Source organism: Dermacentor andersoni, chromosome 9 (assembly GCF_023375885.2).
Source record: "Dermacentor andersoni chromosome 9, qqDerAnde1_hic_scaffold, whole genome shotgun sequence".
Lineage (NCBI taxonomy): Eukaryota > Metazoa > Arthropoda > Arachnida > Ixodida > Ixodidae > Dermacentor > Dermacentor andersoni.
In genome coordinates this window covers 39,277,486-39,349,574 of record NC_092822.1, presented here as the reverse complement: position 1 = coordinate 39,349,574, position 72,089 = coordinate 39,277,486, and the positions used below count along the sequence as shown (strand labels likewise).

Genomic DNA, 72,089 nt, shown 5'->3' with positions numbered 1-72,089 from the left:
TTGCACGGGAAGCCCCGGGGGAGGTTAGATTTTTTCTTCGCTGATAATGAAGTGTTTGTTACTAGTTAGTGGTCACCAGAGGAAAGGCGCAGTCGATCCGCATCGTCGCCATCAACGGCCAGGGTGACGTCACTTAGCGTTATAACGTGTTGCGTCCCCAATCGCCGAGTGAAATGAGGTTACTGCAGTACTGTACTTAAGAGCGGGAATCAACTATAAGAAAAAAAATAAGGACAACGATGATAATCTGGGATATAGGCTGACGCCTTCGAGTAGTACAAGCAGCTGTGCGGTGACTACACGATTACTGTACGCGTGTATTTCGCCATTTCTTTTCGGACAGCGAGGCTGCGCTGCAATATTACGGCGCGGTGCTCCCCCGCCTCTCCCCCCCCGCCCCCTACAAGTGCTTTCAGAGTGCATTACATGCCGTTAAAGAATTACACAAAGTTGGATTTACCATCATGTTCCAATGGGAGAGGAGGAGGAGGAGGGGGAGGAGGAGGAGAAATATAACAAAATACAGGGAAGTTAGCCAGTTCATAGCTCGGCTGGCTACCCTGTGCTGGGGAAAGGGGGTTAGTGGAATAAAAAAGGTAATAAAAATATAAGAAAATTTGGGTGCCTTCACACGTCCGCGTAGCAGGCAATGAGGTCACTGACAGTTTGGTGCGCAAAGCGCTGCAATCCAAGCCAATGACGAAGGCTCCCCAGGAACCAAAAAAGCGATTTCAGGAAGGTAATCTTAAGTCACTTCCGTTCATTGTGCTCTCCACCGCATCAACTTTGTGTGTTTAGAGGACTTAACAGAACCGGTGCCGCTCTCGTTCATCGCATCCGCTCAGGGCTAGCGCTAACTCCAGCTTGGCGGGCACACCACCGTTGTGTGTCCACTGTAACGCTCCTTCATGTGACATTGAACGTTATGTACTAAAGCATCCCGAATTTGAAGCAGAACATAAAGAAATCGATATATGGACCTAAGCGAAAGACGGCACCACACTCAAATGCAAGCGATATTGTGTTGCCGCGAGTACACTGAATATTTAGGAGGGAGGTCACTTCCTAACGTTCCTCCGTGGTACAGGTTCGGGAAGTGAATGGCGAGCCGTGCGGGTCGTCGAGGTTTGGAAAACGCGCGACATATTGGGCTCCATGTCAACTTGTTTTTGATACACGGTGCTGCGAGTTGTTTCAGGCCGTGTCGAGGTTGATAGGTGACGTTCAGGCGAAGCGATCAGCCGCAACTTTTGCAAGGCTAAGTCCGCCTGCAGCAAGCAGCAACCCCCCCCCCCCTCCTCCTTCTCCTATAGATAACTTGATAACAGTGATGATCTTGCGAAATATGGTCACCGGCAAAAGGCAAAAAAGTGTCTATGCGTGGCAGAATTCAGGAAATTTTGCACGAATGGAAATTTGCATCTGCCGTTGCTGTTTGCGCGCGTTGGTATTCTTCGACAGAGCGTACACCCTATGTTATAGCTGGAACAGATGGGAAAGTTCTAGGAAGAGGTTCTGAGTCTCTTTATTTTCTTTGGCAACATTTTCGTTCTGACGTCTTTTTTCCCCCCAAGACTTTCGTCGCAGTTCCCTGAACTGTGAACTTTTCGCCCTACACGCTCAGCGCAGCCGTTTTAGGTGTCCTTACTTAAAGTACGCGATTTTACAGCCACGTGTTCAAATACCTATGCTTTGTTTACACCTTCATTTTAGCAGGGTTATCGAAACGGGTGGTAGGAAAAAAATGGAAGCGCCGGTAAGTTGCCAACAGCCAATCGCCGCGTCATGACCTACGCATCTATACTTATTTAAACGAGGTATAGAGCTGTAAGCAGCTGGACACACTATGGCGACTTCCTCGTCTTCGTCTTGTCCTGCGTTACTGCACGTCTAATGAATTATTGCCAATTAACTTTGTCGTTAGTTCAACTGGACATGGCCAAGCTAGCTTCCACCGCAAATGAAGCCAGCGGCCCCAACGCATTTGCTTGCCCCTCTCATTGAGTCATCAAAGTAAAAATCTTCGTGGTATTGTGCTTTTCTGGAGCGTCGATATGGCAATTAGAGTTGAACACGCATTACAGCGAAATCGCAGGGAAAATGAACAATTCGTGATAACCGGTATTTCGATTCAAACGGGAATGCTTTGAATGCTGCTACAGCATCCTTAAAAATACCGGAAGAACATTGAGGTCTTCGAGGGATCGAATTGAAGTGAAGGTCATTTTTGGGCAGCATCTAAACATCCTAAACATCCTAAACAAAGGTAAAAAAAAATAAACACATCAGCAGCGTTTGCTTAAGAGGAAGCTTTAGCTCTGGTGCTCCTATCTAAATACATGTAAAAGGAGAATTCGTTTTTCTCGGCAACCACTGCACCAAATTTGACGGCGTTTGCTGCATTTAAAAGAAAAGCTTAAAATCTAGTGACTGTTGGTTTCGAATTTTCGATTTAGGTTGTCGAATTTTTATAAAAATTTGGCAAGAATAGCAAATTTTCAGAAAACGAAACTATCAAGTTTACAACTCCGTAACTCAGCAAGAAAAAATGATATCGCAATTCTGTGAATTGTACCTGATAGTACATCTAAAGCGGACAAAATTGATATGTTACACATGAACCTCAAAAAATGGAGTAATGTGTAATTACAACTTTTGCAGAACCTTCGTAAACAACGTAACAAATTCACGTAAGATGTAAACTGACATATCAAATTTGTCCGCTTTGAATGGTCTAATGGATGCCGTTTACAGAATCGCAATATCTGTTCTTGATGAAGAGCTATTAGCTTGTAAACTTCGTGCTTCTATTTTTTTCAAACGTCTGAATTTTTGAAAATCATTTTAACAAAATTCAAGCCCTAAATCAAAATTCCGCTTCCAACAGTCACTAGAATTTAACTTTCTCTCTCAAATGCAACAAATTTCATTAAAATCGGTCCATGGGTTATCTCAGAAAAACGTTTTTGCGTTTTTACATGTATTTGAATAGGCCGCGTCGGAGTTGGGCCCGAGCTAAAGCTTCCTCTTAAGACTCCTTCATGGAGCCGGCAAAGTCATCCACTTCCTTCGCGCGCCCCACCAGTAACTGTTCACCGTCACTGCATTTCACTTTTTCTTTTTTCTTTCGATTAAGCAAATAACACGTGTTTCTTGTCGATCCATGCACTCACTTTCACCCCAGCGCACGAGGTCAACGATCTCCTTGTCCGTGGTTGCAGCAACAGCAGGAACAATGACGACACTGTGACGTCGACGTCTTCGTCGGGCTCTTCAACGATGGCTTGTTGCCCCGGCTTCTCTAGATGTCCCTGCGTCTCCCCGAGTTGTACGCTGTGTCTATACAATGCGCGCACGACAAAAAACCAGCACTGCACAAGGCAGTTTGTCATCTCTCGGCTGCTTTTTTTGTGCGCCTCGTGTGGGTCTTTAAACCACGAATAATAAGTTGTAAACTACACGTGCTTCGGTCACGGACATGAGAAGCTTCGATTAGAATAACAATTTGAATAACGGCATGAAAACAAAAGAAGAGAAAAAAAGAGCTAAAAATGAGAGCTTTGTTTGCAGCGCGCTGCTCAACCTTAATTTCGTCAGCTACGCCCAATACACTTACACTGCGCGGCGCCAGGGCGGTAATACTGTATTTCCACATCGCGGCCGCCATGATTATTTACAGCTTGGCACGGTGAAAAGCTGTGCGTCATCTATGCACTGTTCGATATCTTATAACTACTCTGTGCTCTTGAATTTTGAGGGCATTATGTGTACCTAGGTGTAGGTCAGAATCATTGTGTTAAAAACAATTTTTTTTATCCCGTCTAGATGTGTTACTACAAAATTTATGATTGAGTTAGTACTTGTATACCAGTTGTGTGGTCCCGTGAATAGCAATCATGCAGCAGTCATGCTAGAGGCTCAGGTAGAATGTTAAATTATGTTGTATATATATTTTCTAATTGAATAAAACGTTCATTGAGGCGTATCGACCCGCCTAACAGAAACGGCACTGTGGAAGCTTTGAAGAGGACAACAAGCTGGCGACTATGACGTCATGTGAATAGTTCCTATTAGAAACCAGTCAGTATCATATACGTCATGGGAGCTAGTACCGTATTTCCATACTGGCGGTGCGAATGCAACGTTCTACATTTGCAATATTTTCTTCCATATATAAGAGAGGCACTGTTCTCATGTGAAGCCACGCTTTTGACATTTCGAAGCTCTGAGCTACAAATAAATTGAGCTAACATTTGCCTGTCCGTTTATTATTGCAACAGAGGCCAAAGTTATAGCTGTAGTGTCGCGAACGAGGCGCTTCCGTTTTCTTTCTTTTTTTCGTCTCGCTCGCTTGTTTTTCTGCACTGCTCTGCACATCTCTCCATGAAAAAAGGATGCGTACGCTGAATATTCTTCTGCCAATCAATGGTCTAAGTGCGAGCAGCTGCGATGCGTCGAAAGGTTAATCGAGTCCTCTCTCTCGATACATGCGTCGGCATTCAGTACATCGGCCGGGGAATGTTATTCTTGGAAATATTTGAAAAAGAAAAGTAAAAAAAAAGCCCTTACAGTGACGCAGAAAAATACCCTAAGTATTCTTTGCATGTTTCTTCTTTTGCACGCCAAAATATATCCTAAAGGTTCTGGCGATGGCGTCACTCTTCCGGGTAGGAAACCCGCGCGCGAAAGCTTATTTATTTGGGAATAGTCGAGATTGTTGGCACTCGACAGGGCATCCGCTTCTGACTACGCTTGTGGGATCGCCGCGTCTCCGACCGGAATGAATCTTGCAGTGCTTTTCGTTGTTGCCATGACTTTGTTTTTGGCCGACACCACCGTAAAGCGGGCCGTTGCGGAAGACGATGACGTAAGTTGGAATTTTGCAATAGGAAGTGAGAGACAGAGCGAGAGAGAGAAAGTTGGGGAGAATTAATTATGCGCATATAACGTGCGCATGCAGACACCTTGGAGTGCCGTACGGAAGGCAATATCTATTCATGAACGGCACGATTATACTTTTATCACGGAAAATTATACAATTAGTGCATCATATCACTAAAAGACTACTCAAGAAAATGAAGGCCAGACTTTCCTTTTATCCAAATTTGGGTCGAGGCGTGATCACCGGTAAGTCAGTGTGACGTCACACATACGTCAGGTGATTTATGGTATTTGGGCCCTTTTCGTACGAGGCAAGTTAATTGGCACTTGCTAGGTGGAGCTTTTGTTTCCTGTATAATACAGCACAACTCTTATTTATGAATAAACAGTTAACCAGACTGGACTACACGCAGCCAATACCCCTGACGTCACAGCCAGGCGATTAGTGAACGTCAGAGTGGCGTATGCCACCGACAGTATTCATTTTTGCGTTTTTTATGGCTACCAAGACGTCCTCCCTATGTAGGAGTGGCCGTTCAGGCACGACAGTAATGTCATATACTAATAAAGATAAGTTAACATTACTCTTTAGTATCCTTTCTAGCAGCTTGCAGTGTAGTAACTTTAGAAATTTTTTTCACTTCTCGGCCATCGCCTAAGTTACCACCTAAGGGGGATTGCTAGCACGGCCTGTTTCAAAAAATCAGTCCTGCGCGCAGTGGCACTTGACCGTATTTTTGGCAGACTTGGCAGACTTTGGTATCTTTGCAGCGAAGCTCCATTTGAGCAATGGCAGCGCGGTGAACAGTATGTGACGTACTTGTTCACGTGCCGGCGGAGGCGGGCGCTCCCGCCGATAAGATAGCGGTGGTTGCTGCGTCTGCGGATTCTCGAAGTCGGAACACGCGAAATAAAACCCTTCGCGACAGAAGAACGGCGCCGATATAGTCGGAGCGCTTTGCTCCGAAGAATCGTAGCACGGGACACAGCTCGTTTGCGTTGCCGCGGTGAGCCGCCGTGGTCTCCTTGAAGTCAAATTTTACTTCGAGTGCGAAAATATCAGCAGACGTCGACGAACCTTTTACCCCCGTATTCAGAAATGCATCTTAACTTGAAGCCTATCATTGACTTGATATAAATGACGCCTGGTGTGGACGTACCCAAGACACTCATTGCGTTTCTTTCAGCGCGTTCATGACAGGCGTCATATAAATCTAGTCAAGCGTGGGCTTCAATTTAAGATGCATTTATGAATACGAGGGTTATTCCCGACTCCGCACTCATTTACTGCGACGGCAGGGCACCTATTCTGTAAGTGTCCCCCTAGTGGACATGTCCATTTGGCCTGCTGCTGAAGTGCTGATTGGCTAAGGGGGGGGGGGGGGGGGGGGCTGTCTTTTTCTGACGCGTATCCCAGCTCAGCCAATCAAAAATCCTGCAGCAGACGAAACTGACACGCCCGCCAGGTGGACACTTACAGAATAGGCCCCCAGAATGCTCTTATACAGCATGCACCGACATTTGATTTATTTTATTTACACGTACTGGCGTCTCATTGCGAGACATTGCAGGAGTGGGTGCAATATACATACGTAATGGACGCCGACATAAAAACTAACATAATTCAGCTACCATTATAAAAGGACTATTATATAAGCGTCCTACACATATATAGAATGAAACAGGACATAACTAATGTTGTTCGCATAGCATCGAAAGTGTTATGCGATGTAAGATTGAAACATGGTGCAGAAACTAACGTAACTCGGTTAGCCCCATAAACATGCTATGTTAGCCCCATAACATGCTATGCAGCCCATGCAGCCCCATAAACATGCTATGCTAAACAAGATAACTAACGCATTTTGCATGGCTTCGCAGAACAACAAAACTAGTGGGTTACATGGTTAGGTAGTTGTTTTGTGAAGTTGATCCTTTAGAAACTGTCTCAAAGCACCATCACGGTTATTCCACAGTTCTGATGTTCCTGATAAAAAAAAGGAAAAGTTATGAAATGTTCAAACGAGATTTCAAAGAAACAATGTTCAGGGGGTGAGTACAGCGCACTATACGTGCAGGATCACATTGGTTTTGCGATAACTGTTGAAGAATGAACAATTGTATGCAAACTCATACTATGGCCCTCGCATGCGCGTCCGTTTAAGTGTCTACTACGATAAAGAGTGTGCGTGCAATGACGGGAAAAGCAGCGGTCGTACCCACTAAATACGATTTAATCCTATCGCTTCTTTTTCTTATAGATTCGTGTTTGTTAATATCATACGAATAGCCTGGTGATCAGACAACAGACACATGCCAGAGACGCCAACAGTCCGCTATCCAAGCGACCAGTTTGTTATTTATGAGAACTTCACGAAGCTTGACCAAGAAGCTTTATGTGACACACGGAATCAAATAATTTTGCATTGTCATCAAACATGACATGCATTTATTTGACCATGGCCGTTTAGTGCTGACGCGATGCCACAGGAAAACGCAATCAGCTGCGAGACCGTACTAAAGCCGTTGCGCAATCCGTGCTGCAACTCGCAGATAATGTTGTTTTCGGTCAAGTACTCAGCGATGGTGATGATGATGACGACGATGGTGATGATGGTAATTATAGCCTCACAGTAGCAAATTGTAGCCTCACATATAGTGGCAAATGCTATATAAATGGGGAGGGATCGGCCAGGAATAAAGCGGCGCAGGCAAAACGCATTATTGCAATAGAGCAAGAGCGAGAGCGAGTGAGAGATAGAGAACAACCTTATTGACTCATAAATATGAGTGGTGTATACGGGTGGAGCCCCTGTTCCAGAGACCCATTGGCTTCTGCGGCTCGCGGGGCCTGGTCGTAGGTCGCCTGCAGGCTTCCCAAGCCCAGTTGCAATAAATTACAAAATCTCAATAAATATATGCCGTAGTTGAGCGTGGTTAAACGAAGTTTGTAGAGCGATATCACACTTTTGCTTGCTTTGGGAAAGGGCACAGACGCTGCTCGGCGCCGTCAGCAACTATCGCATATATAATTGCACCACAAGGCAACACGTAGACGCTGCTCGGCGCTGCAGCAGCAGCGAGCGCATTGACCTTCATGCTGCGTCTCGCTTCAACGCGAGCTAAGCGTAGAAAGCACAGCGCATACGAAGCTACCAGCACTCGGCGCACTTTGTCCACATCGCAGATCGCTTTCAAGACATTGGTGGCCACGTGGCGTACGCAGCAGCTGCCGGTATAGTGGCAGGCTAAGTCGCAGTGTGACCTTGACTGAGCTTGAAGGTCAGATTTACGGAACCAGGTGCTTTCTAGGTTTGTACCTGGAGTAGTAGAGCTATCGCTCTAAAATAAAATCTAGACGATGACCTATCATTTGATCTACTTCTTTCTTATGCGAATACGAGCTTGGGGAAATAATGAGTGGGGGACCGTAACGCAGAACTATACATTTCGTCTAAATGCATTTTGCACGAATCACTATCCATCTAGAAGATTTCAATGCCGAATGTGACTTTAGACCGAAGTGATACCCGGTCTCGGCGGAATGCTAATTACCCTTGCCAACCTTCTTGTAGTTCCTCCAATGCGCTGCTTTTGTTTTTGTACATTGACTTTGACAACTCTAACTTTATGGCTTGTGTTACTATTCTGTATGTTCCCGACGTTACTGTACCTGGCCTGTACGAGCTCGTCTTATCCTTATCAACTTCGCCTTTGTAGATGATGTTCGCCTCGTTTTCACGCCACTCAATCAGGATTTTCTTGGTTTTAATCCCGTGGTCTATGGCACAAGTCAACTGAATCTCATGAAGAGCGCCATGGCACCAAGTCTTATGGAGAATTTCCAGGCGGAGTCACCGCGGAGGCTTTGCGGAAAGAAAAAAAAAAGTCCGCCTGCTGAGCGGCTCTGGGCCGGCCGAGAAGCCATCGCGATCCTAATCTGGCCCACGGGCCGTAGTTTGGAAGCCCTGTATCTAAAGAGTCGTATTTCTTTAGTGCCATTTACATAATTATCACATAAATACTTTTACGAAGCATTGCCAGAGACGAAGCTCAGGACAATACACAAGACGACGGCGCTCACTAATTTCGCACGGCCTGTCTTCCATCTCGCTGAACGAGCAGCGAATAGCCATTACAAATGCATTTTAAACCTCTCTTATCCCCGTAATGTTTCGGTGGACGTTGCGAGCTCTTCAAGACGCGAGAAGGATTTACACAGCGGGCGCTCCTTGGCTGCATCTGCAATTCCGTCTCCAGACGAAAATGCTTCGGGCACTTAGTCACCCGCAACCACCGTATTCCTGGCACAACCGCGCTACCCGCGAGCATTTTCCGGCACCGACAACACCGATGTTGGAGATTGGCTTCAACTTTACGAACGCTCGAACGCAAGCAACCACTATAGGATCACACCATCGTGCTCACTAACCGGACATTTTACCTTGCGGGAGCGGCACGCGTCTGGTTTGAGATGCAGGAGATGGAACTCACCCGCCAGAGGGGGAGGGGGGGTAAATAAGAGCTCAAGTATTTGTTCGGCAAGCCTGTTGGCCGCCGGCTGCCGCAGACGTTTCCTTTTAATGCGCAAGCATTCTTTGGGTGCTTCACATACTTTCCAGGGCTCTCTGTGTATGTGTCTGTGTTTCTATCTAACCATGTTCCCGCCAGCTGGGTCACTGGGTAGTCCGTGGGCGAATGGCTAGCGCATCGAGCTGCTGTGCTGAGTGAACAGGGTTGGAAACCAACCATCGCACCAACGTAAGTAGCCCAGTATGTGCCACTGTGTACATACGTGCCGCTCTTCAACGAACTTCTTTCACGCCGACATGGGTCATTCTAGACACGGGACCAATTGACACCGCTGGTCCAAGAAAAAGAAAATACTCTTTTACGTCGACTTGGAGTGCTGGGTGTGTACCACTCGGTATGTACTAATCTACAATGAACTTCATTGATGCCAACATGGGCTACCTTGTATGTACTGTACCAGTAGGTGTGTGCAGCTCTTCGATGAAAGTCTCTGACGCCAGTTGGGGTGACTAGGTGTGTGGCATCGGGAATTTGCCGCATTACAATGACGAAAAAGCCGTGCTAAAATTATCTGATGCTGTGCGGTATAGAACCCACACCACGAGGGTTTCTCAAGGACAGCGACTCGACGCATTAGCGTGCTGCACCACAAATGCGCTGGCTATGTGCTGCTTTTAATGACTGCCTTTCACGCCAACGCTTTAGCGAGCTGCACCATGAATGCACTAGACATGTGCCGCTCTACAACGAATATCTCGCTAACTTGGGTCACTGAGTACGCGCCACTGAGTGTGCGGCAAGCGAGGGAACATTTCTCAGAATTCGCAGGCACGTGCGCGCCACGCTTGTTGTCTCGGAGGCAACGCTCTGATTTTTCGGCAGGCCACTAGATGGCGATGCATTCTCCATAAAGAAGCGCTACAGAGAAGCCCGTCGGCCGCGTAACACATTTCTCAGCGTTCGCATGCAGCGGCCGCGCCGTGCATCTCGGAACCCACGCGCAGGCTTCGCAGCGGCGGCGCTAGATGGCACCGAGTGTTCTTAGGAAAGCGCGAAAGGGGAGTCCCGCTGCAGTAGACTCCTCATACATAACTCGTTTCGACTGTGGCGATACTTTGTGTCGCTATATTGATGCAATGCTAACGCATTGGCTTCTGCCGCACATCTTTTTTTCGAATACTTACTTTAAACAAAATCTTTCTTCGACCGCCCCGTCCCTCTTCCCCCTTCCTACCAACCCACCAAACGTATAACCATTGTTTTGGCTATTCTTCTGTAGTGGGTGAGCGCAACCGTCTGAGGAAAAAGTACTTAAGCAAAAGAACAAGATGGTGGGCTACGCTGCTGGAGAATGTTGCAGTCCCGTTAAACGAGAACTGAGCAGGATGAATTGCTGAAATCTGTTGCCTTTTCTTCAACTCTGTCTGCACTAGTAAAAACCTCTGAAGAAGATGAAGCTATATATATATATATATATATATATATATACATTTCTTTATTTATTCATTCAAGATGCCTTACAGGCCCCTTTGACAGGGCATTGAGTAAGGGGGTAATAAAGTGCAAAGTAACTCGTCAGTGTACAAACATACGGCTCAAATTTGCAATTTAACACAAAGAAATGGAGAGGAATGGATGATAATGTGGTATGATGTCAAACATAAGGTTGGGCAGGAAAAAGAATAACACGAAATACAAATAATATTGGCATGTATATATATATATATATATATATATATATATATATATATATATATATATATATATTGTAGTACAGTAGAATGTTTAGAACTGAATGTTTATTTCGACACAAATGAATTACGCAGGCAAATTCCAGCACTGAACTTAAGCGAAGTCGTTGTAGATTGCTGACACCTAAGTCTCGCAGAAGTCCAGTTCACAAGTTCGCGGTATATTCCACAACAGATCGATGCGGGATAGAGTTAATTCTAAAGTAACATACGTGCCATGAGACGCCCAGTACTAGAGGAGGCCGGATAAACTTTGGCCATCTGGGCATTTTCAATGGGCACGCTAAGCACAGTGCAGAAGCATTAAGCGTTTTTTTTTTCAGTCCGTCTCCCTTCTAAATGCGGCCACTGTAACCTGCAATCGCACTCTCAGCAGCGTAACGCCAGATACCATAGCATAAATGCCCAAGATGCGTATCGCTTTTTTTTCGCTTAGAACGTAAACTTATGGAGACGTTAACTTAATCAATACTTAATAAAAACGGAAAAAAAATTTTGCAGGCCTAAATTGTGAAGCATGCCCTAGCAGTCAGTAGATACTGACTTTCTCATTTAAACATAAGGCATAATTTGCCTGTCAAGCCAGCTTTAGTACCGGGCCTGTGTCCCCATAGAAAAGGCGGAGAGGTATGAGCATGCACTAGTGTGCTTCAGAGGCGATAGTCGGCTTCCTTTCATAGCCATAGCCTTTCATTTTTTTTTCCTTAGGGCGACATAGATTGGGGTGACGAAAGCGGGCACGAGTGCGACAGTTCACAGAACTGCAAGGAAAACGAGTGTTGCCTGAAGGAGCACGGGACGAAGACATGTCAACCGAAGGCTGACATTGGCCAACGATGCTCCAACTCAGAGACTGACAACCACGAGAAACATTGCTCCTGTAGAAGCCGTAAGTTTAGTGTGATTGCCCACTAGGGAACGTTCATATTTACAAATAACTAATACCTCACGTATCCATAATTACACATATTTCGTTCTTGGTAAAAAGCGCACCCTTTACTCTTTCATTCCGTTGCTCGTGTTCGACCAGCACTCGTGTTTGTCCTTCTTTCGCTAACCCTTCATTCCTTTTCTTTTCTTTCCGCACTTAAGTAGTTCGCCTGCAAAACCACGCCATTTCAGTGCCTAGTGTTTCTCTCTACATCACCTAGAGGGAAATCTGGCGCTGCTGCGCTGTTGTATGAATGGGAATGCCGGGATATGGTGTCTTGGGATTTGTCTTTGCTCTTGGAGGGGCAGGACACCTTGAAGTCGCGCCTGGCTAACACCCTCTGTCATTCCGTCTGTCACAATGGTTTATTTCCTATTAAAACAACACGCAAAGAGCGATTTTAGCTCTATTATTAGACGAAAACATGTTTTATTTGATCACGAGGACTTGTATTTGAACGTACGATTATATCAGACGTAAAAAGTATCGGCGGGCCGTTAAAGTTGAAGGACAGAGGACAAGGTCCGCGCTCGCCTTGCGATAGTTTGCCTTCTGTTCTTGCTTTTTCTTCGATTGATCATGCGCTGTGTGCGAGTAAATTTTATTGAAATATGTAATACAGGCGGACGGAAACGTTTTATGAAAGCTTTAGTTTAAGAACGCTTTATCTGTGCGGCCACATCCACGTTTCAGGCGAAGTCAACACAAGCCTGACGCCCCTGTGTGTCAACATTGCTGTAATTCTCGTGATGGCACAGAGCCCGTTAGGAAACTCGCATAGATGGTGGCGCCAGATTTACCTCTAGCATTTTGGGAGAAACTCAGTTATACCACAGATAGCAAACTGTCAGTTACACATTCATGCCAGTTTACCTCCTGATGCTTTCTCGATTGCTCGGCTGCGGGTCTTCTGTCTATATTCAATAAATAAATAAATAAATAAATAAATAAATAAATAAATAAATAAATAAATAAATAAAATGTTTATCAAAGTGTCCAGGAACAGCTACGGAGTCTTGGTACTGGTGCACTTAAAAAGTAACGTGCGAGAAAAAAAATGTCTAAGGACAAATGTGGTAGACGAAACAATGTGAGACAGAGAAACAAATAGGGAAACAGAAAACGAGGAGGAGGGCGTAAAGTGGAGTTAATCATACAGCATGACAACCTGCATTTATAAAAAACGCATGAAATGAACTCTGAAATATGTCAATATAGGCAGAATACCTATTAGAATTCTTAATGCAAGAAAGGACGGGCATAGAATGCGGAATGCTGCCTGGTATTCGTCTGCGGCACGGAAAATTGCACATAATTAAAAAGCTTTGGGCAATGTATAATGCCATGGACCACCTTATAGAAGAACAAAAGGTCTGAATATGTATTGATTCTAGGGTTATGAGTTGAGGTTTACTTGAGACGGCTGGACAATGGTCGCCAGAACGGTAATGCGGTACTTGAAAAGAGGTATCAATTTATTTTGGACACGTTCATATAGTATTATCGAACAACAACAACAACAACAACAACAACAACAACAACAACAACAACAACAACAACAACAACAACAACAACAACAACAACAACAACAACAACAACAACAACAACAACAACAACAACAACAACAACAACAACAATCATAATAACAAGAACAATAATAATAATCTTTATTACAGATGATCAATTTGTGCATATAATTTTGCTAGGTCTGCCTAAGCCTTTTGTGGGCTTGTATGGCAGAAACCTGGCAGTTTGGGCAATGCATTATGTAATCTGATTACAGACAAGCTAAATGTCAAACTAAAAGAATAATAATAAACAAGCGTATCACAAGTTCCTCAGGTAAACATGCCCAGTAAACAACACTTTATGTTCAAATGAAAACACGTAGCACACAACAACCATTAAAACTGACTAAACATGGCACAATATGTAAACAAAGTAAACAAATATGGAACCAAGCGGCTGCTTGGTTCCGCTTCTCAAACCTGGCAAATCACCGTTAGATTTGTCATCGTACCGCCCCATCACTCTGGCCAGTTGCATAGGAAAAATAATGGAAAGAATGATTTTGACTCGCCTGGAATGGTACCTGGAAAGTTACAACGTGTACCCAGATGCTATGACTGGCTTCCGGCGTGGGCGCTCATCCATAGATAATGTCATCGATTTGGTCACGTATGTTCAACATCAAAAACGGATGAAACGACTCACTGCGGCATTATTCCTTGACATAAAAGGTGCCTATGATAATATAGCACATTATGCCATTATAGAGGCTCTGATTAAAGCAGGAATCGGTGGCCGCACTTTTCAGTGGCTGTGTAGTTATTTGACCGACAGGCATTTCTTCGTCATGACCGAGGAAGGCGCCACGACTCAACACCGAACGTTCCGTGGAGTACCGCAAGGCGGAGTGTTGAGCCCGACGCTATTCAACCTAGTGCTCGTTGGCCTAGTCAGATGCTTGCCCAACACAGTTCAAGTATCAATCTATGCCGACGACATCTGCATTTGGGCGTCTGCTGTTACACGACTGCAGGTACGAGCACGGCTACAAAAGGCAGCTACCTTAACATCACTGTACTTGCGAAAACAGAACTTAGAGCTGTCTTCAGAGAAATGCTGCCTTGTTACTTTCACTCGGAAGGCAATGCAGCGTTATTCTGTAAGTGTTAACGGACAAGCAGTTGCAAATGCACGTAAACACCGCTTTTTAGGGGTAATTATCGACCGCGACTTATCATGGAGCCCGCACGTTTCGTACCTAAAGAAGAGGTTGCTTACAATAATACATCTCCTCAAATTTCTCGGCGGGAAGTCATGGGGCACATCGGTGCGATCAATGCTGCAGCTTTATAACGCATTGTTCCTCGGTTTCGCAAGATACAGCCTCCCTGTGCTTGGTAACACCTGCAAAACAAACCTGCGTGTACTCCAGGGACTACAAGCTCAAGCCCTAAGGATGTGTCTCGGTCTTCCGAGGTGTGCGTCTACAGCGGCAACGATTGTCATAGCTCGAGATCACCCAATATCAACGTAATTGGTAACCGACGCTCTCAGAGCGCATATTCGCCACGTTGCCCGACTACCTTCTCACCACCTTGCCGCTCTACCCGCAGAAAGGCCACACGCAACTATCAGTCGTATGATTGTTGCCAATCGCACCTCATTGCCATTGAACTACATGCCTGCAGCAAGACCATCCTCACCTTTATGGTGCCTGCACAGACCTGAAGTACGCCTCACCATCCCAGGAATCACTAAAAAGGCTAACATGCCGTCGTTTGCACTGAAGCAGGCCACATTAGAACTTTTACATGAGGTGCACAGTGGCCGCGTACACGTATACATCGATGGCTCAGTCACATCTGCAAGTTCAGCTGCTGCTGTGGTGATACCAACAAGATCCGTCGAAATACAGCTAAAAACGTCGCATGTATCATCAACGACAGCTGCTGAACTGGTAGCCTTGCGTGCGGCTCTTCATTTCATTCAGCAAGAACCACCCCATGCATGGTCAGTCTTCTGCGATTCCAAGGCAGCCCTACAGAGTGTACTCTCAGCACTGCGCCATGGATCACATGAACAGCTCGTCGCAGAGATCAGAGAAGTACACCATCGCATAGTTAACGAAGGACACGATATCATATATCAGTGGTTGCCTAGTCACTGTGGCATACACGGCAATGATCGAGCAGACGCAGCTGCCCGATCTGCCCATGACGGCGTCAGCTGCGTTGCCATTCCTCTTTCGAGAGCCGACGCAGCGAAAAAACTTGCCGTACTGGCAAACGACCTGACATTAGCTCAGTGGAATTCATCCGATTTCACAAGTGCACGACTTCATACCCTGGACCCTAATTTACAACTCCGTATTCCGCCCGAGCTTCCACGACGCGACTGTACCCTTCTAGTTCGTCTATGGCTTGGAGTAGCATTTTCAAATACGTACTCCTTTCTTATCGGAATGTCCAACAACCCACTTTGTGACTTCTGCGGGTGCAATGAAACAATCGCGCACCTTCTTTGTGAGTGCTCTCGTTTCAACCCGCAAAGAGCAGTCCTCTCAGCCACCCTAGACAAACTGGACAAGCGCCCACTGACAGAAAACAAGATCCTTGGATACTGGCCTACGCGAACATCAGCGCGATCGGCTATGAAGGCGCTGCTGCGGTATTTAAAGGACACTGAACTTTCTGACAGATTGTGACTTCACTGTGTGACGCAGGATTGTACGGTGCACTGCATAACACTAGGAACGCCCTTGCGGGCTACGTGACAGTGCCCGCAGAAACAGTTTGTGTGCACGTGCGTGTGTGTGTAGTTTTTTTTTTATTCCTTCTCTCTCTCACCTATCGCATCCCCTTGCCCTTCCCCCAGTACAGGGTAGCCAACCGGAGATAATCTCTGGTTAACCTCCCTGTCTTTCCTTTGCCTTTCTCTCTCTCTCTCTCTCTCTCTCTCTAAACAAAGTTACAACCTATCTTGAAAAAAAAAAAAAAAATAGAAAAATCGCGATAACAGCGGAAACAGTCTTGCATTCATTTTGGCAAAGATCACACTACAACAAAATAGACTTTGTAATGTGAAAACTATTCTATCATTGCCTTGAGGGCCTTTTGTTAATCCCGACACATTTGTCTGATCCAGTACAGCACTAGGAAGGTTATTAAACCGGTGGAGGATATAGCACCTTCTTTCCTGTTCCATAACGAGTTCTTGTCCGAGGAACTACATATCTGGGATGTCTACGCAAAGCAACACTTTTGCGTACAGGTTCGCGGAAAGCTTTTCTCCAAAAATAACGTATCACAATTGTCGAACGAAACAAAGACTCGAAATCGCGCATTTATAAATCTCGAAATAATTTATCCGTGGTTTGCTTGTACGCAACATGTTTTAGTATGCTTTTTAATAGGCTATCAATTGTATGTTTCCAAATCCACCGCAATAGAAAAAACACAGCAAATGCCGTACCTTATATGCGAGTAGCCTAAAGCATGCACTATCAATTTTTTAGTCTTGGTAGGTGCATAACTCCTTATACGGTAAAGGACACATGCAACATTACGTAATCGCGCACAAATTCGAGCCATTTGAATACTCCATGATAAGTCAGTCTCAAAGTATACTCGAATGTACTTTACACTATCCGCATATTGTACTGGGGCAAAAACACAGTCCAAGCAATCAAAACCGTGAAGGAAGACATGTTGACTTGTTACAAGAGCCTTTAACGGATTTCTGAAACATACTAATCGAGTTTTCCGAGCACTGTTTTATACGGTTTTCTTGAAACCAGTTCACCACATTTTTTATGTTGCTTTGAAGTAAAGCGACAGCTGCTTTGTACTGCATGTGCTTAGAAACAAGCAACGTATCATCTGCATACTGGAAAATCGTACATGAACTAGTTACCTGTGCCAAGTCACAAACGTACAAATTAAAAGGAAGCGCAGACAAAACGGAACCCTGTAGAAGCCCTGCGTTAAGAAACCGCAAATAACTCTTTTGCTCGCCAATACATACAATCTGAGACCGATTTAACAGGTGGTTTTGTATAAATGCATGAAAATGTCCCTGAAACCCGTAACTGTGTAGTTTTGCACATAGAATACTGTGACTTACCGAATCGAAAGCCTTAGATATATCTAAGAAAAGCCCACAGGCTACCTGGTTAAGTTCAAATGTTTGATATAGAAGATCCGACAGTTTTTCAAAAAGCGCATGCGTTTACCAGACACGAAGCCACACTGGGAAGATGATAAGATGTTATGTTTTAAAACAAACCCCTCCATCGTTTGAAGCGCGTGTCTTTCCAACAGTTGCGCTAAGAAAGGAAGAACGGAGATGGGGCGATAGTTCTCTGGCTTCGAAGCACCTGCGCCTTTAAATATCGGTATCACGCGAGCTCTCTTTAGTGCATCTGGTATTATGCAAGTATCAAGGATTCTATTAAAGATAAAAAGAAGCGGATCGGCCAGAACTCTGACGTTGCGACATATGTCTTCCGCTGATATGTCATCAAGTCCGACAGCACGGCTTTTTCTAGATTGATGTAACAATCGACATACGTCTTCTTTAGTTATTGGGGGAAGAAACGCCGAATCTAGCATTTAACCAAGACCCCCGTTGAGACCAACAGGATCAGTGGGTCCATCATTATCAACGCAAACCGAAGAAAAGCAATCATTGAAGCTGTCCGCCAGATCTTGATTGATGGATCCGAAACTTTTTGTTATCGGGTCCAAATACGTACCTGGATAAGAGCCTCTAAGCTCATTTACCAGTGACCACATTTTAGCGGGTTTATAACGCGAGGAAAAAAAATTTATTCCAATAGTAGTTCCTCTTAGAACAGCGCATCAGTGCTGTAACTTTGTTCCGGGCTTCTCGATAGAGACGTTTTAGTGTTTCGTCATAAGGGTGCTGTCGACACCACTTCCACAAGTTTTCCTTTTCTTCAGTAGCTTTTGTTATCCGATTGCTCAGCCAGTATAGGTGTGGTCTTCGCTTTCGGACCAAGACTGGTTTTCTACATGCCTTCTTTAAATTGGAAATCGCCGCTATAAAATTATATACACCGTTTGGACAGCTATTTGTTAACATTGCGTTCCAGTCATAGTGGGAAACTAGTCGGTCGAATTTAAAGCACTCAAATATTTCAATGTATTGGGATTCCTCACTTTGGGATTGCTGGGAACTTGGGAATGAAAGCTGGCATCCTGTAAAATAGTGGTCTGCCAGCTTTTTTGTCACTCGGACGGAATTGATATACGAAATCTATCGAATGGACCATCACGTGGTTAATACAGGAAGTCACAACACGAGACAAAAGAAGCTCCTCTCGTGTAGCCCCGTTAACAACTGACTCAATGCCATAGTCAGCTAAGATGTTCAAGTAATTGGTAACCGTGGCTTTCTCTCAGTTTAAAATGTCTATGTTAATGTCTCCAAAGAGACAAACGTTCGACTGAGCAGGTAGACAACTGAGATTTTGCTTTAGTTCATTCAAAAATGTTTGCACATGTTCGGAGGGGGGACGATAAATCGCAGCTAACAACATAGCCACGTTAGAATTTTACAAGCGGAAGCTAGGCGAGGCTTTCCGTCCGCGTGAAAGTAAACGTCGTAATTTTAGTTACCCATTTAGACTTGATGAATACTGCTATTCCACCACTTCTACTGGCCGTTCTCGTAAAAAAAGTGTTCTTGGTAATTCGGTAGACGAAACAGCGACAACATATCATCTTGAACATTTATCTACGACAGTATAAATACATCCACTAAGGCCATGACGTCAGCAACATCGACAAGGAACTGACCCCAGTATTTTCTTATGCTTCTTATGTTTATGTGAACGACTGAAAAAGAACGCTTATCACAGTTTTCGAAACTAGATCCCAATGAACCGAAGTCCGGGAGAGAAATACAGTTTAACGCATGAGTTTAAAGCATCTTATCAATGTCAGTGACGGAGGCAATCCTGATGACAGGGCCTCCGTTTTCCTTTCGTGCAAAAATCTTTGCATTCCTTACCCAGACAAACTTATAGCTGTTTTCTTTGCCTTTAGATTGAGTTTTCTAAAAACGTTCCTTAGTAGCTTGGGTCAGGTTTTCATTGAGATACATAGCAGGTACGATTTTTTTTCTGTGCCAAGGCACGAAGCTTGCCACGAGCCGCCAGCCAAGTGTCCCGCGAAAACGGGGACGAAAATCTAATGAACACGATAGGCGTGTCATCTTTTCTGGCAGGCAGACGGTGGGTCGCAAACATGTAACGGGGTACAAAATCTATTATTTCTAGCTTCTGTGCGAGATCCTCAATAGCAGTTCGCAAGTTTTCTCCCGGTGAAAATGGAAGCCCGTGTAGCTTAAGGTTCGATAGTCTGATATACTGCTCACAGCCATTAATATCAGCCCGCAAGTGAACAATCTCAGTGGATTGGGTATTCACCGTATCCGTCAGCGACACCACTTTAGTTTCTAGGCTTTTCAACGCCGAGTCAGGCTCTTTTGTCTGTATCACAACAGTGTCATAGACTGAAGACAGAAACTGTACAGAGTTTTGCAGTTCAACTACAGTCTCTTTCACTGATAGCACTTCATCTATTTTTGATTTCAGAGCTAGGAGCTCGTCGAGATTTTCTCGGAGAGGCAAAGAAACAACCATCATGTCCTTAATACCCCTTAGTTCTACTCTGAGAACATTTAATTCCTTTGCGAAAGAGCCAGGATCACCAGCCACCGCAGTTCCTTCACGGTTATGGGCTGTCAATAAGCTGTTATCGCTTGCAGGTGTTCTGCATTGCTTACATTTCCAGGCCTCTTTTTTGCCACGCCCATTGGTGCAAACGTATTTTCAGCCACACCCGAACAGTTTTTGCCAAGGTGATAGCCTAGTTTGCAATCGCAATCACACACACACACACACACACACACACACACACACACACACACACACACACACACACACACACACACACACACACACACACACACACACACACACACACACACACACACACACACACACACACACACACACACACACACACACACACACACACACACACACACACACACACACACACACACACACACACACACACACACACACACACACACACACACACACACACACACACACACACACACACACACACACACACACACACACACACACACACACACACACACACACACACACACACACACACACACACACACACACACACACACACACACACACACACACACACACACACACACACACACACACACACACACACACACACACACACACACACACACACACACACACACACACACACACACACACACACACACACACACACACACACACACACACACACACACACACACACACACACACACACACACACACACACACACACACACACACACACACACACACACACACACACACACACACACACACACACACACACACACACACACACACACACACACACACACACACACACACACACACACACACACACACACACACACACACACACACACACACACACACACACACACACACACACACACACACACACACACACACACACACACACACACACACACACACACACACACACACACACACACACACACACACACACACACACACACACACACACACACACACACACACACACACACACACACACACACACACACACACACACACACACACACACACACACACACACACACACACACACACACACACACACACACACACACACACACACACACACACACACACACACACACACACACACACACACACACACACACACACACACACACACACACACACGCACGCACGCACGCACGCACGCACGCACGCACGCACGCACGCACGCACGCACGCACGCACGCACGCACGCACGCACGCACGCACGCACGCACGCACGCACGCACGCACGCACGCACGCACGCACACGCACACGCACGCACGCACGCACGCACGCACGCACGCACGCACGCACGCACGCACGCACGCACGCACGCACACGCACGCACGCACGCACGCACGCACGCACAAAGACTAGGCTGAATATACTGTTCGCTAAATACCTATCACATCAGTACAATGTTCAACACATTATACTTATAGCATCAGCACAAGGTTCAACATAACAAGACAGCAGTCGGCAGCACTGGCAAACAACTATTCTCTTAAAATTAATGGCCCACCAGCCAAGACAAACGCTGTGATGAGTATTCGGTGACAGCTTCGCCACCGACTGTGCAGCACTGTCGATTCGGGAGCGTGTTTTATGGTCCTATGAAAGATCCAGGCGCCACGGTTCGGTGCGATGTCGAAGCTAGCAGAGGCTTCTTTGGACAGCAGCTTAGCGGGCTATCAGAAACATCGCCCATACTTTCCAGCTGAACGCTTGGGCCGTGCCTGGGACGAAGAATTGTGCAGACGCGGAAGCTTGCTCCAGGTTATTTTACAGCGACCAAAACAGCACCTGCCTAGACAAACGCGGTGATGAGTATTCGGTGACAGCTTCGCCACTGACTGCCAATAATAATAATAATAATAATAATAATAATAATAATAATAATAATAGGTAAGCAAAACAAAGTAAATGGGGCTATATAGAGCGTGCGCACTAGAACTGGGGGAAAGAAACCGAAGGACAATCAACGAGCAACAAGTAATCTGATTCACTGTTAAGCATTTCCGGAAGCGTTTTCGGTATCAGAAGATGTTTTCTACGAAAAACGCAGGCATAATGTCGTTTTCAGGCAATCAATAATTCAAGAGAAAGATAACTGGTGTTTTCGGTGACTGCGCGCATTCGCATAGAAATGCTTCTGTTCTTTTCTTTTTTGGAAAGGCGCATGATAGCTACAATGAAGCGAGAAACACGAAACAAAAATTATCGGGTAAGGTGTATCGGGTAAGGTGTATCGGTGACACAGCCGCAGCGGGATACGTGAAAGGTCTTGCGCGTGCTGCTGAAGATATATGGGCACCAGAGAGGCGGAGTGGCAACTCTGCAGTTCACTTGATTTCGGAATGATACCGCATTATTAAACAGTCTGAGTGTAATGGAAATGTAACGATGGAACCAGTCGGACAGACGGAGTGGGAATGGAAGGGGAGTCCAAGATTCCGGATTGGAGTTGGAATGGAACGGGTGCACAGTCCTGGAACAACGCTAAATGAATTTGAGCGAGGCGACCAAACCGGCAGACATGCCATTTAGATTGAACTAGGTTGGCCAATACATTGATTCTGCGTACAACGGCTTTTTTAGTATCTTTCAATCGGTGACGACCTCTGCCGGGAGAATTATAAACAAGACTATATTCTGCTCATTCTACGCTTCTGAAGGCACGGAAACCTTGCGTGATACTTTAAAAAACTAACTTTATGGGCGGCAACTTCTAGTTGTCAAGTAACTCTCGCTAAGGTGAAATATAATTAACGTTAGCGAGAGCACACTTGACATACGACACTGAGATGGAGGCCAAAAAACGACATTGCTAACGGCTCCATTCCTGCGATAGTCCACGGTGATTCATAACGGGCGCCATATTGTTTGGCACTCTGTTGAGTATCCGGAAGGAGCGATAACAGGAAGTGAAAGCGGTGTCCTGGAAAAATTGGTGCCCGTTAACGTGCCAGCAGATGCGAAGCACGAAAGATCGCGTTGGAAAACGTATCAACGCATTCCATGCACGTTTATGTAAGCCCTCAAAGTTACAAAATAAACTATAGCTGGACGCATGGCATACACAATGGTGTGAGCTTATTTTTTGCTCTGCCTTACGCGATTTAGTTTCGAACGAAGCACAAGTTTTCTTTGGAAATAGCGGATCTTACTTAGAAGGCAACCCTGGCTTGTGTCGCAGCGTGCGTTATGCTCACGAAACGCCCAGCGCACGTGAAGCTAAAATGAAGCTAACTTCAGCGGTCACAAGAGAGAGAGAGAGAGAGAGAGAGGAAAGGCAGGGAGGTCAACCAGATGAGAGTCCGGTTTGCTACCCTACACTGGGGGAAGGGAAAGGGGGAACAGAAAGAGGAAAGCGGGATAGAGGGAACACTGTCTGTGCACGCAGCAAAGCGCATGCACAGCTGGCAGTCACAAGGTGGCAGCTCGTAGACTGGGCGGAAGGAGTGCTGTCTCCGCTCCGTATACTCCACGTCACAACTCTCACCAACTCCTTGCACTGCAGCTAGGGTTGTGACAGCGATCCAGAAAAGAGATAAATAAAATGAACAAGGGCTTCCAGGGAAAGGAGCGATGTATACGTGGTGACGTTAAATTAGATTAAATATATTCAGAACAGGTTGCATCAGTTCACGAAAACTTAATTGAGTCGCCGCTCGTAAACTGCGGACTGTCACCGTACAACATGGCAATCAAGAGAACGGCATGGATCGATGATTATTATGATTATGATGATGATTATGATGATGGCGACCTTCATCTCATTGGCCTTTACCCACTCTGCGGGATCGACCAACAGTCTGTCGGATTTTAGAGATGTATTAGGGGTAGAAATTTGGATGTATTTAATTATCGTGATTAAGTGAAGCCCAGTACAGCGCAGAGGTGGTTTGCATAAGCAGTCATTCCAACAGAACACACATAGAGCGCGCCCTCTGAATCGCTATTGTCATCTTCCCAGTTGCAGCCAACACGGCTAAATATAGACTCACGCTAAATACAGAGCGCTCCACCTTCCTCCACCTGCGTGCGCTTATTGCATAGAAGCTGTACGAAATGATTAATACCTCACGATGGGCGGGATCTGTGGCCTTCTCTGTGTCGGCTCTCGTTACTGATCGGCTAACGCGAAAACACTACGATTAATGTATTTGTAGTGTACGCGGTTTGGTCGTGCTCGTCTCTATTTCTTTCTATTTCTCCCTTCCGCTCTCTTTCTCTTTTTACCCTCCTTCACCCTTCCCCCCGTGCAGGGTAGCCAACCGGAACTGCCTCTGGTTAACATCCCTGCCTTTCTATGCATCCTTATCTCTCTCTCTCTCTCTCTAACACGAGCCGAGCTGTCGCTTCACAGAACTCCACGGTGTCATGGAATATATTTGTCGCCTGTCCTGACCTCCATCTTGGTCTTATTGTACTCTGTGCTGTCTCAGCACGGGTAATTATTACCGGTTGGCAGTAAACTATGTGTATTACTGCATGACATCAATTTTGCATGGTTTGCACACAGTTAACAAGAAACGCATTGTTCAAGAATCATTGCTGTGCCATCGTCTATTCTTTAATAGCGTGATATAATTGCCAGGAATTGGGAAAAAGCAATTTTTTTAATTGCGCACTTTGTTTTGTATTACTTTTTTTTGCAGCGCACAGATGCAAGGACATGGGAGAAGGGCTCAAAATCTGCGTAGCTCCAGGAGCAAAGAGAAAATAAACTTCAGTTTTCATCTAATGTTGTCAAGAGGACGTATTTGATAAGGCGTCTGCGTTTGAACAACGCGGGACGTGCTTTTCAAAGGAATAATAAAAAGAAATGTATTCGAACAGAAGCTCGGCGTAAAATTTTGCTTCTGATTTGTGATGATGGGGCGTGGGGGTAGCCCGATTTTATCTTGCGTAAAATGCTGCCGATAGTGCTCAACGTACTTTCCAAGCTATAATCGAACATAAGAATGAGAAAAATATCTGTCGGAAATTTCTGACTGTAAACTAGGTCTCTTTTTCTTTTTGCAGAGTACTTTTTTGAAGTTCTTGTTTTCATGGTTAATCATGTTGCGTGTCATATTCCGAAAGTCCCTAATCGTTTTGGAGAGAGGATCGAATGGGAGACTAAGGATTAATTTTTTGACCACGTTGTGTTCTTTAGAATACACATATTGCTCAGTGCTCAGCAAATTATTGCACTCCGCCTCTACGGGAATGCAGCCACCGCAATTGGGAATCATTGCAGACTCAGGACTTCACGTTCAAGAAAGCAGAACCCCATGTACCGTATACACTCGTGTAATGGCGCACCCAAAGCCGCACCCAGGACATTGGAAAAGAAAAAAAAAATCCTCCAACACACACACACACACACACACACACACTCGCACACACTCGCACACACTCGCACACACACACACACACACGCACGCACACACACACACACGCACACACACACACACACACACACACACACACACACACACACACACACACACACACACACACACACACACACACACACACACACACACACACACACACACTCGCACACACACACTCGCACACACACACTCGCACACACGCACACACGCACACACACACACACGCACACACACACACACTCGCGCACACTCGCACACACTCGCACACACACACACACACACGCACGCACACGGTTGTCAACAAAACTTGGCGGCGGATTGCTTTTACTGCGACGCCGCTCATTCTTTATCACAGGTTGGGCGTGACGTTTCGCTGCGTCTTGCTTGGTTACTACGTTTTGTTTTATCCTTGAATGAGATAACAGATAATCCAAGATTGTTATACAACACAGGTCCGATTTCCTGAAGTTTTGACCATGGATTCGCACCACCGGGGATATGATTTCCATACTTATGTGATGACCTGTGATGTATTCGTGAGCATTTCTGATGATATACATATATATATATATATATATATATATATATATATATATATATATATATCCCGGTGCCGCGCTATTCTCCACCGGAAAATACAAAAAAAAAAAACCGTGTGTTGAGAAAATTGCACAAACAGGCCTGGAGTGCGGCCTGATCCCGGTGACCAGAACCGGTAACGCACTCTCTCACCAGAGCAGGATTGGCCACCCTGGTGCAGTACTTGGCCACAACCTCCTATATGAATACAACAATCGAACCCCGGCCCTCAGTCCCCAGCAGCCGCGAAGCAACTGACCACGGCGGCGGTCAGATCTGTGACGCTGCAGAGGGTGCTAAGAATACCTGGCTCCGGACAGGCCGCCATTGGAACCTGAACCTGGCAACGTTTAACGTTAGAACGCTATCTAGTGAGGCGAGTCTAGCAGTGTTATTGGAGGAATTAGAGGGTAGTAAATGGGATATAATAGGACTCAGTGAGGTTAGGAGGACAAAAGAAGCATATACAGTGCTAAAAAGCGGGCATGTACTGTGTTACCGGGGCTTAGCGGAGAGACGAGAACTAGGAGTCGGATTCCTGATTAATAAGGAAATAGCTGGTAACATACAGGAATTCTATAGCATTAACGAGAGGGTGGCATGTCTTGTTGTGAAACTTAATAAGAGGTGCAAAATGAAGGTTGTACAGGTCTACGCTCCTACATCTAGTCATGATGACCAGGAAGTCGAAAGCTTTTATGAAGACGTAGAATCGGCGATGGGTAAAGTCAAAACAAAATACACTATACTGATGGGCGACTTCAATGCCAGGGTAGGCAAGAAGCAGGCTGGAGACAAGTCAGTGGGGGAATATGGCATAGGCTCTAGGAATAGCAGAGGAGAATTATTAGTAGAGTTTGCAGAACAGAATAATATGCGTATAATGAATACCTTTTTCCGCAAGCGGGTTAGCCGAAAGTGGACGTGGAGGAGCCCGAATGGTGAGACTAGAAATGAAATCGACTTCATACTCTGCGCGAACCCTGGCATCATTCAAGATGTAGACGTGCTCGGCAAGGTACGCTGCAGTGACCACAGGATGGTAAGAACTCGAATTAGCCTAGACTTGAGGAGGGAACGAAAGAAACTGGTACACAAGAAGCCAATCAATGAGTTAGCGGTAAGAGGGAAACTAGAGGAATTCCGGATCAAACTACAGAACAGGTATTCGGCTTTAACTCAGGAAGAGGACCTTAGTGTTGAAGCAATGAACGACAATCTCATGGGCATCATCAAGGAGTGCGCAATAGAAGTCGGTGGTAACGCCGTTAGACAGGAAACCAGTAAGCTATCGCAGGAGACGAAAGATCTGATCAAGAAACGCCAATGTATGAAAGCCTCTAATCCTACAGCTAGAATAGAACTGGCAGAACTTTCTAAGTTAATCAACAAGCGTAAGACAGCGGACATCAGGAACTATAATATGGATAGAATCGAACAGGCTCTCAGGAAAGGAGGAAGCCTAAAAACAGTGAAGAAGAAACTAGGAATAGGCAAGAATCAGATGTGTGCGTTAAGAGACAAAGCCGGCAATATCGTTACTAATATGGACGAGATAGTTCAAGTGGCTGAGGAGTTCTATAGAGATTTATACAGTACCAGTGGCACCCACGACGATAGTGGAAGAGAGAATAGCCTAGAGGAATTCGAAATCCCACAGGTAACGCCAGAAGAAGTAAAGAAAGCCTTAGGAGCTATGCAAAGGGGGAAGGCAGCTGGGGAGGATCAGGTAACAGCAGATTTGTTGAAGGATGGTGGTCAGATTGTTCTAGAGAAACTGGCCACCCTGTATACGCAATGCCTCATAACCTCGAGCGTACCGGAATCTTGGAAGAACGCTAACATAATCCTAATCCATAAGAAAGGGGACGCCAAAGACTTGAAAAATTATAGACCGATCAGCTTACTGTCCGTTGCCTACAAAGTATTTACTAAGGTAATCGCAAATAGAATCAGGAACACCTTAGACTTCTGTCAACCAAAGGACCAGGCAGGATTCCGTAAAGGCTACTCAACAATAGACCATATTCACACTATCAATCAAGTGATAGAGAAATGTGCAGAATATAACCAACCCTTATATATAGCTTTCATTGATTACGAGAAAGCGTTTGATTCAGTCGAAACCTCAGCAGTCATGGAGGCATTACGGAATCAGGGTGTAGATGAGCCATATGTAAAAATACTGGAAGATATCTATAGCGGCTCCACAGCCACCGTAGTCCTCCACAAAGAAAGCAACAAAATCCCTATAAAGAAAGGCGTCAGACAGGGAGATACGATATCTCCAATGCTATTCACAGCATGTTTACAGGAGGTATTCAGAGGCCTGGAGTGGGAAGAATTGGGGATAAAAGTTGATGGAGAATACCTTAGCAACTTGCGATTCGCTGATGATATTGCCTTGCTTAGTAACTCAGGAGACCAATTGCAATGCATGCTCACTGGCCTGGAGAGACAAAGCAGAAGGGTGGGTCTGAAAATTAATCTGCAGAAAACTAAAGTACTGTTTAACAGTCTCGGAAGAGAACAGCAGTTTACGATAGGTAGCGAAACACTGGAAGTCGTAAGGGAATACATCTACTTAGGGCAGGTAGTGACCACGGATCCGGATCATGAGACTGAAATAACCAGAAGAATAAGAATGGGTTGGGGTGCGTTTGGCAGGCATTCTCAAATCATGAACAGTAGGTTGCCACTATCCCTCAAAAGGAAAGTGTACAACAGCTGTGTGTTACCAGTACTCACATATGGGGCAGAAACCTGGAGGCTTACGAAAAGGGTTCTGCTGAAATTGAGAACGACGCAACGAGCTATGGAAAGAAGAATGATGGGTGTAACGTTAAGGGATAAGAAAAGAGCAGATTGGGTGAGGCAACAAACGCGGGTAAACGACATCTTAGTTGAAATCAAGAAAAAGAAATGGGCATGGGCCGGACATGTAATGAGGAGGGAAGATAACCGATGGTCACTAAGAGCTACGGACTGGATTCCAAGAGAAGGGAAGCGTAGCAGGGGGCGGCAGAAAGTTAGGTGGGCAGATGACATTAAGGCGTTTGCAGGGACAACATGGCCACAATTAGTACAGGACCGGGGCAGTTGGAGAAGTATGGGAGAGGCCTTTGCCCTGCAGTGGGCGTAACTAGGCTGATGATGATGATGATGATATATATATATATATATATGTATATATGCGCTTTCCTAGCGTGATTTGTGGCGCATTCCGGATTTTACCACATTTACTCGGCATGGTTCAGAAAACTGTAATTTTCGCTGTCGTTCTCAGCGTTTGTGAGACATTTGTTTAAGGCGATGTTCGGGTGTGTATATGAATCGTCTAATACAATTAACGCTGTTCTGATACACTCGAAAATTTACCCGGAACGCTCACGGTTATGCTTCTGGATTCTTCTATTTGGGGGTGCATTTCATCAATTGACGATACGCTAACGAAGTTACACTTAAAATGAATTACTGGTGGCAGCAGTTCAAGCAAGATTTAGATTCACGGCAAAATGGATGCTTGAAGTGATGAACAGTGGTCGAGCAAGCACTATCACGGTGACAGTGTCATGACGAGTAAACCTGTATTCGCCACAGCAGCATTTGCTTCCATGGCGAAGGCAAAATTTATGTGTCGAAACGTTAGTTCCTGTCAAATTGTTTGTTCAACTACTCACGAGATCTGATATTTGGGCTAGTTCGTATAAAGATGCATGTCTAGAGAAAAAAAAAGAAAAAACAGCGCACTTTTCACGAACGAACGAAGAATATGTGCACACCAGAGTGGGCTTAACTCGCAACCCTGGTGGGTTGAAAACCTTAGCAACTTTTGTTGAAAACCCCGCAGTATAGTTTGCTTGACAACTTTTTTTTTTAGTTGCGGTAAGTGTCAGATGTGCATGTATATTGGTAAGCTTTCAATAAATGTTTACTGTTGATACCAGGAGACATATTGTGACAGTGAGACCACGCGACCAGTGCATGTTTCCAGCTCTCCCCAGTTTGCATCAGCACCGCGTCCCTGGAGTTGGAAAAGCTCTCTATTGATCGCCAGAGAACCAGACAATAAAGCGAGGAAATAAGTAGCCGGCGCCATTGAGATTCGAGATGCGTGAACAACGTTTCATGTACTCTGTCGATATTCGAGTATAGTTCCTAGTGTTGCCTCGGACACTGACGTCAACCCCTTCCCCTCTCAGTCCCAGGCCGTGTCCACTGCAACCTAGAATTGTGCGGTCCCAAGCAATCTGTAAGTATGAGTGTTGTCTGAGAAAGGAACTGGAAGTCGTCTCGGTTGTTTCCTTGTGGTAACTGATGCCCGTATGCACTGCGGCTATAGCTTTATCGGAGACCAAAAAGCTCAGCCAGAAACGAAATGTTTAGGAGAGTATAAGGCGAGGGGGGAGGGATGGGGGGAGCAGATACGCTTCTTCATTTGACGGGCCCGATTACTTCTCTAACAGGAGAGAAAACGGACTGTAATTTGCCATTGCGCTGCCGGACAGCCTTCTTTATTTTGGCAAAACTGACAATGTTAAACCATAAGACAGCCATCCTCGCGGAAAGAAACTGGGAAGCTGACCTTGTCATTTTGCTGGTTCCAAATCGCCGTTTGCCGTTACGGTCCCTGCGAAGATCAAGCGACTCTCGAGAAGCGACTCTCTCGAGAAGCAAACTTGGTTCGGGACTGGAGTCTAGCCGCCCAAACCGTTCAGTTACCAGGGACGCGATGACAACAGTTACCTCCCACTCATCCCACGCACGAGCTTTTCTATAGGCAGGATGAGTTCCGCGGTCTCGCCTTTTGATTGAATGCTGGTTAGAGTGTACTAGGATATTCTGTTGGATTCAAATCGGCACTCAGTACTTTCCTAGTATGGTGTTCTTGTGCCATATTCCAGTACACTCTAATGCTGGCTTGCCGGAGGAGACAGTTGTGGTCAGGTTAGGATGCGCACAGTAGACACGCCCCTCGTTCTTCCGTTTTAATTCTGTGCTGCCGGACGGAGGGATGCCGTGTGACCATTGATGGCTGCCGTGCCGTAGGCTCAAATGCGGACATGCCCCTTTTCTCGCGAATAAAAACACTTGACCATTCCAAGCCCCCGCCACCTCGAATTCGGTGTTCTCAACGAAGGGGAACACCACGCCCGCCTTCTCAAAGACTAAGAAAGATGCATAGCAAGAGAAGAAGAAAAAGTGGAAATAAAATCATGAACAAACCAGCTTCAAGCATGAGTGAGTGAACAGGCTTCATTTCAGAGACCAAGCTGTTGATGCCCGGAGGTGGGTGGCCAGCCTATTCCAGGTAGCCGTGGCCCTGCGCTGATAGCCTAGTTCTGTTCACCAGCCGTAGCTGGTCCTCAGGACTTGGGCTTGTCAGCTGGGCCTCCCACTGGTCTTCTGTTGGTGCTTCAACGTAGCCTCTCCTTTAGCGCATGTACATTTGGCTTCAGCCAGAAGACATATATCTGCGAATTCCTTTGTCACCCAATGGGAATAACTGGCTCATTTACTGATTCAATAAATCGTGTTTCGCAACATCGCAAAGCTAGATTGAACTTCAATTTATTGCTTACAAATTTGCTACCCTTTCATAAAGCATACGTGTTCCCCTGAAAACTTAGTTAGCTTAGTTTATTATCTTCTTATATAATTTCCACTTTACCCTTCCTTATACTTGTTTCCGGTTTTATGTTTCTCCTCGGCATAATCTCCGGCTTCTTGTGCAATCTCATGTAGCGTCTAAACGCCAAGGTATAAAGGAAGCAAACAACCAAGCAAGCGGCAAAGTTCGGAACACATGAATTTCACGAATTAGAAACCAGCCTTCCACCTCGTGTCCCGTTTCACGTTCCTGCCTTCCCGCACTGTAATATTAAGCGAAGCTGCCGGTGGATCGAGTCTATGCAAATTAAGTCCCTGGCGATGGGCAGCGCTGTACTGATGGCAACACAAGAGAGGTGACACGGAGTGGCACAAGGCCCCGTGCAGACTGGCAACGATACCGGCGTCAAAGTTTTGCCCACGCCTGAAAAGTTGCCGAAGCAGCAACTGCGGCACCTTTCGTACGTAACGATCGTAACGTATTGGTTTTCATAGGGACAGGAAAACGTGCAGCATTGAACACTGTAACAGGTGCATTTATGTCGACTGTGCGACAGCCCGTACATACCGTACAGTATTCCTCATCGCAGTAGTGCGGCTGTCAGTCAGACTGAGCAATGCTTGAATGAGTGCCTCACGGAACACGAGAACAAAGTACGCAAAGGTGTTCAGGGGCACACGGTGGTGCACAGCCATAAATGCGTGTGCAGACCATGGGCCCTATAACGTAAAACTATTCCAATATGTTTCTATTCCAATCTCCTGACGTCAAATTTGGGTAATCACCAACGCAAGCACCGGGCGGTCACCCGCAGGGTTGTCTGAACAGACCAATCAAACGCTCTTCTCGTTCATAGGAGGTCACTTTTGTTTGCTTGAAAAACGAATAACATTGCCAACACTGAGCGGCTTGTCGTATCTAATTGGCTGACAAGAGGCGAGGAGAACACTCAAGTGGAGAGGGATTCGATGGGGCCGAGCCACTGCACTGAAAGTCGATAACCGGATGAAGAGGGTGGTGCCGGCGTCTACGATTGGTCGGCTTTCCCTTATTTAGCTTGCGGTGGCCGGTCGAAAATCACGGCGGCATGCAACGAAAGCTCAAGAATGACGCTAAAGCGGACCCTCAGCAAAGAAGAGTTGGCAGAATGAGGGGGTAAACGTGCCGAAAGTGCTCGAAAGCGTTACACGGCCACGCAAGAAGCTTTATTATACGCAAATACACCCATGCTCTCCGGCAAGTGCGAGTAGCCAGCGTCTGAGCGATCGGCGGCAGCCATCTTCTATTCCTTTCGGAACGGGGCAGCCTGCGGCTATTCCGAAGAAAATGCAGTTTTGTTCGGCATATTAATGCATCTTTATCGCGTGCACGTCACTTTGACGCGGTGAGTTCTTGCGGTTTTGTGACGTCGCGTGACAGGCAGGTGAAGTGGGTGCAGCCCGAAAACATTTTACCAATAGCCGAGGGCTAATGGCGAAAAGGGGTCGAATCAGAAATAACTGTTTTTCTTTTTTCTGTCAAATCATGCATAATCAGTGTGTACAAATCATATCAGATAGGGAGGTATCGCGGTTTTCGTGACGTCGTGTGACAGACAGGTGAAGTGAGGTGGTCGAAAAAAGTTTTTGACCAATCGTGGAGGGCTGATAGCAGAATTGGAATAGAAAAGTTTGGAATAGTTTTACGTTATAGCGCCCCATATGTCCATAACTGCCTTATTCGATATCGCCTTTCTTGAGGGAGCACGACGTGAGCAGTCTATGACTATGCCGCTGTGCGCTGGGACGCTTTCTCTCTGTCCCATCATTATTCCATCGCCGTTCCTATGTAGTCGTACATACGCACCAACTCTAGTCCGATCACAGCGTTTGTTATCCGCCTGGAAAATTGCTTGCTGGTGGAAAAGCAGAGAAAACACTGATCAATCAATCAATCAATCAATCAATCAATCAATCAATCAATCAATCAATCAATCAATCAATCAATCAATCAATCAATCAATCAATCAATCAATCAATCAATCAATCAATCAATCAATCAATCAATCATAACAAATGGAAACAGGCCGGAACTAAAATTAACCCACGAACGTGCTTTGAAAGTGTTCCAAGGCCCGACAACAGGCAAGGCAAGCGGTAGCATAGCGCGAGTATATCGGCACTCTTTAGAAAAGAAAGCGAAATAGAATCAGCTTCGCAGCTACCGCATAAACGAGATCACGATCGGCATGCTATGAACAGAGAACACTAACTATTCGAAGACAGAGTATACAGGTTAAGAGATACTTAAATATCTCAATGCTAAATGTTAGTTAATTGTTACAAGAAGAAACAACCACACTACGAGATCATACTGCTAGTACTAAGGAGATAATGATGACATACGAAATCGCACTACATAGCATTAGTTACGCTGCCCTCTGAAGAAAGTGAAATTTAAAGTGGTTCTTAGAGCTAAGGATTCAAACTTTAAACATATTTTTTTGTATTTCAAAGGATTTATGATATTAAGTCATTGCTTAAGGACAGGTTACTAACAAAGCCATCCTACAGTTCAACGCGCATTGATCAGCGTCCTAAAGTAGGTCTTCCATTTTCAAGCCCTAAATGTCACTATGACCCATTTATTCCCAGTACATGTTCATGCTGTAATTGCCTTCCATGTATACTGTAGTCACCATTAGAGATATAAATGCCTTTAAAAGTACTGCTATGAACCTGCTTTGTCAATATGGCCATCATTCGTGTTATGGTCATCAATTGTATTGTGTTGTTTCTATTGTTGCTGCTGTTCTGTTGCATTTATTAACATTGCATCCACGGCGCTGGCTAATGCCGTAATCCCTTGAGGGGAATTGAATAAATAAATAAATAAATAAATAAATAAATAAATAAATAAATAAATAAATACCATGGAGAAAAAAGGGATCTAGACATAAAGCCGGAAGCTCCACAGCTGCACAGATCAATGCGAAAAAGACGGCAACTTCTTCGCGATGGAAGCTCCACCTAAGTGTAGAGAGGTGTAATGTAACGTGCAAGACCTATGGACAAGTACCGATATCCTATGGCTCGCTGTACAACTACCTGAATCAGTGTGCACCGCGGACGACAGCAGTAGTACCGACCTAATCTCTGTCGACCAAGGCCAACGATTTCCTTTGTTCGCTTATCTGTAACATATCTGCTTCTGTAAAGAAGACACCGGACCAATCCGGCAAACAATCAAAAGGTGTGTTACCGTTCCTAGACTGTTCGAGAATGTTCTTTCTATCCGCAGCGATAAAAAGAAAGTATGGACGAAGCCACTGTTCTAATATGCCGGTTGAGTTTTGCGCCAGTATTCTCCGTGGGGTTAGAGAAGAATGCTGCGTCCCAAACAGGGTTCACACATGAGAAAAACAAGACCAATGTAATCTAAGCGGTTTATTGAAAACAGAAAGGTATCTTTTTTTTTCTCAGAAAATATTTTCTTTTCCTTCTTGGTTCCTTGCCCAGTCTTTTGTGGGGCTGGCGGTGGCAGTCTGAGGCTTCCCACCTGGTACGCACGCAAAGAGTCTCTTTAAAGGTTTCTCCAAATGGGTTTTCGCGTAGTAGGCGTAGTCAATGGGCAAGCCATGCTTGCTCACGTACTCCGGGTCTTCAGCCCTGCATGCGATTTTGCGCAAGTAGCGCTTCGTGCCCTTGACGAACTCTTGTGGACGTTCTTCATACTCCTTTCGAAGTTCCTCCTCGTCCTTCACGAGCTCTTTGCATACGACGTAGGGAATCAAATCACCCACGCTGGCAGGTTTCTCCCCCCTAGTTTTCTTCTTTTCGATAACATGCAAATGAGGCGAGTGGGTTTTGTAGTCCGCCTTGTCGTACTTCTTGCTCAAGGTCAGTTCCGCATTGTCCACGCGACCCGACAGCAGGTCGTCCTGTGCCTTTCTGGCTGTGTCCTGAGCAGCCGGTATGTCCACATTCACGATCATTTCGTGGATGCAAGCTTCCATGACGCGTGACAGGTAGGGCAAACAGTCTCTATGTACCATCTCTAAGCCTTTGACTTCGACCTTGTCGCGCTTGTTGGGGTTGGAAGAGTACACGGCGCCTGCGTACTTCTTCTTGTCGAGAAGCAGGTATGGCCTGAAGACTTTCTCAAACTCTAGCTGTATGGGGCGAGGAAAGTGCGACGAAATTAGCTCGGCCAGTGCTTTGCCCATCTCCATAGCTTCGGCCACCGTCTTGCCTCGGCAGATGATCATCACCGAGTCTGTGTCCCCGTAAATCACTTCGTGCTGGGTGTACTTTTTTTCTACGTAGTAAACCGTCTTGTCCATCAGAGTTCTGCCGTAGGCTGTCACAGATCGGGCAATTTCAGTGCAGGGCAGGATTGCATTGCGCACGGCACCCGTAAACCCGTACACTGAATTCGCACACTTCTTGATGGCCAATTGGCGCTCGTTAAGGAGCGACAGCGTGAACGGGTCGTGCTCGAATTTGGCCATCTCCTCCTTTACTTGCTTTCTCGCTCTCAGAAGGTCGACCAAAATCGTCGGCAAGATTCCCTTCCTGACACTCTCGGACACGAACTCATCCCCCTCCGGGGAAGGTTTTCCTTGTTCATATTCATAACAATCTTCGTCTTGTTTTTCTTTACTTTCCGTATTCTCAGTCTGCCGCTTCGAGTTCAGGCGAAGAGTCGAGTAGCACAGGTTCATAGCGATGATGATACTCGGGTACAGGGAAGCAAAGTCCAATGTGCACACCGGATCATGATAGAATCCAACCTTTGGTTCGAGCACCTTGGCTCCTTGATATCCCGTGTTGTTTAGATCACTACTTTCTGCCTTTCTCTTTCTAGGAAAGGCCGGTTTCTTAGCACTGGCTTCCTCTTCATCATCAGAGTCATTAAAGTCACAACGGTAGTCACTGCAGTACCCTTGTTGGCCCGAATTCTTCATTGTTGGAAATAACATTCGGCGGGCGTGCGCCTCCCTGGCGATGAGGGTCATGACACGCACTTGCTGACCCCTGCTATATACGTAACGCATCGGGACGCCCGTTATGTTGGCTATTTCGATTACAGAAGTCATTGTGTTGAACTTGATCATGAGCTTCAGTGGCATGAGAGCGCGCTGCACGCAGCATCCGGCGATCCTGGATCTCGTGGTAGAAGTGCCCTCGTGAGACTCTTTCACCTGCTCATACGTGACATCTTCCAACTGCACCTCACCTGGTATAAACTCTCTGACGACGCAGTCCAAGCTGTACGACCTGAGTTTCTGTTCGGCCGTGAATACATCACGCATGTCAACCAGAATCCGATCGTGCGACGAAACGAGCTCCTTATTGCCGAGTACTTAGTGGGACCAGATCCCGCCGTAACGGCGTCGTGAAAACGAGGGCCACAACTTGAAACGTTTGAATCTTTCCAGAATGTAGGGCCAATGAAAACTGCGCCCTTCATAACCCGTGATGACGTCCGGGTCCATCGACACAACGTGACTCATAAACCCCTCGAGCATGTCGGACTCGCTGTCGTAATGCCTCACTTCGGTATTATCCACGGACTCACAGGAGCCGACAACGAAGGCGTACTTCCGAAAGTCGTCGCTGTCGTGGGTGGCTCGCAACACATCCGTAGTGACGACTGAAGCGATCTGGATAATTTGGTCGTCCTTGTTTTCGGCCTTGGGAAAGCTACCGGACTGAGAGATGCACTTGATGTCGATGCTCATGGCTTTCAACACGGGAGTCTCCTTATCGACGTTGTCCACTGTCTTGAGGTTGCGCACCGACGTTACAAAGCGCGAACTCCGTTCGTCGTACTCGAAGTCAGGCCCCAAGACGAGGAGTTTGTTGGGATACGCCAGCCCCACGTCGACCTTAAATTGGCACACATGGTCCACCTGCGCCATGTACACTTCGTATGGCACGATCTCGGCAAATCTTTTATACACACTTGGATCACCAAGAGATACCTTGATGAATCGTTCCTCGACGTCGTCTGGGCGGTAGCCATAGCCGTCGATGAACGTCAAGTCACTTGACGTGTCAATTCTGTAGTCGCACCTTATCTCCCGACCCACGTAGTCTCGCTTGCTTTGTCCAATGCAATCCCTAATGGTACGCACCATATTACCGATGTCGCCGTCCTTCACCTTGAGGTACATGTATGGCATCCATCCCGTGACTTCGAGAACAACAAGCCTCTGCCGGTAGCACGGGTCCGGGCACGCGACCTGCTTAGCGAAGACATAGACGCGACATTCGCCACGGTGGCGGTCACTATGATAAACTATGTCAACCGGATACAGCGGGTACTCGCAACGTCTTTTAGACCTGCGCTCGCGTTCGTCGGCCATCGCGTAACGCTCCTGGCACACTGCGCGCCAGCGAGCAACTGAGCTTCTTTTTTCTCCCGGAGAGCAGATAACACACCCTCTCTACGAGGAGAGCCTTAGATGGCAGACTTGCAACGACGGTGGCAGACCCGACCGAAAGGAGACGCATTCCTCGCAGTCGAAGCCACCGCCACCACCACTATCGCCACATCTGTCGCAACTCTTTGCAGGAAGCACGCCGTCTGCTAGCACTCTCACGCTCTCTCTGCACATCGCTCACTCTCCCGAGCATCTGCAATCTGCATACGACTGTCTAACGGCGCTCGGCCGCTTTCCCGCAACGAGTTTTTTTTTTTTTTTTATGAGGCGAAGAAACCGGCGGTACGAGGGTAAGTGGCCTCCATATCGCGAGAGCCCGGCAGACTGCCAGCGTGCGAGGCGCGTTGGAGAGTTTATGTTGTCTCTGGATAAGAGAAACAGATCTCAAAGGCTGTGCTTCTGCTGACCGCATGCGTCGGAATCAATTAGAGAACGCGAAATACGTCATAGATTCCATGTTTTAGATGGGAAATTCGATGGGAAAAGTATTTTGTCAGCGGTTTTCTCTGCCCACAATAAATGGATGAATGAGTAAACGATCGATACACAGGTCGATATGAGAGCATTCCGGCGACGTAGCAAGCATACGCGGAAAGTCATTTGAACAATGCAACAATACAGCACGTTTTGCAATTTCACCGTGTAGTCGTATTGGGAGCGGTCTACAGCTCTTCCTTTCCCGAGTCTGCAGTCTCAGAGAGGAATTGCTCGTGCAACAATTATTTGCCTTTTTATCCCTATGGACTCCAGTCTTTTGCTTTCATGCGTATCGGTATTGGTTGGCATCGCTTCACACTTCTGAAATACCGACTGGCTGCCGTAACTCAGACGTGGATCGACGAGCGATCTCCTTTGTCTGTACTCGCATTTGTAGGCGAGCTGTATGAGTCAGTCGTTCAAACTTCGCCCGGTCTTTTCGATCTGTAAGATAGGGTTATGTAGCAGTCAACGCATTTCTGACAAGGTACGGACGTGTGCGCTTAGTGTAACTCTTGTCTCTGTTCTGTTGTCTATTTTACATGAGTGTATAATCCAGTAATACGTAACCCCACACATTATCGTAATATTCGATGGTATACTTGAGGACATAATTTTATTCTGTGCAATGTTCTTTCTAGCACACAAGTGTCGGTACTTGATTTGGCACGGTAGCTTGAAATCTGGCAGACTGGAGCAATGTATACTTCATGAGGGAACGCAGAATTTTGTCAAGCTCTATAAGATTGCTATCAGGTCAGTGAATGCAATCTCACCAAAAAAAAAAAAAAAAAAAGACGTACACGGTCCAGCACAGCAAGATGTTAGCAACGGAGAAATACCGCGGAGATGAAATCAGTCAAACGTTGTTCATTCATCTGGAATTGAGATTGCTGCTCTTGGTCCGAAAGACATCCGAGGAAGCCGCCTTCTATAGCTGGCCTCAAGTGGTTGAGCTAGCTGACGGTGATTACTCTTACTGTGGTGTTGAGTGGGCTCCTGTTAGATACGTTGATGATGCGCCAGCCGGTACTTACACTGGCTAACCTCCCTGTCTTTCCTCACCTTTTGTTTCTCTCTCTCTCTCTCTCTGTTTTCTTGCACACTTGCTACCTATGAGTGGTATAGTACAATATTGCAGCTAATGGTATTGTAGTCTAGTATTGGTGTGTTTCTTGGTCCCGTCATTTAGCGCTTCTCCAAAAGGTTCAATGAACCAACAAACTCAATGTTCAACCCTTCTGCAACGTATAGCAGATTCATTTGCCGCCTTTCGCACGCGCTTAGTCATATAGGCGTAGACGACTGGAGTGCATCGGACCTCTTGCCCACTCCCCCCACCTGTTCCATGATCCTGACTAACTTGTGCGCTTAACTTGTACTTGTAAGCCTGTACTCGACAGCTTGAAAGCTGGGTCATCACGACTACATACAAGTGTTACGAATGAGCCGTCGTGATGTGCTTCAGTTACGTGCCGCCAAATGGCGCGCAAAGCAGCAACTGACTGTTGCCCAGCGACGAACCGAGCCACGTTGGCCGCGGCTATGTTTTCTCTACTGCGGCGAACGTGTAGCGAAGCGGACAAGTCAGACAGGCTGCGACACGTTTCCTCACGCCGGGGCCTGCAGAGACGTCGGCGCGCCCCCGGCAGTACCTCCTACACACTCGTGCCAGCCTGCGCCGGCGTCGCCGCTTGGGCAATTCCTGCGCTCATCGGACGTTGGCGCTCCTCGTCTTTCAAACGGAGGCAGCGCTCGCACAGCAAGAAGCTCGACAGTCACGCTGCCTCGACTCACAGTGGCAAACAAAGCCTTTAGCGAAATTAAAAAAAAGAAAACAGGGACGTGACAGAGACACAGGATAGCACTGTCCTGTGTCTCTGTCACGTCACTGTCTTATTTTTGAATTGCGCTAAAGGCCTTTGCCATTATGAGTAAACCGTACCAACTAGCCCAAGTATAAGCCTTGTTGACTCTCGACTCGGGCCGTCGTCGGGTGCCCTGTCGCAGTAACTGGAAGGAAGGCCTCGTTTCTCGCAAACATTTTCGGTCAGGATCTTATGCGTGTAGATGGTCTTCACGTGAAGGTCACGGACGCTGCTCTCATGCACTGCTCTAGTACCCAAACATGGCGGCCACGATGACGTCAGCGCATTGTATTATCACGCGCACACTGTTTTGCTTACTGGCGTTGACTGTTTTTCACCGGTTAATCAGTGTTACCGCTTTGTCGTTCGACACGAGACGGGGCCCATCGCGCTGTAACGCTGTCACGGTTCTTGATTGCGCTCCTTCTCGACGTGCTGGTACTTAAAGATGGCGGCCGCGGTGTCGTCTGTGCAAACTATATATAAGTTGCTCGTGCGAGTGCGGAAACTGCCTGAAAATACTTATTTTGCCAGGGTTCCTGTCACGACATGATTTAGTCACTCCGCGCGTTATGATGCATTCGGCAATTTCAGAACAGTGAGCCCAAGCGCTTCGGAGGCCTAACAGAAATGCCAGTGCCACACTCTGCAGCCGCAAATCCGACTAGGCTTGTGTTAATGATTCCATTTGTTCGTTTCAAGTGGGGGAAAAAAGCCAAGTGCTGCAATCAGCGCCGAAAACGACCACTTAGAGCTCGCGGCATGCATTTTGTGCAACCTTGCATCAACCTCCATCGTCTCCATCGTTGTGTGGTATGACATACCTTTTCAAGCTAATTTGAGCAAAAAGATGCAGTGCGAAAGAAGCGAAATTCTAGCAACCATAAAGCTGCTCAAGATATGCAGTGCTTAGATCATAAATTACCGCAATGACGCAATCACTGTGTGTCGCAGCTGTATATTTTTTTATGCGGAGGCGCTGCACATGTGGTCGTCATGTTATTTTTCTGTTTCATTTGGGGTCATACTTGTGAATGTATAAGAAAATGTAATTTGACATACGTTACAGTCGGGGTAATGATATAAAAATTGCAACAGCGCAAACACTTGCAACCACAAAGTAGCAAGGACGAGACACAAGCGCTGACTGTCAACTAAATTTTATTGACGGAAGACAGATACTTTAGATAAAGGGAAAGGCAGAAGTGAAGGGGGAAGGGAGTGATACAATCGGGGAAAATTACATTGCGCATCGATGAACGAACGTGCCGGCAGTCAACGGAATCAGGCGCAAAAAAACAAGAAAACTTGAAAAAAAAACTAGAAGAACGGGGAGGGATACTAACATACAATCAAATCAGTAAGCGGTCGCTTCCGAAAACTGAAGCTCCGCAGCAAGAAGCGATACAGAGGGGGTGCTTACGCACTTGCTGCCATATTTCTGTATGTGGAACGCTTCCAAACTGGCGCGCGCCGTCGCGTCGGCACTCTTACCGAGAATCTTTGTCTCTCCCAATCGAGCCTCACAACCCGTGCATTCAATTACGTGCGCGACCAAATGTGCGTACTTGTCCTTTAAGTTATATTCCGGGCATGTTTTGTGGTTACATGTGTTTGCGCTGTTACATTCTTTATGTCAAGTATGCACCAACTCGCCCAGTAAGAAGTTTTAATGAAGTCAGGGTCATATTTGTGAATATATAGGAAAGTGTGATTTGAGATACGTTACAGCTGTCGAGTCATGCCCCACCAAGTTGAATGTTGGGGAATAAAGGCGCTTTGAATCATTTCAGATGAAATCAATTTCAACACGGTGATCGACACGACGCACAATCGTGTCGGGCACTGCGTTGGCCAATGAAGATAGTCACGCAGACCACCATTAGTCAATTGCATCGTTGCCGTTTTAGGTTCCTGGCCTGCAGAGTGGACAAATATCTTCTGAAGAGACCACGTTTGCCTGCCGAAGCATCCGAAACTCCGTGAGCACACGGCACAGTTGCCGGAATTTGGCCTGACAAAGACCAAACCTGCACGACGTCTGCGGCTGACATCAACATCGCTGCGAGCCACTCAACACCAATTTCCGGGAACGTAGATTCGCCCCCACTTACCCTGAATGGGACCTGGCTCCCATGGTCCTCTTGGAGAGACCCGGCCGCCGCCAGTTTAAGGTAAAGCTGGATGAGACTACCGTAAGAGTTGGGTATCTGCCTACGGGTGGCTTTCCGACAATGTACAGACTGGTAAAGTGTACCGTACCACTTGCGTAATCTCTAGCGACAAACATTTTCCTCTTCCATGCAAATCCCGAGAGAAACATTCGCACACAATTTTTTTTAAAAGTGGCTTCCAGAACTGAAAATAAAAGCGCAGCAACGCTTCAAAAGCCATGGAAATTCGACGCTTCATCTCGCAGCTTCCGCGGTGTATAAAGCGACAACTGCAGGACGTCAGTAGTCTCGGTAGCCTCCGAGTAAAAGCTTTGCCAAATCAGAAAAAGTCGCCGAGCTCTGTTGGCAGTAGAGTCATATGTGCGTTTCTTTATTTTTCGGGGGGGGGGGGGGGAGTAGGGGGGGGGGGCGTTCTAAGGTGTCGCACTGCGTGGTCATGATGACGAGGAAAGCAACCTGAGGCAACTTTTATTGCCCCATGAACAAGATGTACAAGGGCTAGCCGCATGGCTAAACAGGACAGGCTATAAGGGGATTTCGCCGGACATCTACAATGAAACGCCGGAACTGTTTGCACATTGCGTGCTTCGCTCCTTAATGAACGAACTGCAGAATGCTGTGCTTTATGTGGTGATTGCTGACGAGACCTCTGACATAACCCCGCATGAACAGGTATCCTTCTATGTTAGATATGTTACAGAAAACCAGGAAGTGGAGGATGTGTTTGTTGGCTTTTGCGCGTACTCTTTTGTTCATCTTGAGAGATGTACTGTGCAGATTCAATCTGCGAATAGAAAACTGTCACGGGCAATGCAACGACGGAGCTATGAATGTACAGGATGCTAAACCTAGAGCGGTTCACGTGCATTGCCTCGAACACACTCTGAACCTGGCATTGCAAGAGTTGTGCGTAAAAATTGATTTGTGCCGAGATTTCGTGAGCTTGTTTACAGACTTGCTAAATTTTGTGAATTTCGCCTTTGCCCCGGAATGCAATAAATTAAATGCCCTACAGCGGTAATATGATGCCCTTAGCAAACGGATATCTGCAATAGCGTAGTTTCCGCCTCGCCAGCGGTACAGTATGGAACGAGGAAGACGCCGTGTTGATAAAGACGCTCGCTTAGTGCTTGCGCGATTTGGGACTCAAGCAAAACTCACGTCTGTCGTGGGTGTCTTCTTGGCGTGTGGCAGGTGAGCTTTCCGGCATTGCCGGATCACGTTCGTGTTCGCTCGAGGACCCTGATTTCTTTCTTTTTTTTTGAGGAATTTTTTTGCATCTTTATTTTCATTGTTTCTTTTTCCTTTTCTCCCGTTCTAAGCTGTTCAGTTTCAGTTCTACGAAACACATGCACATTGTTACGCTCCTCCCATTCGGGACTTGGAGCGTAGTGAGGCGACTTCTTCGTCGTATTAAGAGGTTATTTTAGAGGGGTTAGACCTCGCGTGTCTGGTTGCGAGAGTTAAATGTTTATTTGCAAAGTATTTACTAAGGTAATCGCAAATAGAATCAGGAACACCTTAGACTTCTGTCAACCAAAGGACCAGGCAGGATTCCGTAAAGGCTACTCAACAATAGACCATATTCACACTATCAATCAAGTGATAGAGAAATGTGCAGAATATAACCAACCCTTATATATAGCTTTCATTGATTACGAGAAAGCGTTTGATTCAGTCGAAACCTCAGCAGTCATGGAGGCATTACGGAATCAGGGTGTAGAGGAGCCATATGTAAAAATACTGGAAGATATCTATAGCGGCTCCACAGCCACCGTAGTCCTGCACAAAGAAAGCAACAAAATCCCTATAAAGAAAGGCGTCAGACAGGGAGATACGATATCTCCAATGCTATTCACAGCATGTTTACAGGAGGTATTCAGAGGCCTGGAGTGGGAAGAATTGGGGATAAAAGTTGATGGAGAATACCTTAGCAACTTGCGATTCGCTGATGATATTGCCTTGCTTAGTAACTCAGGAGACCAATTGCAATGCATGCTCACTGACCTGGAGAGGCAAAGCAGAAGGGTGGGTCTGAAAATTAATCTGCAGAAAACTAAAGTACTGTTTAACAGTCTCGGAAGAGAACAGCAGTTTACGATAGGTAGCGAAACACTGGAAGTGGTAAGGGAATACATCTACTTAGGGCAGGTAGTGACCACGGATCCGGATCATGAGACTGAAATAACCATAAGAATAAGAATGGGTTGGGGTGCGTTTGGCAGGCATTCTCAAATCATGAACAGTAGGTTGCCACTATCCCTCAAAAGGAAAGTGTACAACAGCTGTGTGTTACCAGTACTCACATATGGGGCAGAAACCTGGAGGCTTACGAAAAGGGTTCTGCTGAAATTGAGGACGACGCAACGAGCTATGGAAAGAAGAATGATGGGTGTAACGCTAAGGGATAAGAAAAGAGCAGATTGGGTGAGGCAACAAACGCGGGTAAACGACATCTTAGTTGAAATCAAGAAAAAGAAATGGGCATGGGCCGGACATGTAATGAGGAGGGAAGATAACCGATGGTCACTAAGAGCTACGGACTGGATTCCAAGGGAAGGGAAGCGTAGCAGGGGGCGGCAGAAAGTTAGGTGGGCAGATGACATTAAGACGTTTGCAGGGACAACATGGCCACAATTAGTACATGACCGGGGTAGTTGGAGAAGTATGGGAGAGGCCTTTGCCCTGCAGTGGGCGTAACTAGGCTGATGATGATGATGATGCCTTTGACCATTTTCTAGTACGTTCTGCTTGTGTGAGTTTTATGTCGTGGAATAACATTTCTTGATAAGACAGGGATATAGCAAAGTTCAGCTGGGCCACACGTGTCAATTTGGTTGACGGAGCACATGGGACGTTCGTTCGTTGCTGTCTGCTTAACTGTGCGGCGACTGCTCATCCTCCGCGGCTTGGTACAAAATATTTCCAGTAACAAACTGGCATGCCCTCCCTCCACCTCTCCCCTAACAAGTGCTCCACGGGTTTTACTATGGACGAAAACACTACTACAGTCTTTTTTTTCTCTTTGAAGTCTTATTGTGTTACGTTGTTCGCAAGATTTTTTTATATTTTTTGTGCTGCTCGCCAGTTCCTCTCGGTTGTTCACCTTGAAAGGTTTAGGCAATGAGCGCTGAGCTTCCACGAACTTCTGAAATGACAGAATTGTTTAATTCCACACAGTGACGGAAACATTGACCACTGGAGTGGTGTGGGAGGGCAACACTGATTTCGCCCGTGGCCTGTCATGTCTTCCGGCATCTGGCTCGCCTTGTGCTCTGTTCCCCCGGCGGTGAGCCGTGACACTGCAAAGCTGTGATAACCTGTGCGGACAGTTCATATTTTTCTCCACTTGGCTTCTTCAACTAAGCTTTTCTCGACGGGTTTTCTTCAAATGTACTTCTCGTATATCTTTAATATGGCTCGAAGCCTATACTGCGTCCCAGTGTCTACAGAGGGTGTGCATGCAAGTTCGTGTTTTGCTTTTTTTTTACTTTGATTTCCTTCGAAAGGGGGAAAACGAAATAAAGAAGTACAAGTGAAAAAATGCACAGTGTGTGAAATGGTCACCGAGTATTTATGCCGCGTCGACATGCTCGTATTTCTTTCTGTCGTTGGGGCCACTCGGCGATTCAGGAGGCGAGTCGTGCAAGTCGCGACCAGTGATTCAATTCTGTTGCGGCGTGCCAGCTGAATCTACTAGGGCAGTACGATGTGCCATCGGCGATGGGAGTTCACCTCCCTGAGCTCTCGGGAAGTTAGAGAAAGCAAAAATGTTATAGCATTCGAGCATAGTATGGAGCAGTGACAGTGGTGACTTTCCTTGTCCGCTCGTTCACCCAAACAGAACAGCTGCGTGGGGTTCAGCGCAGGGCTTAACTTGAGCATTGCAGCAATAACGCAGAAACAAGAATCGGTAAACTATTCCTTTTCAATTGGGAATTGCGATCGGGTCTTCGCGTCGTGTCTGAAAGAATTCAGGAAGGAGGAGGAAGAGGAGGATGTCGTACAGCTACGGGCGTATCTGGCCTTGCAAATGATTCCCGACGATCGCTCCACCCGAGCAGTACCATGGCATGAAATGTACTCAATTCTGCATTTTATTGTGTCAGATGAACGTCCTGGACCTGGGAACGCCAGAAAAAAGAATACTAGAGAGCAGCAGGGCAGCCTAAATCATTCGCCATGATGTATTTCCTTTGAACCAGTTCCGGTTTCGTTTCCCACGTGACCAACCGAAGATGTATCCCGCTTGGCCGCCATGACTTTCTCTATTCATTTCTATCTCTTATCAGATTTAATACTGCACGGCAGTCGTGGGTCACGTGGCCTGCCCCCCTCCGGTAGCACAAAACTAGAACGGATGAACGAGGGGCGGGTCTACTAGGCGCATCCTTGCCTGACCTCAATGTGCTCATTTGGTACGCCGGCATTCGAGCGTACTAGGATAGTGTGCTAGAAAAGAAATGAGTGCCGCTTTGAATCTAACAAAATGATCTAATACGCTCTAACCAGCATTCGATCACGAAATGCGAGACCGCGGAGTTTATCCTGCGCATAAAGGAGCTCGTGCGTGCGATGGGTGGGAAGTAACGGCTGTCATCGCGCCACTGGTGATTCAACGGCGTAGCGGCTTGACTCCGGTCCTGAAAAAAGTCTGCTTCTCGAGAGTCGCTTGATCGCCTCAGGAAGCGTAACGGCAAAGGGCGACTCCGAACCAACGGAATGACCAAGTCAGCTTCCCAATTTCTTTCCGCGAGAACTACTGCCCTACGGTTTCGCACTTTCAGTTTCGCCAAAGAAAGAAAACTATCCGGCAGATTAACGGCAAATTATAGTCCGTTTTCTCTTCTTCTAGAGAGATAATCATACAGGTAAAGCAAATATATATCCGAAATGCTTATGCCGATATTAAGGATCACCAAGTTAACGATGGAAATAACATCTCTGATGATGTGCAGAATACACGGTCAAAACTTTCGGAGGCCGGACCTAGTTATACACCAATCTTGGATTATTCGTTGTCTCAGTCAGGGCTAAAAATAAACTTGGTAACCCTGTTCTGCAAGAACGTCACGCGCAACCTATGAGAAGGAATGAGCAGCGTCACAATAAAAGCGACCCGCCGCCAAGTATCGATGACAATGTGGGGTTCTGATTTCCTAAGCCCGAAGTCGCAGCTCTGAAATGATTCCCATTAGCGGCAGCCGCATTTTCGTAGGGGCGGAGGGCAGTAATTTGCTGAGCACGGAGCTATATGCGTATTTCAGAGAACCTCGCATCGTCAACAATGTAAACCTTAGCCTCCCATTCGAGCCTCTTTTGAAAAGGAATGGTGACTCTCAGAACATTACACCACAACATGTTGTGAAAACAAGAACGAGAAAAGAAATAAGAAGACCTATCTTACTGTCTGAAATTCTTGCGTCGGAGGAGGGTGCGAGGTATCGGTGGCCGACTGAGCTTTTCGCTGTGCCCCGGTTGGTGAGGGCGCGCGTGTGGGAACGATCAAGGTAGCATATTAACGCGACAGCGTTAAGGAGCTCGTGTCGCAGAAAAGCCGGTGTCGTCGGCGTCAGCGGCGTTGGCCGTGAGTGATAAATCCCAGAAGGCACTTTATAAATAAAAGAACATCTTTCAAGATGGGCTGGTGGGAATCGAACCAGGGTCTCCGGAGTGTGAGACGGAGACGCTACCACTCAGCGACGAGTTCGTTCCTTCACAACGGGACAAAATCGCCTCTAGTGAATGCGGTGTTGCCTTAGAAACATGCCGTAGAAAGTTATACTGCGGTTTATATTGGTAATTATGACCATGTAACTTACAGAAGTCGCAGTTTCACGAGTAGCGAAGTATGTTTCCGCTAAATTTCTTCTGCGCTCTGCGCACACGCAGAGCCATCTTGCGGCAAACACACAAGACCCTCTCCTCGCAATGTGCGGCGCTGCCCCGACACGTGGCGCGCCACTCGCCCCATGACCGCGTCCGCCTTCATGGCGCGTCGGGGCCCGGCTATCTCTGCCGATCGCGACGTTTGGCTGGCGTAGCGCGTTTGAGTAGGCGGTGCGAACGGGATGCGATAACGCTATCGCGTTCCACTCTTGAAGGCGAAGCTTAAGCATCCTCAAATTTTTTTGCCTGTAAGTTTATCTCCTCTGCGCAGGTATGAAGCAGAAAGCTACGGAACACCGGCCACGAGCCATGTTCGCGTTATTAGAATACTCGGATATTAGGATACTCGGACGCCGCAACCCGAAGGTCTCTGTCGCTGCGTCAGAGACCTAGGTTGGCGTACCTCGTCTGGGACGCAAAGAATCGTCGGGCCATATATCCTACCGTCACGATTCTCCATGGTCTCAAGAGTTAGATGGACACACACGCATGAGTGTTGCCTTGGCAGTTCTGTGGAGGCAGGCATAAAGAATCGGGCAGCGTCGTTATTTGGCAGAGAGTTGAAAGAGTAGGCATATGTACACGACGTACGCAGAAAAGTAATTCTAGTCGTACATGAATGTCACAAATAAATGTATTCCTTCTCCTTTGAAAGTGCATCCGCAGTGATGCCAGTGCTGTGGTGTCAAAATATTGAGCACATTTGTTGAGACCCCAATAACCTATATATCTATACAAGCACGCCATAATGCGTTGTCCAATAATCGCATGAATCGCTAAACAGCACGTCCATGTTTTATTTCTCGACATTCTTAATTACATAGTTTTGGAGTTGACGTTTCTGCCTATAGCGCTAATAAATTTCATTTTGCGATAACAGTGCTTCTTTATTTTGTATATACTACTTTTGTTTCCAATATTCCTCTCTAACTTTTGTTTCCTATACAGTCACAGCTTGTGACACAACATTTACAAAGAAGACAGGATTTTTCTTAACTACGGCACACCGAAATTCGCGTACCATATACCACACTTCTTAAACCAACACCGTTCCGTAATTCCGTTAATTGATGAAAGTGCTTGGATTCTTGTTTTTAAAAAGAAAACGCAAGCGTATTTATTAACAACCAAAGCTAAGTTCACACCATTTATACTGCTTTGTCTATCACATTTATGTTGTGTTTGTATCCAAATTTTTTGTTTTATTTTCAGTCTACATGTTATGTGGGGTGTTTTTATTTCTATAATGTTTTCATATGCAAACCATTTGTACATATTTTTAAAACTCATGGATTTACTTCTGTTATCCCCTCGTGATGTATTTTTTTCCCGACCTCTCTGTAAATGTTGTCTTGGTTAGGACAATGTCGAGGTGTGTATAAGCGGCAAATGGGGCGAGGGGACAGGTACTATACGTCAGGCTTTCTGAGCCTTTACGCCAGTCCCCTTGGTAACTACTGAACACTGATCGCCTTAATAAAGATGAATGAACGAATGCTGTCATACTAGGAACCAACCAAATATGTTCTTTTCGTGGAAGCATTTACTCTTCCACACAGACACAGTGGTTGTGGCATCATACAGAATTTCCTGATCGATTCCAACTGACATTGCATAGATAAGTGTGAGCGTTTTTTTGGTTTAACTTTTCTTTTCAATCATTGATTGGGAGTATTCAAATCCACTTTTTTTTTCACTCGCTATTCTTCTTCGCACGTTAACACAACATCAAGCCTTTCTCGTGTGACTTACTTTTTTTTTTGTGAGCCGGTTGGCATCTGCAGCTCGGGACCCTCGTGAAACATCTCCATCCTCAGAACTCCAACCTGTCGCTAATCCCGGTTGGGTCATCGTCCCACTATGCCCGAAACAGGAGAACTAATCGCCGCGGTATCCAAGCCAAGAACTGCACCGCCGGCGAAAGGATCGAGGAATCTCTCTTCCCCGAAGAATATGATTGACGTATATTTGGACTGGGAAAAAAAGTATGTCACACGTGGACGACACGAATGAGACGCCCTAAATGCAACAAGCTGCTGCGCCGTCAGTGTTCATCACTTATGCGATTGTTTTCACAAAAGCCATTCAAGAGCGCTCCCTGATGTGCGACGCACCGTTCACGTGGGAACTGCTTGCCCAGAAGTTTGGCGAGTGAGAAGTGCCGATGTGGATTGGGAACCAATTTCTGCATCGTTTATTGTGGATGGATGGATGAAAAACATTATTAGGGTCCTTTAGGGCGCGCACTAGCGCGCAGCGGGCCGAGTCTCTCCGCCGCGTCGCGGGCCCGTTGGACAGCCCATAACTGATCTTCGAGGTTGGGGCTGTGTAGGACCGCATTTCAACGTGAAGAAGTGTTGTTTTCATCGCTGTGTAACGCGGGACATCGCCAGAGCATGTGAGGTAAATTCGCTAAATCATTGCATAGTGCGCATACATTTGTTGTCTGAATTTCGGGGTACACCTTGTGAAGAAGTAGGGGGTTTGGGTAAGCCCCCGTCTGTAGAAGCCTTAGTGTCAAAGCCTGAGGTCTATTGAGTTTGCAGTGTGGGAGGGTGTAGATCCTCCGAGCCAAGTAAAAGTGCTTAGTAATTGTGATCATCGAAAAATACGTCTTTGTTGTTCTCCTGCTTGTCATTTACGTTGCCAGACATAACGTGAGTGAACCACGACTTCAATTGTGTTATACCGGGGCTACAGTATGGAGATAATAATAATAATAATAATAATAATAATAATAATAATAATAATAATAATAATAATAATAATAATAATGATAATAATAATAATATAGTAATAATAGTAATAATAATAATAATAATCAGCCAGGCTACACCCACTGCAGGGCAAAGGCCTTTCCCATACGTCTCCAACTACCCCTGTCATGTGCTAATTGTCGCCATGTTGTCCCTGCAAACTTCTTAACCTCATCCGCCCACCTAACTTTCTGCCGCCCCCTGCTACGCTTCCCTTCTCTTGGAATCCAGTCCGTAACCTTTAATGACCATCGGTTATCGTCCTTCCTCATTTCCTGCCAATGCCCATTTCTTTTTCTTGATTTCAACTAAGATGTCATTACCTCGCGTTTGTTCCCTCACCCAATCTCCTCTTTTCTTATCCCTTAACGTTACACCCATCATTCTTTTTTCCATAGCTCGTTGCGTCGTCCTCAATTTAAGTAGAACCCTTTTCGTAAGCCTCCAGGTTTCTGCCCGGTTGAGTACTGATAAGACACAGATATTTTACACTTTTCTCTTGAGGGAGAATGGTACCCTGCTGTTCATGATCTGAGAATGCCTGCCAAACGCGCCTCAGCCCATTCTTATTCTTCTGATTATTTCAGTCTCATGATCCGGATCCGCAGTCACTACCTGCCCTAAGTAAATGTATTCCATTACCACTTCCAGTGCCTCGCTACCTATCGTAAACTGCTGTCCTCTTCCGAGGCTGTTAAACATTACTGCAGTTTTCTGCAGATTAACTTTTAGACCCTCCCTTCTGCTTTGCCTCTCCAGGTCAGTGAGCATGCGTTGCAATTGGTCCCCTGAGTTACTAAGCAAGGCAATATCATCAGCGAATCGCAAGTTACTAAGGTATGCTCCGTTAACTCTTGTCTACAATTTTTCCCAATCCAGGTCTCTGAATACCTACTGTAAACACGCTGTGAATAGCATTAGAGAGATCGTATCTCCTTGCCTGACGCCCTTCTTTATGGGGATTTTGTTGCTTTCTTTATGGAGGACTACGGTGGCTGTGGAGCCGCTATAGATATATTTCAGTATTTTTACATAGGGCTCGTCTACACCCTGATTCCGTAATGCCTGCATGACTGCTGAGGTTTAGACTCAATCAAACGCTTTCTCGTAATCAATAGAGGTACCACTCGGCTACTCCATTTGTCTATATTATACGGCAAAAATAGATAAATAATTCATAATTATACAATAAATAAATCAAAGACAAATGACAATGAATCTAATAAACACAATGGCACCGCAATGGGGAGTACCACCTTCTCTATATGAGGTAGGCCCGATCAATCACCGTTCACTTCAAGTTCCGTCCACAGTACAGTACAGAGCATGCGTGAGTCACATTAAACATAACCGTATACTGGACTGCTAATCACAAGCGCTGACCTGTACTCCTGCGTCCACTAAAAGATACTTTTAAGAACATGCTCGTATTTTGTTGCATATGGCTTGATGACCACGTTCCAGGTAAACGTTCCAATGGACACGGCTGTCCAAACTTCCTAGCATTTCTTCGTTTACGTTCTTCTTACTACGACGTAGTTTGGGCACTCAAGAACACCGTGGCCGACGTTCTCAGTTTCATAGCCAAATCAGTACTCAGGGTAAGTGAAGCTGCGTACCCTGTACATGAAACTATCTGCGTATTCAAATTCCGGTCGAAATTTGTTAATTAAGGGCCCGTTCACACTTGCGAGTCGCGAAGGGCATGGGACGACCGTCAGTCGCCTACGACAAGGCAACAGCTCGACGACACCGACGTTCACACTTGCAAGGGCGACTTCAGCGACCCGCGGGTCACCTTCTCGTTCTAAACGAGAACTCTCGGGAACGACGCGTTTCGTGTTTGCCGCCGGCGACGATAACCCGATGCACAGAGTATCGTGCGCTGTTGCCGGGGCCTCGCTGATTGGTTTAGCGGTTTGCGACTCGCAATCACAAGGCTGGAAATTCGAGCAGCGTGTGCGAGTGGCCTGCGACCGTCGCTTTTCGACCAGAGCGGTCGCACGACCTCTTGCATTGTAGAGAGAGAGAGAGAGAGAGAGAGAGAGAGAGGAATGGAAGGGAGGTTAACCAGAGGGAAAGATCCGCTTTGCTACCCAACGCTGGGGAAAGAGGGGGAGGGAGAGGTAAAGTGATAACAAAGTAGAGATAAACAAAGAAAGGAGCACAGACATACACTCACAGTCGGTCACTGTCGCCGCATACTGTCACCGCACCGCACAGTAGCACTTACAGCACTGTGAACATCTGTTCATGCTACAGCCACTTGTCCAATTCTGTTGCCTTTAAAATCTTGCATAATAAATAGATGAAGCAGGCACGATGTCGCCGTGATGAAACTTCCTTGTTCTCTTCCAGCTTGGCCGCCGCCATCCGGCGCCATCCGGCGTTTCTCAGATTATCTTATTCTTCAGCTTTGGAAAGTTCCATCATTGCCATTATCGGCGTTGCTTATCGGCATCTACCGATACGTGTTGAATTCCCTGCGTGGATAAATTTAATACGTAATAGTGTATGTTTCGAAGCATCACTGTCGAACCACTTCTGCACAGAACACTGGGCAGACACTGCGACTTCGTTGGCTTTTCTCCCTGCCATTTCTTCTAAGCACGATTGTCCATCTCTGCGCATTCACTTCATCGACGCGCCGCCTTGCAGGAGAGAGAGAGAGAAATACAGAGAGGGAAAGGTAGGGAGGTTAACCAAGGACGTGCCTGATTGGCTAACTTACACTAAAGGAGTGGGAAAGGGGAAAGGATGTAGCACATTCTTGCGAGCAGCATACCCCGTTGTCGATGCACTATTTGCAATAGATCACTCTATCCAATGCGACGCTCAGTTCGCTGGGTTACTTCGTGCCGTTGCCTTCCGCGGCTTATTCCGCTACGTAGTTACTTCAGTATCTCCAAAATTCGAATAATTTCTATAAGACGCTGAGCACGTCTCGAACGCATCGCAGACGAACCAGCGAAGTCACCTACAAGGTTTTCACCTAAAACGTCTGGTCTCGGAGATAGTTCGAAGCGGGATTCGGCGACCGGCTTGCGGACAGACTCAGGGATGGGCTCGCGCACTGGCTCGGAGCTAGAATCGGATTCACTGCCGGACTCTGAGTCGGACTTGGACTCGTCGCGCAAGTGAGTCTTGCTGACATCCGGGTACTCCGATGGGACAACCGAAGGGTAACTCACGCACCGTGTGCCCGCCTGTCGTATCTCCATGGCTTCCACCATTTCCCTCGCTTCCCTGTCCGCGCCCGCGGCGATCAGTTGGCAACTGTGGAAATCGGGGGTGCAACCGCAGTACAAGCAGTGCTGGACGAGCGTGCCTCCACCGCCGGTGTTGCCAGCAGAATTGCTCAGAGCGCGGACGAGGTCGCGCTGGTGCTGCCGCAGTCGTTCGTTGACGCACTTTTGGGTCTGTCCGATGTAGCACTTCCCGCACGTGAACGGTATCTCGTACACCACGGACATCTCGCATTGCAGGAACGTCGTCCTGTGCCTTCTCGTGCACCGCTCCGCGCGGCCATCCGCTTCGTCGCCGTTATCGGCAGTGTTGGAACTCTGGCTTGACATCCTCCGCGTACGCAGAGGCGGACGAGAATGAGCGCCGACGCCCCGACGATCGAGGGCGTGTTGTCGCGTAGCTCCGACCTCCCTCGCTCGCCTGCCGCCTCCCTCTCCCTCTTTGGCGCTTTGCATATGGCACACTCTCTCCGGTTTTCGCGTGCGCTGTCTCGCGCCTGGTTTTCCGACCTCTGCCGAGGTCGTATCTCTTTTCACTGTGCTCTTGACTACGACAATACCTCTATACCGTGAAATGGCCGCGATAAGTAGAACAATGGGGCACTTTTTTGCGTCAGAGTGTATGTGTGCTGCAGTCTTAAGAGGCAGCTCTATAGGCTCCGCGCCAACTGCGTTATCTCTGTTGAGGTGTATGTGACGAGCAGATATTACTCATGCTCGTTGCGTATCGAAATGTCTGACACGCCTCCTTTGACTAATGCGGTATCGACGGAATTATTGAATGCGTCCGGTGCTTTTGTTCTCGTTACCACGTCGAGCGCCGCCTCTATCCGCACAGCATTAAGCAGGCTGGACTGAAGGCCGTTTTCAGAAGCCCCCCCCCCCCTCCAAAAAACCTGGCACTGCTCGTGCTCAACAACGCTCTATCGCCCGTTTCTAGCCGCTTCCATTCACACTCGCCAGTCCCCACTAACACCCCTTCTCGCCTGCCTTCACCAGCCCTCACTCGCGTATACGATCACGTCCACTCGCACTCGTCGACAGACACTCAGGTTCACCCTGACGTCCATTCAAGGTCACCCCAAACTGACCTTCGATCGTACTCACGTTAACCGACAGCTAGGTCCGGTAGGTGCCCACCTTGCGCTCACTCACCAACGTTTTACTCTTGTTCGCACTCACGTGAACTCACGCCATTCAACATACGCGGTGTCACTCACGTCACTCACGGCCTCACGCTCGCGAAACGAGCGTGCAGAGGGCATGACTCAGCGTGCCCGCGAGTGAGCATGCCGACCTATGCACTGGGCAACCGCTGAGACGATATCGATGAAATTCGTTGAACTTGAGCTAGTTCTATCGCTTGTTCGTAAGAAGGTTCCATAATTTTTTTACAACGATTTCCATCGGGAATCAGTAAATTAATAAATTAAATGACAGAATTCAAAACTTGACTGCATTCATGATGTCAGTGACGTAACTGGGAAATCTTTTTAACTTTCCTTTATTGATGAAAAGTGTTCGATTAAGTAAAGATGTATATTAAAGGTCAAGGAGGCGTTATGTAGGCAAAGGGGATAGAGAGGGCGTAGATGAAAAAACAACAACCGTAGGTTATATTTTTAGGGGTTGACCACATAAAGGCAACAGACAATGAAGCCAAGGCAACCATCTGGGAAACTAACTGTGGTTGATGATTAACAAAATCGAACCCCTCTGTTCCCCTTATTATCTCTAGGGACTGTACTTCGCGCATTATCCTTCACAAGTAAAGTACACTGATACCACTTGAGAAAGGGTGTCAGACAAAGACGCAATCTCTCAAACTTTACTCACTGCTTGCTCGCAAGAGTTATTCATGACCCTAAACGTTGGGAGAAATCGCATACAAGAATTAACGATGAGGATTTCGCCCACCTGCGCTTTGCAGATGACATTGTGCATTTCGGCAAGGCTTAAGATGGCTTAAATAACAAACAACAAATTAGAAAAACATAACGAGCAACGACTATACTGATAATTTTTACGAAACAGTGGGAAGAAAATAGAGCGCTGCCTATTAATACTCTGGAAAGGAAACTTAGAGGGACATTGATTAAATAATATTTGTAAGGTAAAGGGAGTGTAATACTCTAGAAGCGCTCGTTGTGACTCTTGAGTCCAATGTGTGCTTTTTTTATGGTCTTGCGAATTATATAGTCCAACGTTCAGCATTGTGTGTGCGCGTGCGACAACTGCGCAAGTCGGGGTATCTGGACGCCATCTCAGCTTTATGTTGTAGTAAACTGGCCGATCAGACTGGAAAACAGAGCCACCGAAACATGCCAGAGCAAGAAGCCTGTGGCATGTTGAAGCTAACGAACTTGGCATGCTCGAGAAGTAACCCACTTTTCTCGCATTTAAAGCATTACACATGTACGGACAAGGATGAAGCAAGACCAGAGGCCGGTATATCAAGGGTCTATATTATATTTCCAGTTTTTATTTTGACGATGATTTGTTTTCTTCATGAAAGAAAGAACAGAATCACCGGTTCAACCTCGTATAACCACATTTTTTTCCGGCGAAGGAAAAGATTTGGATTGTATTTCGAAATATATGTGAGGTGAGAACACCTACAATTACTTTCGCATCATCTGTGGGAGAATTAATACCTGAACTTGCGAGCACGTAAATAAATATATTTTTTTCTATCACCATCAATTACGTGTGTACTCATCACTTGTACATTTATAACACCCGAATCTTACACCTCTCTCCATTCTTACAATGCAGACGAATTTCATAACCACGTGTCATTAATATAATCTAAGGCCATCTTCCCAATAATGAATCTCACAGCCCCAAATTACATGCACCCCACCACTTGAATTCTAATTGCATAAGCGAGGATAAAAATACCCAAAGGATGTGTTCTGCCTGAATTTTCTGCTACGCTAAGTTTGACACCACACAATTCTGGTTTAAGAACAGGAAAGTTAAGGAAGACAAAGCACATAGTGGCGTTTTTCTATGCGTTGAAGCGGATTTTCTATTATTCGATCATGCTTCAGAAAATTAATTATCTTTGATTACAGCACAATTTATATTTCACTCTAACAATCTTCTTTTTTCTAACGAATATATATATTCATGGTCAGAAGTGAACAACAAGTTTGCATCTTTGTTCGTTTATGTGGAACGGTTTACGTCCGGTGTGTTGATGGTCGATGCTCATTTCTCTTAAAGAAAATATTTTCTTTAAGAGAAGGGTTAAAGTAGCATATTCTATGAAAAATACATAAAAATACAAACACAAAAGAAAGACAAAAAAATACCTACGACGTAACCAAAGGTCAGGTAGATCTAGTGTTCTTTTCATAGATGTGACGGTAGAATGACGTGAATAATTTGAGAGAATAAAATGGGTGCCGCGGTTCTGAATCCTTTCTGAATGCTTTCAAGGGATATGGTAAGATTGGCATGAGCATGCCGGTCTCGTATGCATTGTTGTTGCGGATAACGCCAGCTTTTCTGCCTAAAAAGACATGAAATGCTTGCGCATTAAAAATGCAATGCATACACACATTGCTCAATGCGCGGACGTGTACACGTTACCCACATTTATGCATCAATGCGTTCAATACCCTTCAGTCGTCGATTTAACACCCTTCTTCGAGCAAAGTCACGCCTTATGTATGGTATACACCCTTATGATAAAATTTTTTGCCGGAAAGGGTGCTAAAAGGGTGTGGGCGTGGGTGTAAATGACGAAAACACCCCTTTAAGACCCATAAGGGTGTTGAAATGTTTAGTGTGTATATAACATAACGGCAACACCTACGCGACGTCGTTTACCGCATATGCACTTTCCGAGCGTGTCGCTGCGTTCCGCAACGATCCATTCGAACCGGTACATCCTCGAAGAGCCATCGAGATGACTACGAGCGGCTTTAAGGCCCGTCACTTTCGCGTAGCGAGTGCGTTCATCGCAGCACCCATGATCGGTCGTTCGAACGCTTTCTTTCGCCATGGCAGACCCCGGCCTCAACCCTGACAAACGCCGTCATTGCAAACGGAGAGGCGCCGATGAATCTAGAACCGGTGGCGCGCGTCCCATTGGCGATTGCCTCACGAAGTTACCCGGATGAAAACACCGCTCCGGACAAAGTCCCGAAACTGCGCGCCCTGGCCCCGAACCGCGGCTCCATGACGTACAGTAAAGAGCAAAACCTTACGGGATACGGTTTTCCCTTCAAATGTGAATTCCCACACTGTTAAGGCATGACACTTCGTATTTAACGAATCACTGTGTACGTGGCGAAGGCTTCTATACGTGCTTGAACATATAATTCGAGGCTGTGTGGTGGCCACGCTTCGCTAGAATTCAGCTTCTTGGCAGACCCTGCGTCCCGTAAACTTTTGCGGTTGACTGTACGTCCCGCGAGGATTTGGCTGCGCTTTCCTCGACCCGCGACCCGTTGAGTTGGTGTATACCCGCCACCGAGCGTTCGCGTCTGCATCGCTTGCAGGGTGGTTTCGGCCAGGGCGATGCTGCTTCCCTGCGGCCACATCCCTGTGCGATTTGTGCTGCCCGGGAGGAGCCTTGGGCGAGCAGACTGTCAATCAGCCCTTGGAAGACAACGTCGACGAAGGCGGGGGTGATGACTCCGGTTACGTACGTGTGTCCGGCGGATGGGGCGCGGTTCGTCGAGCAAGAGCTCGCGGATGTGAGCTTCCGCCTGGAGCACGTGCAGCGGGAACCTTTTTTTTTTATTGAAGTCAATGTTAGGAGAGGTTGGCGCCTTTATGTGGTGGCACCGGCTACTCTTTGTCACTTGGTAGATGAAACAAATTTGCGCAAAAAGGGAGAATAGCGACACTAAATATAACACTCAGTAGAACACCGGATCAATAAAAATATACAGTCCAACAATACATCATCATCATCATCAGCCTGGTCACGCCCACTGCAGGACAAAGGCCTCTCCCATACTTCTCCAATAACCCCGGTCATGTACTAATTGTGGCCATGCCGTCCCTGGAACCTCCTTAATCTCATCCGCCCACCTAACCTTCTGCCGCCCCCTGCTACGCTTCCCTTCCCTTGGAATCCAGTCCGTAACCCTTAATGACTATTGGTTATCTTCCCTCCTCATTACATGTCCTGCCCATGCCCATATCTTTTTCTTGATTTCAACCAAGATGTCATTAACTCGTGTTTCTTCCCTCACCCAATCTGCTCTTTTCTTATCCCTTAACGCTACACCCATCATTCTTCTTTCCGTGGCTCGTTGTGTCCTCCTCAATTTAAGTAGAACCCTTTTCGTAAGCCTCCATGTTTCTGCCCCGTACGTGAGCACTGGTATGACACAGCTGTTATACACTTTTCTTTTGAGGGATAAAGGCAACCTGCAGTTCATTTTCTGAGAATGCCTGCCAAACGCACCCCAGCCCTATCTTATTCTTCTGATTATTTCAATTTCATAATCCGGATACGCGGTCACTACCTGTCCTAAGTAGATGTATTCCATTACCACTTCCAGTGCCTAGCTACCTATCGTAAACTGCTGTTTTCTTCCGAGACTGTTAAACATTACTTTAGTTTCCTGCAGAATAATTTTTAGACCCACCCTTCTGCTTTGCCTCTCAAGGTCAGTGAGCATGCATTGCAGTTGGTCTCCTGAGTTACTAAGCAAGGCAATACTATGAGCGAATCGCAAGTTACTAAGGTATTCTCCAGTAATTCTTATCCCCAATTCTTCCCAATCCAGGTCTCTGAATACCTCCTGTAAACTTGCTGTGAATAGCATTGGAGAGATCGTATCTCCCTGCCTGACGCCTCTTTTATTGGGAATTTGTTGCTTTTTTTATGGAGAACTACGGTGGCTTTGGAGCCGCTATAGATATCTTTCAGTATTTTTACATACGGCTCGCCTATACCCTGATTCCGCAATTCCTACATGACTGCTGAGGTTTCGACTGAAACAAGCGCTTTCTCGTAATCAATGAAAGCAACATATAAGCGTTGGGTATATTCCGCACATTTCTGTATCACCTGATTGATAGTGTGAATATGGTCTATTTTTGCATAGCCTTTACGGAATTCAGCCTGGTCCTTTGGTTGACAGAAGTCTAAGGTGTTCCTGATTTAATTTGCGATTACCTTAGTAAATACTTTGTAGCCAATAGACAGTACACTGATCGGTCTATAATTTTTCAAGCCTCTGGCGTCCCCCATCTTATGGATTAGGATTATGTTAGCGTTCTTCCAAGATTCCGGTACGCTCGAAGTCATCAGGCATTGAGGATACAGAGTGGCCAGTTTTTCTAGAACAACATGCCCACCATCCTTCAACAAATCTGCTGTTACCTCATCTTCCTCAGCTGCCTTACCCCTTTGCATAGCTCCCAAGGCTTTCTTTACTCCTTCCGGCGTTATCTGTGGGATTTCGAATTCTTCTAGACCATTCTCTCTTCCATTCATCGTGGGTGCCACTCGTACTGTATAAATCTCTATAGAACTCCTCAGCCACTTGAACTATCTTATCCATATTAGTAATGATATTGCCGGCTTTGTCTCTTAACGCATACATCTGATTCTTGCCAATTCCTAGTTTCTTCTTCACTGCTTTTAGGCCTCCACCGTTTCTGAGAGCATGTTCAATTCTATCCATATTATACTTCCTTATGTCAGCTGTCTTACGCTTGTTGATTAACTAGGAAAATTCTGCCAGTTATATTCTTGCTGTAGGGCTAGAGGCTTTCATACATTGGCGTTTCTTGATCAGATCTTTCGTATCCTGGGATGGCTTACTGGTATCCTGTCCAACGAAGTTACCACCGACTTCTATTGCACACTCCTTAATGATGCCCACAAGGTTGTCGTTCATTGCTTCAACACTAAGGTCCTCTTCCTGAGTTAAAGCCGAATACCTGTTCTGTAGCTTGATCTGGAATTGCTCTATTTTCCCTCTTACCGCTAACTCATTGATCGGCTTCTTATGTACCAGTTTCTTCCGTTCCCTCCTCAGGTCTAGGCTAATTCGAGTTCTTACTATCCTGTGGTCACTGCAGCGCACCTTGCGGAGCACGTCCACATCTAGTATAATGCCAGGGTTAGCGCAGAGTATAAATTCGATTTCATTTCTATTCTCGGCATTCGGCCTCCTCCACGTCCACTTTCGGCTATCCCGATTGCGGAAGAAGCTATTCATTATCCGCATATTATTCTGTTCTGCAAACTCTACCAATAACTCCCCCCTGCTTTTCGTAGAGCCTATGCCATATTCCCCCACTGACTTGTCTCCAGCCTGCTTCTTGCCTACCATGGAATTGAAGTCGCCCATCAGTGTAGTGTATTTTGTTTTTTCTTTACCCATCGCCAATTCCAGGTCTTCATTGAAGCTTTCGACTTCGTGGTCATCATGGCTGCATCTAGGGGCGTAGACCTGTACGATCATCAATTTGTACCTCTTATTACGTTTCACAATAAGACCTGCCACCCTCTCGTTAATTCTATAGAATATCTGTATGTTACCAGCTATTAATCAGAAGTCCGACTCCTAGTTATGGTCTCTCCGCTAAGCCCCGCTAGCACAGGACGTGCCCACTTTTTGGCACTGCATATGCCTCTTTCGTCCTCCTAAGTTCACTGAGCCTTATTATATCCCGTTTACTGCCCTCTAATTCCTCCAATAGGACTGCTAGACTCGCCTCGCCTCACTAGATAACGTTCTGCGTTAGACGTTGCCAGGTTCAGATTCTAATGGCGGCCTGTCCAGAACCAGGGATTCTTAGCACCCTCTGCTACGTCGCAGGTCTGACCGCCGCCGTGGTGAGTTGCCTAGCAGCTGCTGGGGACTGAGGGCCGGGGTTTGATTGTTGTACTCATATAGGAGGTTGTGGCCAAGTACTGCACCAGGGTGGCCAATCCTGCTCTGGTGAGGGAGTGCGTTACCGGTTCTGGTCACCGGGATCAGGCCGCACTCCAGGCCTGTTTATGCAATTTTATCAACACGCGGATTTTTTTTTAATCCGGAGGAAAATTGTGCGGCACCAGGATTCGAACACCGGTCATCTTGCGCGCGAGGCGGATGCTCTACCTCTACGCCCCCGCCGCACCCTTTATGCCTTTATGTGCTCTTTGCTAAGTGCTTGACATGTGGAATGTTGCCTGCAGACTGAAAAATTGTCAATGTTGTTCCTATTCCGAAGTCAGTACCTGGTAAATCTGTGTTTAATTATCTACCGGTGTTCTTGAATAGTGTACTTTGAAAGATCTTTGAGCTTGTACTTTTTAGCAACATCATGGCTAAGTTAAAATTGTTTTCCTTAGTGATCCCTCAGCAACACGCATTTCGAAGTGGTTTTTCTTGAATTACTCAGCTTACAGAATTAACGCACGACCTAGCATCCACTCTTGATAAAGGGGGTTGTGTAAATTGCGTTTTCTTTGATTTCAGGAAGAACTTAGTGCCTCACTGCTTGCTGCTAGAAAAATTGGTGTGGTACAACATAAATAAAACGGCTGTTGCATGGATAAAAAAATACTTAAATTGTAGGACACAACACCTACTCGTTGGCGGCATCACTTGAAGATAGCGATACAACATCACCAAGCAACCTGTTCCACTCTGTGACTGTCTTAGGAAAAAAAAGACATCTTAAAAAGCTCCGTTCTACATCTATACTCATTAATCTCGAGTGGGTGATCGCGCCTGGCAGAAATATGCCAGTCATCATGACTGCCACATTTCTGCTTGTCATTTACGTTGCCAGACATAACGTGAGTGAACCACGACTTCAGTTGTGCTATACCGGGGCTACAGTATAGAGGTACAACTCGGCAACTCCATTTGTCTATACTATACGGCCAAAACACATAAATAATTCACATATTACAGTAAGTAAATCAAATGATCGACAATGAATCTAATAAACACAACAGCACCACAATGGGGACTTTTCTTGGGGTCGATGCATGCCACTAACCCAATGATAGATACACCTCGTTGTCCTGGTTAGCGGAGTCCTCCACATACTAAATGGGTGGTACGTCCAAGAACTCACCGCTCATTTCAAGTTTCGTCCACGGTACAGTACAGAGCATACGTGCGTCCCTTTAAACACAACTGTATACTGGACTGCTAACCTCGTACCTCTGCGTCCACTAAAAGATACTTTTAAGAACATGCTCGTATTTTGTTGCATATGGCTTGATGACCACGTTCCAGGTAAACGTTCCAATGGACACGGCTGTCCAAACTTCCTAGCATTTCTTCGTTTACGTTCTTCTTACTACGACGTAGTTTGGGCCCTCAAGAACAACGTGGCCGACGTTCTCAGTTTCATAGCCATATCAGCACTCAGGAGAAGTGAAGCTGCGTATCTCTGTACATAAAACTATCTGTGTGCTCAAATTCCGGTATAAATTTGTTAATTAAGGGCCCATTCACATTTCGAGTCGCAAAAGGCATGGGGCGACCGTCGATCGCCTACGACAAGGCAACAGCTCGACAACACCGACGTTCACACTTGCAAGGGCAAGCTCAACGACCAGCAGGTCGCCTTCTCGTTCTAAGCGAGAACTCTCGGGAACGACGCGCTTCGTGTTTGCCGCCGGCGACGACAACCCGATGCACAGAGTATCGCGCGCTGCTGCCACGGCCTCGCTGATTGGTTTAGCGGTTTGCGACCCGCCATCGCAAGCCTGGAAATTCGAGCAGCGTGTGCGAGTGGCCTGGAACCGTCGCTTTTCGACCAGAGCGGTCGCACGACCTCTCGCATAGTAGAGAGCAGGGGCGTGGCCAGGGGGGGGGGAGGCTTATGGGGCTTCAGCCCCCCCCCCCAAAATTTTTTCGTGCTGTCTATGCACCGCCGACCAAAGCAAGCCCCGGCGTTGAAAATCATTCTGGATTTTGTCTAGAATGTCTTTTTCATGCTCGAAAAGCCATTTCACCGCAAACATTGCTAACTCAGGCTGGATTTCGCGCCAGGGCCCATGTACCGGAAGTCACATAATTAATGAACATCTCGGTTATCGGCTCTTGTGTGCGCAATGGATGCCCAAGATTTTGAACCACCACCAGAAGTCGGAGCAGTTCGGCGCTGCCTTGACACATCTGATCGCGTAACGCAATGAGGGTGACGACTTCTTGTCTGCAATTGTGATTGGGGACGAATCATGGTGCCACTACTACGAGCCTGAAACACGATGGCAAAACTTACAGTGGAAACATTCGAATTCACCGTGCCCAAAGAAAGCAAAGGCCGTCATTTCCACCGGGAAGGTGTTGTTGACTTTCTTTTCGATCGTCAGGGACCATTACTGATAGAATTTGCTAAATCTTGAGAGGCTATCAATTGTTTCCGACATTGTGAAACGCCGGAACGGCTGCGTGTCGCAATCAAGAACAAACGACGTGGAAAATTGACGAAGGAAGTCATCTTGCTCCTCGAAAATGGCCATCCCCACGTCGCTGATAGGGTTAATACAAAACTGGCAAAGTTCAAGTGGGAAACGCTGCAGCATCCGCCATACAACTCAGACCTGTCACCTTGCGACTTCCACATAATTGCCCTACCGAAAAAACAGCTAAAGGGAACCAGATTCGTGTCAGAAGATGACGTGAAAGAGTCGGTTGCAGTCTTTTTGAAGCAGCAACCCAAGACATTTTGTGAGACGGGAATCACGCGACTCGTTAGTCAATGGGACAATTGTCTAAATGCTCATGGAGACTACGTTTAAATGAAGTACCCCGCTTGTCATATATTCGCATTGGCTCACTTTCATTGGACTGGCCCTCGTTTATTTTGCAAAACTCCTGCTTTTTATACGTGCTCTCTGTTGCGACTATAATTTCGGTGCAATTACTCACGGTACTCGACCGGTGACAGCTAATCCTACGTAATACATTGGAAAAATGACAACGTCATTGATATTTTTCACTAGTCGTTGCATATGTACAAGAATGTAAACACGCGGTTCTTGAACGACAGTTTCATTAACATATTTGTCCTCAACTTGTTCATTTCACGGCCTTTACATATTTCATATCAGCTACATGCGCTCCTTTGCTCGTTTTTAACTGATATAGTTCTAAAGTTCGTTTGATATTTTCTTTACTTATTAAATAGACAAAAAACATGAAAGCATTGATATAAGTTATATAGGGCACAATTTCTGGCACATACGAGTATACTCTTTTATGAAAAAACAAATATTTTACTTTTTTGACATTGCGTAGCGTTCAAGAATTCGTTAGCAGCATCTTTGGCAATGACAGCGCAGTTATTCATCTATTTGATCCCTTGACAAATTGTTTAAGAGGAAGCTTTAGCTCGGGCCCAACTCCGACGCGGCCTATTCAAATAAATTAAAAACGCAGAAACGCTTTTCAGAGATAACCCCTGGATCGCTTTTAATTAAATTTGTTGCATTTGAGAAAGTTAAATTCTAGTGTCTCTTGGAAGCGGAATTTCGATTTAGTGCTAAATCTTGTTTAAGATATGTTGAAAAAATCGAAAGTTTGAAAAAAATAGAAGCACGATGTTTACAAACTAGCAGCTCTGCATCAAGAACAGATATCGCGGCTCTGTAAACGGCATATATTATAACAGTCAAAGCGGATAAACTTGGCGCGTAAATTTGTATCTTACATGAATTGGTTACGTTGTGTACAAGTGTTCTGCAAAAGCCGCATTTTCATATTACTTATCTTTTTTGAGATTCAAGTGTAACAAATCAATTTTGTCCGCTCTAGATGTACTATTAGGTGCTATTCACAGAATTGTGACATCATTCTTCATTGTTGAGTTAGAGTTTTAAACTTGGTAGTTTCCTTTGCGAAAAATGTGCGATTTTGGTCGATTTTCAATAAAGAATTGACAACTTAAATGAAAAATTTGAAACCAGCCATCACTAGAACTGAAGTTTTTCTTTTAAATGCAATAAACTTCGCCGAATTTGATGCAGTGGTTGCCGAGAAAAAGGAATTCCCCTTTTAGAGGAACTTCAGGGAGCTAAAGCTTCCTCTTTAGAGGAAGCTTTAGCTCGAGCCCAACTCTGACGCTGCCTATTCAAATACATGAAAAACGCAAAAACGTTTTTCTGAGGTAACCACTGGGCAGATTTTAATCAAATTTGTTGCATTTGAGCTAGAAAGTCAAGTTATAGCGACTGTTGGAAGCGGAATATTGAGTTATGTCCTGAATTTTGTTAAAAAGATTTTCAAATATACGACCGTTTGAAAAAAATAGAAGCGCGAAGTTTACAAATCCACAGCTCTGCGTCAAGAACAGATATTGCGGTTCTGTAAACGGCATCCACGAGATCATTCAAAGTGGACAAATTCCATATGTCATTTTGCATCTTACGTGAACTTGTTACGTTGGGTACAAGGGTTCTGCAAAAGCTGTATTGCCATATTATTAAATTTTTTATATTCATGTGTAACATATCAATTTTGTTCGCTTTAGATGTACTATGAGAGGCAATTCACAGAATTGAATTGCCCTTTTTCGTTGTTGAGTTAGAGAGTTGTAAACTTGATAGTTTCGTTTTTCGAAAATTTTAAATTCTTGCCAATTTTAATAAAAAATTGCCAACCTAACTCGAAAATTCGAAACCAAAAGACACTAGATTTTAAGTTTTTCCTTTAAATGCAACAAGCCTTGTCTAATTTGGTGGTGTGGTTGTCGAGAAAAACGAATTTTCCTTTTACATGTATTTAGATAGGAGCACTCGAGCTAATGCTGCCTCATAAGGAGGAGGCCGAGCTGCAACTTGAGCCCCCCCCCCCGAACGAAATTTCTGGCTACGCCACTGGTAGAGAGAGAGAGAGAGAGAGAGAGAGAGTGAGAGACAGAGAAAAGGGGAAAGGCAGGGAGGTTAACCAGAGGGGAAGATCCGGTTTGCTACCCTACGCTGGGGAAAAAGGGGGGGAGTTAAAGGGATAACAAAGTAGAGATAAAGAAAGAAAGGAGCACAGACATACAATCACAGTCGGTCACTGTCGCCGCATACTGTCACCGCACAGCACAGTAGCACTTGAAGCACTGTGAACAACTCTTCTTGCTACAGCCGCTTGTCCAATTCTGTTGCCCTTAACATCTTGCATAGTAAAGAGATGAAGCAGGCACCATGTCGCCGTGACGAAACTTCCTTGTTCTCTTCCAGCTCGGCCGCCGCCATCCGGCGTTTCTCAGATTATCTTCTTCTTCAACTTTCGCAAGTTCCACTAATGTCATTTTCTGTGTTGCGTATCAACATCTACCGATGTGTGTTGAATTCCCTGCGTTTAAAAAATTCCACATATAATAGTGTGTGCTCCGCCGCATCACTGTTGAACCACTTCTGCACAGAACACTGGGCAGACACCATGACTTCGATGGCTTTTCTCCCTACCATATCATCCAGGCCCGATTGTCAAACTCTGCGCATTGACTTTGTCGACGCGCCGCCTTGTAGGAGAGACAGATAGAAATACTAAGAGGGAAATGTAGGGAGGTTAACCAAGGACGTGCCCGATTGGCTACCTTACACTTAAGGAGTGGGAAAGGATGTAGCAAATTCTTGCGAGCAGCATACCCCGTTGTCCTTGCGCCGTTTGCAATAGATCACTTTATCCCAGGCGATGCTCAGTTCATCCGAAGTCGTACCATTGCCTTCTGCTTATTCCGTCACGTGGTTACTTCTGGATTCCCAAAATTCGAATAATTTCTATAAGACGCTGAGCACGACTCAAACGCATAGAAGACGAACCAGCGAAGGCCCCCACAAGGTTTTCATCTAAAACGTCTGGTGTCGGAGACACTTCGAAGCGGTATTCGGCGACCGGTTCGCGGACAGACTCGGCGATGGGCTCGCGGACTGGCTCGGAGCGGGACTAGGATTCACTGCCGGACTCTCAGTCGGACTCGGATTCACTGCCGGACTCTGAGTCGGACTCGGATTCACTGCCGGACTCTGAGTCGGACTCGGATTCACTGCCGGACTCTGAGTCGGACTCGGATTCACTGCCGGACTCTGAGTCGGACTCGGATTCACTGCCGGACTCTGAGTCGGACTCGGATTCACTGCCGGGCTCTGAGTCGGACTCGGATTCACTGCCGGACTCTGAGTCGGACTCGGATTCACTGCCGGACTCTGAGTCGGATTCGGACTCGTCGCGCAAGTGAGTCTTGCTCATATCGGGGTACTCCGATGGGACAACCGAAGGGTAACTCACGCACCGTGCGCCCGCCTGTCGTATCTCAATGGCTTCCATCCTTTCCCTCACTTCCCTGTCCGCGTCCGCGGCGATCACTTTGCAACTGTGGAAATGCGGGATGCAGTAGTCGTCGCAGTCCAAGTAGTGCTGGACGAGCGTGCCTCCGCCGCCGCCGCCGGCGTTGCCAGCAGCATTGCTCAGAGCGCGGAGGAGGCCGTTCTGGTGCTGCCTCAGTCGTTCGTTGACGCAATTTTGGGTCTGTCCGATGTAGCACTTCCCGCACGTGAACGGTATCTCGTACACCACGGCCGTCTCGCACGGCACGAACATCGTCCGGTGCCTCCTCGTGCACCGCTCCGCGCGGCCATCCGCTTCGTCGCCGCTATCGGCAGAGTTGGAACTCTGGCTTGACATCCTTCGCGTACGCAGAGGCAGGCGAGAATGAGCGCCGACGTGCCCGACGATCGAGGGCGTGTTATCGCATAGCTCCGACTTCCCTCGCTCACCTCCCGCCCCCCTCTCCCTCTTTGGCGTTTTGCATACCGCACGCTCTCTCCGGTTTTCGCATGCGCTGTCTCGCGCCTAGTTTTCCGACCTCTGCCGAGGTCGTATCTCTTTTCACTGCGCTCTTGACTGCGACAATACCTCTACACCGTGAAGTTGCCGCGATTAGTAGAACAATGGGGCAGTTTTTTGCGTCAGAGTTTACATGTGCTGTAGTCTTAAGAGGCAGCTCTATAGGCTCCGCGGCGACTGCGTTATCGCTGTTGAGATGCATGTGACGAACAGATATTACTCATGCTCGTTGCGTATCGGAATGTCTGACACGCCTCCTGTGACTAATGCGGGGTCGAATAAATTACTAAACGCGTCCGGTGCTTTTGTTCTCGTTACGACGTCGAGCGCCTCCTATATCCGCACAGCATTAGGCAGACTGGACTGAACACCGTTTTCAGTAGTCTTGCGCGTCCCTAGCCTAGAAGGCAACGAAGAAGTTGACAGGTCTCTGCGACACACTTCGTGGGTTCGCTCAAGTGTGCGCTTGACCAGAGCTCTCTCTCTCTCTATCTTCTCTCCTTTCTCTTTCTCTTTTACCTATTTACATCATTCCGTAACAAACCGGACGTACGCGGAGTTAACGTCCCCGCTTTTCCTTGGTTCTCTCGCTGTCTCTCCCAGTGCACTAAAAGTCGGCAGAACAAGTGGTTAGTCACTCATGCTTTTTCAGCAACATGTTGTTGGGTGATGTACTCACTCATGTGTACTCACACTCGTCGGTACTCGTTCACGCTCCTACTTCTGACTCGCTACAATTTACGGAGACGATCCCTCGCAATCGCGATAGCGCGTTTTGACCAAATACATCTAATAGAGGAGCTTATTCTAGAATGCCGACATCACAAGCCATCGCAGCAGAGGGCGAGGAGGGCACTGTTGCAGTTTTTAAAGGCGACAGAATTGGACAAGCGGCTGTAGCCTGAACATATGTTTAGTGTGCTGCAAGTGCTACTGTGCTGTGCGGTTACAGTATGCGGTGACAATGATCGACTGTGACTGTATGTCTATGTTCCTGTCTTTTTTGTCTCTACTTTCCTATCGCTTTACCTCCCCCTTCCCTCTCTTAAGAAAGGCCCCTTGTTAACAAGGCCACTTGCAGTTCTAGGCAAGGTTCCTTTTTGTTTGTGACAGGGCGAAGAGAGGCCCCTTCTTTTTAGAACCATCGTTGTTGCACCGATCCCAGTGTTGGGTAGCAAACCAGATCTTCCCATCTGGTTAACCTCCCTACCTTTTCCATTTCCCCTTTCCTCTCTCTCTCTCTCTACTTGTGCTCTGTGGTGTAGCCAGGGAGTGGAGAGAGGGGAGGCATACGGCTCCCCTCACCCAAATTGGTACCGGGGCTCCGCCCTGCCCAGCTCCTCTCTCTCTCTCTGTCCCGGTCTGTAGCCGAGGATGTGCCCCCCCCCCCCCCCCCCCCCCAAGAAACCTGCCACTGCTCGTGCTCAGCAACGCTCTCTCACCCGTTCCTAGCCGCTTCCATTCTCACTTACCAGTCCCCACTAACGCTCTTTCTCGCCTCCCTTCACCGGGCCTCACTCGCATATACGATCACGTGCAGTCGCACTGGTCGACAGTCAATCAGGGTAATCTCCACCTTCATTCAAAGTCACCCCAAACTGACCTTCGACCGTACTCACGTTGACAGCTAGGCACGGTAGGTGCTCATCTTGCGCTCACCCCCCAACGTTTCACTCCTGTTCGCGCTACGTCAACTCCCACAATTCAACACTTCCGGTGTCACACACGTCATTCACGAGAGAGAAGTGGTTCTTGTGGGGAAGGAGGAAAGGCTAGCACAATTTTCTGCAACCCATGCGGGAGCACGGCTCAGCGCCAGCAGTGTGGGGCGATGGGATTAAAAGAGAGAGAGGGTAGGAAGGAGAAAGGCAGGAGGTCGTCCTAGTAGCCTCACGCTCGCGAATCGAGCGTGGTGAGGGCGAGTCAGCGTGCCCACGAGTGAGCATGCTGATCTAGGCACTGGGCAACCGCTGAAACGATATCGATGAAATTCTTTGAATTTGAGCAAATTCTACCGCTTGTTCAAAGGAAGGTTCCATCATTTTTTTACAACTATTTCCTCCGGGAATTAGTAAATGTATATTAAAGGCTAAGGAGGCGTTATGTAGGCAAGGGGTATAGAGAGGGCATAGATGCAAAAAAAAAACAAAAAGAACCATAGATGATAATTTTAGGGATTGACCATATAAAGACAACAGACAATGAAGCCAAGGCAACCATCGGAGAAATTAACTGTGGTTGATGATTAACAAAATCGAACCCCTCTGTTCCCCTTATTATCTCTAGGGACTGTACTTTGCGCGTTATCCTTCACAAGAAAATTACACTGATACCATTTGAGAAAGGGTGTCAAAGACGCAATCTCTCAAACTTTACTCACTGCGTGCTCGCAAGAGTTATTCATGGCGCTGAACATTCCGGAAAATTGCATACAAGAATTGACGATGAGGATTTCGCCCACCTGCGCTTTGCACATGACACTGTGCATTTCGGCAAGGCTTAAGATGGCTTAAATAACAAATAACGAATTAGAAACGTAACGAGCAAAGTCTATACTGATAATTTTTAAGAAACAGTGGGAAGAAAATAGAGCACTGCTTAT

General features: G+C 46.5%; 2 protein-coding genes across 2 annotated transcripts; both read right to left on the bottom strand.

The window, feature by feature from the left end:
* Window positions 1-35,293: 35,293 nt before the first annotated feature.
* Window positions 35,294-38,959, bottom strand: LOC126527633 (uncharacterized). The gene is made up of 2 exons (XM_072284524.1): window positions 37,248-38,959; window positions 35,294-37,217 (listed from the first exon to the last, which is right to left on the bottom strand). The coding sequence occupies exons 1-2, from the start codon at window positions 38,230-38,232 to the stop codon at window positions 35,341-35,343; spliced, it is 2,862 nt and encodes a 953-aa protein (XP_072140625.1). The 5' UTR covers window positions 38,233-38,959; the 3' UTR covers window positions 35,294-35,340.
* A 28,537-nt stretch (window positions 38,960-67,496) lies between these two features.
* On the bottom strand, window positions 67,497-69,433 carry LOC140213299 (uncharacterized). Its single transcript, XM_072284493.1, has one exon. It carries the CDS (start codon window positions 69,323-69,325, stop codon window positions 68,609-68,611), a length of 717 nt encoding a protein of 238 aa, XP_072140594.1. The 5' UTR covers window positions 69,326-69,433; the 3' UTR covers window positions 67,497-68,608.
* Between the last annotated feature and the right edge of the window lie 2,656 nt (window positions 69,434-72,089).

What these genes read in the sequence shown, in the direction of transcription:
- LOC126527633 (XM_072284524.1), bottom strand. Translation starts at nt 38,232, where the DNA reads ATGGCCGACGAACGCGAGCGCAGGTCTAAAAGACGTTGCGAGTACCCG. An exon ending in GTTTTCACGACGCCGTTACG is followed by an intron (nt 37,218 to 37,247) that starts GCGGGATCTGGT and finishes AAGTACTCGGCA; the next exon opens with ATAAGGAGCTCGTTTCGTCG.
- LOC140213299 (XM_072284493.1), bottom strand. Translation starts at nt 69,325, where the DNA reads ATGTCAAGCCAGAGTTCCAACTCTGCCGATAGCGGCGACGAAGCGGAT.